This window comes from Phyllobates terribilis, unplaced genomic scaffold, assembly GCF_046119375.1.
Source record: "Phyllobates terribilis strain yellow unplaced genomic scaffold, ASM4611937v1 Scaffold_456__1_contigs__length_1449463, whole genome shotgun sequence".
NCBI classification, from domain to species: Eukaryota; Metazoa; Chordata; class Amphibia; order Anura; family Dendrobatidae; genus Phyllobates; species Phyllobates terribilis.
The window spans coordinates 145998-218086 of record NW_027363216.1 but is presented as its reverse complement, the minus strand read 5'-3'; positions in this window follow the sequence as shown (position 1 = coordinate 218086).

Genomic DNA, 72089 nt, shown 5'->3' with positions numbered 1-72089 from the left:
GGGATTGTATTGGGCAGGTGATGAGCAGTGCCTGGTTTTCTCCACCCATACCGCTTAGAATTATCACCAAAGTTATCAAAAAGTTCTATCTTCATCTCATCAGACCAGAGAATCTTATTTCTCATAGTCTGGTAGTCCTTCATGTGTTTTTGAGCAACTTCTATGCGTGTTTTCATATGTCTTGCACTGAGGAGAGGCTTCCATCGGGCTACTCTGTCATAAAGGCCAAACTGGTGGAGGGCTGCAGTGATAGTTGACTTTGTAAAACTTTCTCCCATCTCCCTACTGCATCTCTGGAGCTCAGACACAGTGATCTTGGGTTTGTTCTTTACCTCTCTCACCAAGGCTCTTCTCCCACGATTGCTCAGTTTGGCTGGACGGCCAAGTCTATGAAGACTTCTGGTGGTCCCAAACTTCTTCCATTTAAGGATTAGGGAGGCCACTGTGCTCTTAGGAACCTTGAGTAATGCAGAAATTATTTTGTAACCTTGGCCAGATCTGTGCCTTGCCACAATTCTGTCTCTGAGCCCTTGGGCAGTTCCTTTGAGCTCATGATTCTCATTTGGTCTGACATGCACTGTGAGCTGTGAGGTCTTATATAGACAGGTGTGTGCCTTTCCAAATCAAGTCCTATTGACGCGCCCCTGGGCCTGTGTCGCGCTGCGTTGTGCATGCGGGAGCTTACCCGGAGCCGGATCTCTTGAGGGTTGTAGTCTCGTGGCGGTGATCCGGTCCGTGCCCAGGGAGTCAGACTAAGTGGCGCTGTATTAGCGGTAGATGTTGGACGACTACGCCACCCGTTGAGTACAGCTAAGGAGCTGCTGCTGCAGGGCAGACCGCTGAGGCCGGTGGTAGGATTGTGCAGCGTGATAGTATAACCCCCAACGGGAGGGGTATGGCCTCAGGGCAGCCGACGTGGATGATGGGGGTAGCAGGAACCACTCAGAGACGGTACGGTGTAGTTCAGGGTCTTTACTGGTGACAACGATAGACCCTCCCGGAGTACTGGCTAGCGATTGGGGCCTGGTCAGTCCTTGAGCAGATGGGATCTCCCCTGGCCAGGCGGAGTTGTAGGCCTCCCAAACTAACGATACTCTTCTGGCTACCTTGCTAGAAGCGGGTATAAGTAGCCCACGTCCCTGAGTGTACCGTGTGGTGCTCACCCGTATGGCCGGTGACTCGGGGCCTTCTAGTAGCTTCCGCTCCACGACGGCGGTGCTGGTCCCACGCGTGTGACCGTGCCTTCGGGTTTCTTGGCCAGAGGACCTGCAATCCCCTGCCAGTCGGTTTCTGCTGCTGGATAGGAGTTAGTCCCCACAGCCTCGGACTCCGGGTCCGGTGATAACTTCTCAGTCAGGGCGAGCTCTGCAGCTGCCAGCCCCTGACTCCTTGTAGCACTGCTCCCACAGAGCTCCTGATGTTCTTTCCTATATCTGCTTCTCTTCTCTGTCTCTACTTCTTCTCTACTCCTGGCATGGACCAGGAGCTGGGCCCAGCCGGAGCCACAGCTCCCTGTCAGCCCTCCTGGCTGAACTCTCCCTCTGAACTCTCTAACCCTGCCTCAGCCCCAGGTTTATATAGGGGAAGTTCTTCCCCTCCCAGGACTGGGCAGGAGGTGTGGCATGCATAGGATTCCTGACCAAGAGACCTCCCACCTGCTCTCAGACATAACATTGCTGTTACTGTGGAAACCAGACCCCTGGGGTGCCACATTCCCCCCTAGTGAAATTTAGTACTCCGGGACTAAACATATTTTTAGAAAAACATAACAAGGTATAAACAATAATAATACAATAAGAAAAACACATAAAGATGGTTACGGCGTGTCCGCAACCGGGTGCAGTTTTGAAGAAAAGCAAGGTGTCCATTTCACCAAATCAGGGAGACGTAACCAGGTAGGGGTCTGTCCTGCCCCGAGTCCTTAACAGTCTTTAGTCCATTCCTGGGTTACGCTCCAACCATGTACAAAGGATTCCCGGCAAATCCACCAAAGACTCCCATAAATTACTAGAAACACATAATTATTTACAGGATATGGCCGCTCTCAGTCCTCGGCCAGTGGGGATAAGGAATGGCTGCTCACAGTCCTCAGCCTGGTTTAAGATAGGGGCACATGGGGAACAATTCACTAATCCCAACGGGGACCATATTTTAATTAGCAGCAGTCCTTGTACCCTTACGGGTAACTATTTACAGCTCTTTATTCACGCTACTTCCCTTCAGTAGCTATGTCCTCTTTGTGCTCCCTCCTGAGGGTAGTCCTCAGACCCGTCCGGGTCCTCTTGGCTTTCCTCGTATTGGTAGTACTGCAGCTCCTCCTCGGTTAGCTGGGTTAGTATCTCTGCGACAGTCCTCCTCTCAGGTGGCCAGGACTTTACCTCCCTTTGGGCTGCCCCGGTTAATTGGGCCACCAGGATGCTCACTTTTTGCTCCCCTGTGAGGGGATACACCTGGAAGAGGCTATCCAGCTTTTCTCTAAAGTCATGCAGGGTATGTGACTCCCCTGAGTACTGGGGTAGCCAGGCTGCCCCCGGGATATAGGGCATGGTGAAAGGCATGACCGCAACAGCGGTGGCGCTGGCGGGGGTTGAAGCGGTGAAGCTCTCCTCCGTATCCGGCATCCTTCTCCCCCCTAGTGGACCGTGGCCTACCTTGCGATGATCCTCTTCCGTAGGCCGCGGCTCCGCAGTGGATCGTCAGGGTTGAGGACCTTCCGTCGCGCTCCTGTGACGTCGGCGTCTGCTGGGCTCCTTCCAGGACCTTACGCAACGTCCGGACGTGAGGCAGGGCTTCAGTTCTCGCGCGCTTTCGGAGTCCACGCCCCTCTTCTTCCCGCGCGGCGTCCTCAAGATGGCGTCCAATGGCGGGAAAACTCCACGTATGGCGGGAAGAAGGCCGAAGATGGCGCCGGATGGCGGGAAAACTCCACCGATGGCGGGAAGGAAGCGGAAGATGGCGCCGGATGGCGGGAATCTTCACCACAGGTAAGTTTGAACAGTCTTTTTCAGGCACGCAGTACCCGGTGGTTGCGGGCACGAAATCCTGCCGACTACGCCAAAAGTTGACGCGCCCCTGGGACTGTGTCGCGCTGCGTTGCGCATGCGGGAGCTTACCCGGAGCCGGATCTCTTGAGGGTTGTAGTCTCGTGGCGGTGATCCGGTCCGTGCCCAGGGAGTCAGACTAAGTGGCGCTGTATTAGCGGTAGATGTTGGACGACTACGCCACCCGTTGAGTACAGCTAAGGAGCTGCTGCTGCATGGCAGACCACTGAGGCCGGTGGTAGGATTGTGCAGCGTGATAGTATAACCCCCAACGGGAGGGGTATGGCCTCAGGGCAGTCGACGTGGATGATGGGGGTAGCAGGAACCACTCAGAGACGGTACGGTGTAGTTCAGGGTCTTTACTGGTGACAACGATAGACCCTCCCGGAGTACTGGCTAGCGATTGGGGCCTGGTCAGTCCTTGAGCAGATGGGATCTCCCCTGGCCAGGCGGAGTTGTAGGCCTCCCAAACTAACGATACTCTTCTGGCTACCTTGCTAGAAGCGGGTATAAGTAGCCCACGTCCCTGAGTGTACCGTGTGGTGCTCACCCGTATGGCCGGTGACTCGGGGCCTTCTAGTAGCTTCCGCTCCACGACGGCGGTGCTGGTCCCACGCGTGTGACCGTGCCTTCGGGTTTCTTGGCCAGAGGACCTGCAATCCCCTGCCGGTCGGTTTCTGCTGCTGGATAGGAGTTAGTCCCCACAGCCTCGGACTCCGGGTCCGGTGATAACTTCTCAGTCAGGGCGAGCTCTGCAGCTGCCAGCCCCTGACTCCTTGTAGCACTGCTCCCACAGAGCTCCTGATGTTCTTTCCTATATCTGCTTCTCTTCTCTGTCTCTACTTCTTCTCTACTCCTGGCATGGACCAGGAGCTGGGCCCAGCCGGAGCCACAGCTCCCTGTCAGCCCTCCTGGCTGAACTCTCCCTCTGAACTCTCTAACCCTGCCTCAGCCCCAGGTTTATATAGGGGAAGTTCTTCCCCTCCCAGGACTGGGCAGGAGGTGTGGCATGCATAGGATTCCTGACCAAGAGACCTCCCACCTGCTCTCAGACATAACATTGCTGTTACTGTGGAAACCAGACCCCTGGGGTGCCACACTATCAGTTTAATTAAACACAGCTGGACACAATGAAGGAGTAGAACCATCTCAAGGAGGATCACAAGGTAATGGACAGCGTGAGACTTAAATATGAGTGTCTGAGCAAAGGGTCTGAATTCTTATGATCTTGTGATATTTCAGTTTTTTTCTTTTTTAATAAATTTGCAAAAATTTCTATATTTCTGTTTTTTTCAGTCAAGATGGGGTGCAGAGTGTGCTTTAATGAGAAAAAAGAATGAACCTTTTAGAATTTACAAAATGGCTGCAATGAAACAAAGAGTGAAACATTTAAAGGGGTCTGAATACTTTCCGTACCCACTGTATATATTTATTCAGGATGTGGGGGGGGGCGCGGTCCCGGGCCCATCAGACTATAGTTACCCCACTGTATGTACATATATATACAATATTCATTTTTTAGAGTTAGGCATATAACAATTTTTTTTTTGGTTTTTTGACTTGTTTGCATTCTGTGCAATTTAAGGGTGTGGCATGCCCTTTGTTGAGCTGATTGGTATATATGTAGCTTACCACGGGCCTAGGTGGTCTGGAGTTGGGACCCGGTCCTATTTGTCTACCCTTTTATATGCATTACTTCAACTTTGATATACAGTAAGGTTTTTAATATAGGCAGTATAGGTACCGTCCCAATTTAGGGTCACCTTGCCGCTGGTGGGACGGCTTGTATACTTTTTTTGATCAAAAATAGTTCACTAAGTACCCTATATTTATTATGCAATTTTGCTTTACATTTATATATAATTATGGTAGGGTATGAGATATATTTTTGTCTTGCTTCTTTTTTGCTAGTGTGAACATGCCTCTGTTTCTTGTATGTCTGCCATCTTAGACCTCAGTTCACATTGTCTGGTTTTTTGACTTGTTTGCATTCTGTGCAATTTAAGGGTGTGGCATGCCCTTTGTTGAGCTGATTGGTATATATGTAGCTTACCACGGGCCTAGGTGGTCTGGAGTTGGGACCCGGTCCTATTTGTCTACCCTTTTATATGCATTACTTCAACTTTGATATACAGTAAGGTTTTTAATATAGGCAGTATAGGTACCGTCCCAATTTAGGGTCACCTTGCCGCTGGTGGGACGGCTTGTATACTTTTTTTGATCAAAAATAGTTCACTAAGTACCCTATATTTATTATGCAATTTTGCTTTACATTTATATATAATTATGGTAGGGTATGAGATATATTTTTGTCTTGCTTCTTTTTTGCTAATTTTTAACAACTGCATACCAATTCCGTCTTGTTTCAATGGCACTCTCATACATATACAGCGATGGGTGACATTGATGCCTGTTCCCCAGGTAGCACATTTTAATCCCCCAACTGGGGTTATAAAATCCTTGGGGATTAATTTCATAGTGCTTTTATGAATTTTTTTTATATAGTACTGTCCACACTGAGTATTTAATTCTCCCCTCTTTTCCTTCCTTTTTTTACTGTCCCATTTTACCATTCTTATTTGAATAAAAATGAATGAAAAACTAAAAATAAATACAATTGTTCACGTCCCCCACTCACCAACAGCGCTTCCGGCTGGAACATCACTCCGGACGGGCACAGGAGAGGGGCAGATTCGGGATGTTGCTCCCGCAACATTTCCACCTTGCCAGAGGACCCTACCATAGTCACTACCATGGAGTGGGAGCTGGAGGACTGCTAACAAAATTGTATTCATCTGAATGCTGGAACCAACGGTGCTGTACATACCTAGAACAAATGAACTCAGCTGTCTCCCTGCGGTGGATCAGGGGATACCTTGTGTAATATTAAAGATTTTCCTGCAAAAATTGATGAATATTCACAATTATTTTCTATTAGTCATTATTATAGGTGGAGATTGTCTTACTGACCCCACAGCCCTGGTGAGAAGGGTGGTCTCTAGAATACAGAAGGTCTTATTATGTCACAGTGGGGATGTGACCCTGGGCTCCCCAGGACGCCCAGCACCGAATCCAATTGGTTCCTGTGCATAAAACTTAGGTCGAGCCACATTTAGGTAAAAGGGTCCGAGTCTATGGATAAAATCTATGGATCAGAACATGTTTTTCCTACATTGACCATCATTTTTAGGTGTAACAGAATCACTGGTCCTCTCCTCCACTTTTGGCCGAAGTCTGGAGGATTACTGGGAGACATGGAACAGATGTTCTCCTGTTTGTAGCCCACCCATCAGACATGTATGTCGTAAACAACTGACACCCCATAAATGTCAGGAGGACTCTATTAAATACAAAGGGACATTAATCAATTTAAAAGTTTTATTTTTAAATTAAGAATTGCATGGAAGGACGAGGAGATGTTCTTGGAGGAGCCTCCTTCTTCAGCAGATGTTCCTTGCTGGTCAGGAGGCCACATGTAGATGGTGCCAGTCCTTCCATACAGGTACAGCATTGATGGTGGACGCGCTGTACTTTCCTCAGGGTGCTAGACGTGGCGGTTTTCTGCCCTCGCGATGTTTATGGAGCCGCGGTGACAGACACCAAATAAGCAGCTTTCTCGGATGGAGTGAGCAGCCCTGGATAGTCCACGCCGGCAGGATAAGATCACCCGGCGGAAGAGAGAACCTATGAGAAGAGACGTAACACTGATGTCAGTAACAGGACTCCATATCAGAGGACACGGCTGTGCGGTCACTGTGGCCGGACGGCAGAGGAATCATCCATACACAGGTACGGGGGGATTGTCCGCCATCATACATGTGACAATCCCACCACTGACTGATCTGCTCCACGGCCGACACCACACAACATGGGGCTTATTGTCACACTCACCTCTTCTCCTTTCCCCTTCTTCTTCTCTCTCTGGTTTTTGTTGTTTTTTCGGTTTTCTTTTCCCCTGAACTGGAAATTCGAATAAAAAACAAGAAAAAGATGTTGATTATAAACTCCTAAGAGATGAGCTTTGTATGGTTCTATAGGATGGTGTTATTCTCGTGGCTTGTAGCCCTGGTAATCGATTATTTCCCCATAATGGGGGAAATATGTCACATATACATAACATCAGCAGAGGGGTGAGAATTAGATTACCCAGAGAACTGATTAATATGAAACCTGCCATGTGGGGTCTCGACAAGGAGCTATGTCCCTTCTTACCATGACATTACTTGTAATGTGCCGCAGTGTTGCCTTATAATCAGTTACATAAACCTCAGTGTAACATTGAGGCCATAAAGGGGTCAGTATGGGCCATATGGGGCCGTGGGCGCAGGATTCGGGTCAGTTTGGCAGAAGACTGAACGGCCCCTTAGAACTTTTAATGCATAAAAGAATGAAGATTTTTACAGAATGAACTGCTCATCGCTTTATAGGGAGAAAAAAGTAGTAATTTTCTGATCCTTTATGTGCACATTCACATTACATGTTTTGACCACAAACTGTGATAGGATGTCATATAGACCTGTACACACCTGACAATGGGGAGGACTCGCTGTAATTAGCAGTGAAACACTGCTTGTCTCCATCAGGTTTAGAAGGGGAAGATTCTTGCTGCCTGTTTGGTAGAAGAAAAACATAAATTACAAGCGAAAACAATACAAAATGGACGAACACCCGTCTGCAAGGCCGGTTAGGACATTTGGATAACATGGAGGAGGCACCCTGCTCAGGACCCACTTCTATCACTAAGAATGGAGAATCGCTAGTAATATTGGCCTGTAATGAGCTGGAAATGATTGACTGGTTGCAATGATCGGCTGTTATCGCCGGCGTTATCACAAGCCAGAACCACAGTGATCATTAATCATGGGGTGGTGGCGCTGGATATAGTGCTGAGTTACACTTATCTTACAGTTGATCTTCTGATATATCAGATCCAAACCTGATAATAATAATTTACTCACATGTCTGAGTGTTTTGCACTCTCTGGGGAATACACTGGAGGTGGCTTCAGTTCTTCATCGTTCATCACCCTGGTATTGGTGGAACAGAGCTAAAACATAGAGAAAAATAAAATAAATATATATTTAAACTTTATTTTAATTATAAGTTTTATAGATCTTACCGGTCACACTTACTTTAGAAAGCCTTTGAGACGATGATATAAAGTTCAGGCTTTCTGGCCAGTTATTATCCTCGCTTGTGTCCCCCTCATCTGAATCAATAAGTTCGTAATTGCTACATTGAGCTGAAAAGCACAAGTGTTATTAGAGATTATTAGTATGAGACCCGATCACGGAAAGTCACCATTTTATCACTAAAAATGATTGGGACTGATTGTCACAAAATATGAAAGACAAGACACACAAAAGCTTTCTGCAGATGACGTCTCCTTCTACTTACGGTCAAAGTAGCCAGTGTCCTCTTCTGACTCAAAGTTAGGAATGAAATGTGGCTCTTTACTTAGAAGACTGTCAAAGTCTATGCCACATAGGAATGGATGCATTTTGATCTCTTTCGCTCCTCCTGGGAAAGGAAGACAATAAAAAGTGATCTAGACATTATCAGATAGACAGCTCCATATCTGAACAGTTTATGTTACTCTGAACTAAAGACGTAACAGAGCTGATGTGAAGAAAAGTTGCTGAAAGTAAAGCAGAGAACCTCAGTGCTGATCCTCAGGGGTGTGATCATTTGTCTGCTCACAGATGTGTAATAATTCATTATTAATACTATTATATACATTACCTGTCCCAAGTCTATGTGCCGGATCTTTTCTGAGCAGCTCAGTGATGATGTCCTGAGCATCAGGTGGAGGAGTGCGATTATCAAATGTCCAAGTTATGTCATCTGTTATATTAAAAGAAAATGTTACAGAAAATAAAACCTCTTCATTTACTTTATTAAAACAAAAATCTTTTGTATTTACACAACAAGTAACTAAACCACAGAACCAATCTAAGCAAATAACAATGACACCACACCGCATTCAGATTATTTTACTTACCCCTTAATATACTGCAGTAAGTGTCATATTTGGAATCCCCATGAAATGGTACACGGAATAGAAGGAATTCGTGTAGGATGATCCCTACCGACCACCAGTCCACAGGCCGCCCATAGCCTTCCTGTAAGATGACTTCAGGGGCGATGTATTCAGGGGAGCCAGCAATCTGGAAAGCAACAGAAGAAGGAGATGAGGAGCTGAGAAAATAATTGTGACGAATAACATCAGAGGAAAACGTTTTCTAGATGAGAAGATATCAGAGAAGAAGAAATAGATGAGAAGAGTAAAGAACAAGATCCTGTAAGTAAAGCCGACCTCATCATCACGGAACTCTCTGGTGACGTCCTCGGTTGGAGCCTTGTAGGTTTCTGATGTTGGTCTCATGAGGCCGAGTTTGGAAAGTCCGAAGTCCGTGACTTTAATATGACCAGATGCCGATACCAGGAGGCTGTGAAAAAACAGACGGTGTCAGCCCCAAGTAATAACCCATAGACTTTATGATAATCTCTAACTTTCTTCCTCCTAGAGGGGGCACTTACTTCTCAGGCTTCAGGTCTCGGTGCACCACACCAAAGCTGTGCAGGTATTCCACAGCCAGGACTGTTTCTGCAATGTACTTTCGGGCCAAGGGGACAGGTAAAGGTCCATAGATGTTCATAAGACTGCCACAGTCTCCTCCTACAGGAGAAAGCAAATATGACAGGAGAGGGTTTGTTACAATGTAAATTACACCTGATGCGTGTGAATGAGAAATAAGCGGAGACATTGGGGCAGGATGTCACACATAGAGATATACTGTGTAATAATGCAAAAGAAAAACAATGGCGCGTACCCCAATAGTAACTAGGACTGCGCTGAATGTCTATGAAGCAAAACCACAAATGTGCAAAAGCTGCAGAAATAAGTGCAAGGAAACAACGTCCCATATAAAAATGTGAAGCTATACTATGTATATAGATGTGTATGTGCAGTGTGTGTGTATATAGCTGTGTATGTGCAGTATATGTGTATATAGCTGTGTATGTGCAGTATATGTGTATATAGCTGTGTATGTGCAGTGTGTGTGTATATAGCTGTGTATGTGCAGTATATGTGTATATAGCTGTGTATGTGCAGTGTGTGTGTATATAGCTGTGTATGTGCAGTATATGTGTATATAGCTGTGTATGTGCAGTATATGTGTATATAGCTGTGTATGTGCAGTATATGTGTATATAGATGTGTATGTGCAGTATATGTGTATATAGCTGTGTATGTGCAGTATATGTGTATATAGCTGTGTATGTGCAGTGTGTGTGTATATAGCTGTGTATGTGCAGTGTGTGTGTATATAGCTGTGTATGTGCAGTATATGTGTATATAGCTGTGTATGTGCAGTGTGTGTGTATATAGCTGTGTATGTGCAGTATATGTGTATATAGCTGTGTATGTGCAGTATATGTGTATATAGCTGTGTATGTGCAGTATATGTGTATATAGCTGTGTATGTGCAGTGTGTGTGTATATAGCTGTGTATGTGCAGTATATGTGTATATAGCTGTGTATGTGCAGTATATGTGTATATAGCTGTGTATGTGCAGTGTGTGTGTATATAGCTGTGTATGTGCAGTATATGTGTATATAGCTGTGTATGTGCAGTATATGTGTATATAGCTGTGTATGTGCAGTATATGTGTATATAGCTGTGTATGTGCAGTATATGTGTATATAGCTGTGTATGTGCAGTATATGTGTATATAGCTGTGTATGTGCAGTATATGTGTATATAGCTGTGTATGTGCAGTATATGTGTATATAGCTGTGTATGTGCAGTATATGTGTATATAGCTGTGTATGTGCAGTGTGTATATAGTTGTGTATGTGCAGTATATGTGTATATAGATGTGTATGTGCAGTATATGTGTATATAGCTGTGTATGTGCAGTGTGTGTATATAGCTGTGTATGTGCAGTGTGTGTGTATATAGCTGTGTATGTGCAGTGTGTGTGTATATAGCTGTGTATGTGCAGTGTGTGTGTATATAGCTGTGTATGTGCAGTATATGTGTATATAGCTGTGTATGTGCAGTGTGTGTGTATATAGCTGTGTATGTGCAGTATATGTGTATATAGCTGTGTATGTGCAGTATATGTGTATATAGCTGTGTATGTGCAGTATATGTGTATATAGCTGTGTATGTGCAGTGTGTGTGTATATAGCTGTGTATGTGCAGTATATGTGTATATAGCTGTGTATGTGCAGTATATGTGTATATAGATGTGTATGTGCAGTGTGTGTGTATATAGATGTGTATGTGCAGTATATGTGTATATAGCTGTGTATGTGCAGTATATGTGTATATAGCTGTGTATGTGCAGTGTGTGTGTATATAGCTGTGTATGTGCAGTATATGTGTATATAGCTGTGTATGTGCAGTATATGTGTATATAGCTGTGTATGTGCAGTATATGTGTATATAGATGTGTATGTGCAGTATATGTGTATATAGCTGTGTATGTGCAGTATATGTGTATATAGCTGTGTATGTGCAGTATATGTGTATATAGCTGTGTATGTGCAGTGTGTGTGTATATAGCTGTGTATGTGCAGTATATGTGTATATAGCTGTGTATGTGCAGTATATGTGTATATAGCTGTGTATGTGCAGTATATGTGTATATAGCTGTGTATGTGCAGTGTGTGTGTATATAGCTGTGTATGTGCAGTATATGTGTATATAGCTGTGTATGTGCAGTATATGTGTATATAGATGTGTATGTGCAGTGTGTGTGTATATAGATGTGTATGTGCAGTATATGTGTATATAGCTGTGTATGTGCAGTATATGTGTATATAGCTGTGTATGTGCAGTGTGTGTGTATATAGCTGTGTATGTGCAGTATATGTGTATATAGCTGTGTATGTGCAGTATATGTGTATATAGCTGTGTATGTGCAGTATATGTGTATATAGATGTGTATGTGCAGTATATGTGTATATAGCTGTGTATGTGCAGTATATGTGTATATAGCTGTGTATGTGCAGTATATGTGTATATAGATGTGTATGTGCAGTGTGTGTGTATATAGCTGTGTATGTGCAGTATATGTGTATATAGATGTGTATGTGCAGTATATGTGTATATAGATGTGTATGTGCAGTATATGTGTATATAGCTGTGTATGTGCAGTGTGTGTGTATATAGCTGTGTATGTGCAGTATATGTGTATATAGCTGTGTATGTGCAGTATATGTGTATATAGCTGTGTATGTGCAGTATATGTGTATATAGCTGTGTATGTGCAGTATATGTGTATATAGCTGTGTATGTGCAGTGTGTGTGTCATGACATGATTATATTTAAATATGTCCTTTTTTTTTTTTTAAATAAATGTGTATTGTTGTTCATGAGAAAACAATAAGGCATCCCCTAAAAATAAGCCCTAACCCATCTTTTGGAGCAAAAAATTGATATAAGACCCTGTCTTATTTTTTGGAAAAACCCTGTACAAACTGTAAAAATTCAGTCAAACCCTCCTTTATCTATAGTGAAAATTTCTGCCACATAATCATTTTTCTGGCATGTTGTTAACAGATAACTTATAGTAAAAGCAGTGTGGACATGTAACCATCTATGTGGTCACATTCTGCTTATGGAGAAGGTCCTAGAGATGAGCAGACCAGCGCTGGATATAGATACGATGGAGATGTCCTACCTGGTACATACTCCATGACCATACACAGATGACGTGTAGCTGGAAAGGAGCACAACATGGAGGCCACGAAGGGACAATCTGCGAATGTTAGGATGTCCCTCTCTAGAAAGGCCCGTTCAAGTCTTACTGGATCTTTCAGCTTCTGCTTGTCCAGTTTCTTCATGGCGTATAACTGTTTGGAGTCTTTTTGGCGCACTAAGTGGACGGTTCTGTAGAGGAAGAAAATCGGTGGTTTATAATGTATTCTTACTAACAGTCTGTCTATAGACCTCATCACATCTCCTGTACTAATGGTGAATACTAGATGAGCTGCCGTCGCTACATAGATGATCTCCACTGGGAGGTCCTCATCCATGCCCCATCGTAAATGAATTGAATAATGACAATTAGATGTGCACAGAAGAGATGAGCGAATAAAATACAATGGATTAGAATTCTACTCAAATTTTACATATATCCGCATTGGCCAAAATGGCGAAATTTTTGTAATTCTCTTCCTCATGGATTCGGCAAAATGGTGAACATTGGCTACTATTTTCTAAACCTTAAAAGTCCGTCAAAATGTTAAAAAATAAACAAACTCTTACACTTACCTCTCTGGCTCCTCTATCTCAACCTTTTGGTCCTCACTGTACTTTCAAAGCTGCTGCCAGTGCTGAAGAACAAGAAAATGTCTAAGGCTGAGACAGGACTTCTGGCATTGATGACGTCTAGGAAGATTCTGCACAAACGCATAAAAGGTCATGGTGGCATGACATTGCAAATCTTCCTGCTCTTGCATAGAATCCTCCTGGACCTTCTCCAAGCTAGAAGTTCTGGCCCAGCGTGAGCGGCAGCAATCTGAAGACGCGGTGAGGATCGGACAGATGAGGCTGAGAAGCGGAGGGGTCGGAGAGCTGAGCAGTAAGGTCAGTATGAGTATTTTTTCCATTTTGTACATCTTACATTTATTAAGATCTGGGGTCTGGAGAGAACCCAGAGCGTAATAAGAGATATTACATTTGCCGAGTGATAACTTCTACGTCAATCACATTTCCCAGGAAAGTCTGCACGAAAGGCGAATGTGAATTATGCCAGATCCGCTCTTCTCTAGAGAACAGGGATGTGGACTCCAATAATTCCTCTATGGTAACACTGTACGGGCACAGAGACAGAGGGATCATCATAAGGAGCCCTAGAAACCGAATATTATGCCGACATCAAGCTCACCCAAAAGCTCCACAGCTGAACTGTTTGATCTGTTCGTAGTCGCTCTTACAAGGATTTCTCCCTGGGTTCAATGATCCGATCAAGGCCTAGAAATAATAAGAAATGGCATTAAAGCATAAAATCTGCAGAAAGATAACATCTGTGGATGCCGGACCCCCACAGACAACATTATGTATATGGGATATCCCCCATACACAGACATCACTGTACTGCAGGGGAGGAGACAGGAGATCACATAGCGGGGGTAGGAATAATAATGCCGCCATCACACACAATAGATCTGATCTACAAGAAGAATAGGGATATCCCCTCGTCATATGGGGGATAATATTATATGTGTAATTCACCCCCGTTACCTGATCATACACAGACGTCTCCGCTGATACTTACACTGACAGATTCCTGGACCTCGGGGGTCTCACATATTCCACCGTCAGTAATTGCCGGCACAGATATTCCTATAATAATGAGGAAACGTTTTGTATTAGACGATATCAGTACATAATATATAACATCCATATAAAGAAGGAGATGAGACGGGCTCTGTACACGGTGTAATACTGGTATATGGGATTCTGCACACAACGTATATATTTATGGCTCCTCCATAGATGGATATTCTGGACCATAAATGGCCATTGTTCAGGATCTGATTCATCCTAGAACAATTACATGATTGGGGACCTAGGAGCCTCCTTGTACATGATGGAGAAGAGCACAGAGGAGAGAAGCAGAATTACCTGCCACCCTCCATTATAGTCTATAAGGGGCTCCGGAGCCGTCACCGGCCTCATACAGAGGATGGAGAGTAAATCTACATGTTCTCTGCCGTTCTCTATAATATCTCGATATGTGAATGTAAGAATATTAGATGATTGCTCACCTTCCATCAGATCAGTGTTCAGCCCCTGCTGACTGGTATTAGGGTCCGGGATAGTCAGGTTTTCCCCCTCTTCAGAGTCACCTTCTGATGTTTCCTGTTCGTCACAATATGTACAATTAATGTAGCATTTCACAAATACTAAATCACCGTATACAGTCCGTCCTCGACTTAGAAACATCTGACTTACAAACGACTCCAAGATACAAAGGGTTGATGATGAAAAAAAAAGCTAATATTCACCACTCTCCTCTCCGGCCGCCCCGCTGCTCACCACCTATCGTCCAGTCCTCTTCTTTCCAATGTCATGTGCTACTTCTCCGGTCTCTTCACTATAGTGCAGGACTTCTGGCCACATTCAGGACCCAGATTTCACTGCTCATCATAAGGTCATAAGGACGAGACGGGAAGTCCTGCCCCATAGTGAAGAGGCTGGAAATGTGGCACACTATGATGGAATAAGAGGACCGGGTGGCGGACAGTGAGCAAAATATTATTGTTTTTTTTTACTCTTTCCATTTTACATTCAAATTTGGGTTACAAACAAAACTATAGGATATATCTAGTTCATAACCCAAGGACGGCCTGTACATAAGGCAGGAAGGACTAAACCTGGATCTATGGGATAATCTCATTACTGGACGGACTCTACATAAGGCACGAAGTACTAAACCTGGATCTATGGGACAATCTCAGTATTGGACGGACTATACATGGCCGCTCCCTCCAGAAAATCAACATGAATATATAAGGGACTTGTATCTACAACTGTTCTCTAATAACTTCTATTGTCAGAACTGCAGCATTTAGAAGAATGAAGATTGTGATGATGAAGTGAGACAGAGGTGGAAACACAACCTCTGCATCGCTGAGTACAGAATGTCACTACAGAGGGTTGAGCTGCAGAGACAGGCTGCCATAGAACATCCTGCGCCTCTGATATCATAAATCTGCCACTCTGCTATTTGACGGCTAATCTGGAGAAGATTAGACCAGGACGTGTGATATAGAAAGTGATGGATCCTTACCAGACGCTCCAGTGAGCCGGCCGGACGCTCCAGTACATACAGGACTTTTTGTGCCAGTTGTATAATAAAGGCCAATTCTCCACTTGTGGATTTTTCTTCAGCCTATAAAGATGGAAATAAATAGAAAAGGAAAATCATGAGAGAACATGGAGGAGGCCGATTATGTCACCACTTTACTCCTGCGATCTGCTCTACAATTACTACATATCTAGTGACTTAGTGCCGGTTATATATTATATTATTATCGGCCTAAAGAACTATTTTATGTGAATAAACTTATATTCTGTTATTATAACTTTTCGATGTTTTATGCAGATTTCTGCCACTTACCTGTTGCACCAATGTCCTGATGTTCTTCTGTAAATGCTCAAGATATGCTGAGCTTATACGACCTTGCTGATATTTGGTCAGGCAGTCTCTCAACAGCTCCATAACCAGCCGGTAAGTGAAGCTGAGGACGCCATCGGGTAGCGGCAGCACAATGTCAGGGGCATAGGTGGTAAGAATCCCCTGCAGCAGTGCCAACACCTGAAAATTGTCTGAAGGAATTTCAGACATTTCAAATAAATCCAAATAAATCCAAATCGCAGTCAGTAAATCACTAGCTATGTAGCTAATCACCAACAACAATGACACCGGAATGTCAAAGTGACACTGGAGCTGTAAACACTGGCACAAGTAATGGTGGTGCATTATGATGTCATAATATCATCACGGAATGTTGAGATGTTACCATATATGGAGCTTCTCTCCATAAAAGGAAGTTGCCTAGCAACACAAGCAGCAACTCTATAGGCTGTCGGCAGTGAGCATTGTCAGAGGTAAAAATAAAGCAAGTGTCAGAGGCAAGCATTAATAAGCTATTAAAAAAAGCCCTGCATCCACTCCTATGTCACTAGGTAAAAAAATAATGACTCTACTTCTTTGGTGAATTATAACCCCCAGAATGCCCTGGAAGCTGCAGAAATTCAAGAAATGCTGTGAGTTGTGGTTCTCTCCAAAGGCAAAAGGATTGTAGTCAACCACATGTGACATAAATGGCCCCTATGGGATCTTCAAGGGTTTGTTCAGCGCCGCTTACTTCCATACTGGGAGGTGACATCACGTCTACAGATACATGATGGGACGGTGTAAGTGTGGCCGCCATCATGCCTGTGACTTGGTAGGTTCCTCAGACGGCAGCTCACTCACCTCCCAATGTGGAAGGAAGCGGCCGGAGAACACTTTTAATCTATAAAAGAAATAAAGATTCCACCAAATCCGTGTAGAATATTTTTTGTTCTTTTCACTACACAAAAAAAAAATGATGAAAACATCTCATGTACCGCGCACTGTTACCCATAAATATTGTAGCTCGTTCCATTAAAAAAAGCTCTTGCCTAAATCTAAGCAGAAAAATGAAAGTTATGGGTCAATGATTAAAAAAGCAAAATAAACTGGATATCTGTGTAATTGTATCAACCTGCAGAATAAAGATAATTTGTCTACAGTGAGCGGCAAAAAAAAGGAAAATAAAAAAGTGATGGAAGATTTATTTATTTATTCATCGTCACTCATATCATACCATTAAAAAAGAAAGAAACTGTAGTGGTGGTGAATTCTGATGTCATAATAGCGGTGATGTCATCATGGAATCTTGTGATGGAATCTTATATGGAGCTTCTCACCTTATAAGGAAGTTGCCTAGCAACAGTGAAGATGGTAAAACCATAGGGTGAGCATCAGTGCTTGTATGTAAGAGGGAGCTGTGGGCACCGGGCTCTTCTCATCAGTGAGGGGATTTATAAATATATTTATTAATATCTGTATACACAATAAAAATCATAATTACGTATTTATAAGAAATCCGGATTCAGGATCTAAAAGAAATATCTTTACTGAGGGTCCACGGACTGAAAGTCAGAAGCCCACGCCTCACCACCCCCCAACTTCCCAAGATGGGGGTCTCTACCAATATGACCCTGCCTGCACTCCTTATTAAAGAAATAGAAGAACTGGGAGGACTATTGAGTTACACCTTAGATATAGACAAAACTGAGACCTTATTATTAAGAAGCCCTTCAAAGCCACTATGGACAAAGAGATTCCAGTTCTGCTGGATTGAAACAGCGCTGAAATATTTGGGGATATACAGTGACATGTTAAAGTTTGGGCACCCCTGGTCAAAATTAATGTTATAGTGAACAGCTAAGCAAGTTGAAGATGAATTGATCTCTAAAAGGCCTAAAGTTAAAGATGACGCATTTCCTTTGTATTTTAGGCAATATATATATATATATATATATATATATATATATATATATATATATATATTGAAGTTGAAAAGAGGATGGCTTCTAAAAATGATAATGATCCTAAGCACATGTCACAATCCACAATAGACTTCAAAAGGAGCAAGCTGAAGGTTTTACAATGGCCCTCACAGTCCTCTGATCTGAACATCATTGAAAATCTTTGGCTCAACCTCAAAATAGCAGTGCATGCAAGACAACCCAGGAATCTCACAGAACTGGAGTAAGGCTATGTGCCCATGATGCAGAAATGCTCCGGATTTTTTCCTGAGCATTTCTGCATCTCCCTGGCAGAAAAAACGCATGCGGATTGTACATGCGGATTGTACATGCGTTTGTTCTGCCAGGGACAAGCGTATGTCCCGCTTTTTTCACATGCGATTTCGCATGCGGAGTAATAAGCGCTTTTCCAACCAATTTTAGCATCACTTGGAAAAGTGCTTGACAACTTGGTCACACTATATAAATCTATGCAACCGGCATGAATTTATATAGTGTGACCAAGTAATAGTTAAAAAGAATGGTAAAAAAGTAAACATTATACTTACCTTCTGATGGCCCCCGGTCTCCTTCTCCGGTGCGTCCAGTGTGTTTGGCAGCTCACAGTGGTCTAAAAGGACCTTTCATGACGTCATTTAGTCATGTGACAGGTCACGCGACCGCCGACGTCAGCGGTCACGTGACCCTTCACATGACTAAATGACGTCATGGAAGGTCCTTTTAGACCATTGCGAGCCGCCGGGGACTCAGGACACACCGCTAAGGAGACAGGGGGCCATCAGAAGGTGAGTATAATGTTTTATTTTTTATTTTAAATTCTTTTTTTTTGCAGGTACCATGGTACCCAGGTCTGGATGAGAGTCTCCTCTTCTCCAGAACAGGGTACCATCCGCACATTGAGTCGCTTAATATCCGCATGTGCACATGTAGTCATGTGGATATTATACGATTCAATTCAAGTCAATGGCGGTACGCAAAATTAATGGTAGTGCTGCGGATTTTTACGCAATGATGATCCGCAGCAGAAATTTCCACAGCATGTGCATAGCACATGCGGATTATCATTTGGGAACATTGCAGACCTTCTACCAAGCGTTTTTTAAGCATTTCCGCGGCGGAATTGCAGCTGTGGAAACGCTTAAAAAACGCATCGTGGGCACACAGCCTTATAATCCAAGGAAGAATGGATGAAAATCCCTCAAATAAGAATTGAAAGACTTTTGTCTGGTTACAAAATGCGTTTACAAGCTGTGATACTTGCAAAAGGGGGCGCTACTAGGTACTAACCACACAAGGCGCCCAAATTGATGAAATTATGGCAAAATATCCAAATATAAGCCAGTTATATCACATCTGTCATCATCATTAATCTAACAAAACAAGACTGGGACCCCAAATCATTCAATGGCTTTCCAAAGTGAATATAATGAAAGGACAAGTATCCTTGAATGATACATTTCTCTATGCCCTTATAGACAATACTAAACACAAACTCCAATGACAAAATATGGAATATGGATGATCCAAATCTAACTCATTCAAACATATTGGATTCTTTAGTTCAAGCACAAAAATATCTTCAATCATCCAGGTATCTAGAAAAGAGGCTAAAAGTTTGTCCCAGGTCGTACCGGACCCCCTCAAGGGGATATAGAATGGGACTATACACAACAAATAACTCCAAGAGCAAATCTTTATCATTGCTTATGGGGATGTCCAAGTATCCAAACTTTCATTTGCAATGACACACTTCACTAATTTTGTACCACAAGGTCATCTATGGTTCTATCTTTTGTTACATGAACCCAGAAATGTATCAATATAAGAAAGGGGCGAATAAATTGTTACAGGAGTGAAATCTGTTATTCACACCTAGGTCCAGAAACAACCACAGCCCTTCAAACTGTTTCTGTAAAAAATGTCATCATATCTATTCAAAACGGTCTGGGTAGAAGCTTCATTATCATTACATAAGGAAAATAAGCTTAAATATTAGAACAAATTCATAGACTGCACAAATGTTATTCAGTTTGTTTCTGTTGAAAACTGTTTTTGCTCCCACTTACTGCATAGTGCATTGCATATTTACAATTTATTGACGCTTTTTTTATTTTAATGTTGTATTCCAATAAAAATATTTCAGGTTCTATAAAAAGAGCTTGATTATTGTATCATAATGATGATTAAAAGCCTGATGTTACCATTTAACTGCAGTAAATTTATCACTTAAACATGAGCTATGTATGAGGGAGTTGGACTCTGGGAAATTGAGGAGTCGGACATTTCTCTTATCGACTCCACAGCCCTGCTATAAACACTGGTATAAGTAATGATGGTAAATTCATGGAATCTTGTAGTAATGTCATCATGGAATCTTGAGATGTTGCCTTATATAGAGCACCTCACCTTATAAAGAGGTTGCCTAGCAAGAAATAAGGCAGCAGTACTACAGGCTGAGCATCAGTACCCAGATGCAGACATAGAGGAAAGAGCTGTGGGGGCTTTACTCCTCTGACCAGTGGGGGGATTTTTATGTTCTAAGATAAATCATTTATATCTGTTATACACAGTAAAATGTATATTATTACTAGTGATGATCAAGCACTAAAGTGCATGGGAGCTCGTTGCTCGAGTCAAGAAAATCATAATGCTTGGGTGCTCAACCCAAGTAGCGAGCCCAATGTGAGCCAATGGGAAACTTCAGCATTTTTTCGGCACCCCCCCCCTCCCCGGGGTCTGGAGGGGGCCTATAAATTGGCCATGATATGGGAACAGCATGGGGAAGACCCCTGGAAGCATCTCTGTCTCCCAGGCCACTGCTGTGAACAATATTGTCAGAGTATTATGCCACTTTTTTACGGACTCACAATAAATCATACAATTACGAAACCAAAATGGATTTTCCAACAAAAAATGTTAAGGAACATCCTTTCCAGGGTAATGACTTATATATAAGGCAAAATAAATAACCAAAAACAAAAATGGCTCCTCCACACCTTGGGCTATGTTCACAAGTAGCGTTTTTGATGCATTTTTGCACTTTTGCATTGCTTTCAATGGTGAAAAATACATTTACTAGTAAAAGAAATTTTAACATTTTACTACCTTATCTTGTCATGTGGTGTGTGAGACATGATCGGACAAATCCTGTTATATTTATGAAGGAGGGACTGTCAAAAGTCACAAAGCCTATATTTACAAGGTCATTAGGCGGCTCTTGCTATTGATAGAGGGCCAGCAGTCTATCCTCACTATTGTTAGAGAGCCATCAGCCGGCTATGCTTTGTTGTTCCCATTATAAAGGAGTGGGTCTCCTATACTGTTATTGCATATGCAGTGACTGCAATGGCTGCCAAAAATTAGGACACACTTCAATACCCCTTTGAAGAGACGTAGAGGAGGGCCTTATTAAAAAAATGTTCCCATTATAAAGTAGTGGGTCTCCTATACTGTTATTGCATGAGCAGTGACTGCAAGGGCTTACAAAAATTTGGACGCACTCCAATACCCCCTTTGAACAGACGTAGAAGAGGGCCACATTAAAAAAAATGTTCCCATTATTAAGGAGCGGGTCTCCAACACTGGTAATGCCTATGCACTAAGTGCAAAGGCTGTCAAAATTTAGGACGCAACCAAATACCCGTTTGAAGAGACGTAGAGGAAGTCCTCATTAAAAAAATTGTTCCCATTATTAAGGAGTGGGTCTCCTACACTGGTAATGCCCATGCACTAAGCGCATGGGCTGAAAAACATTTACCCATTGGGGGTATACATGACCATACTGTATAACATACAGAATGTTAGAGGTAGGCCTAAAAATATTTCCTACGGGCAACTTAAACACCTTTTAAAAAAATTATGTGGGTGTTGCATGATGGTCACCCTGTTGATATGGTGATGGTGGATGAGGAGAAGGAGAAGGAGGAGGGTGACATAAAACAGACAAAATCAGGAAGCGTATACCCATGTCTGGGTGTGAAGAGGTGCATGGGAATAGACCCCCCCAACAAAAATCACTGAATTTGACTTTATGTTCTGCTGCTATCATCCGGTGGTGTTGAGAAGTCTGGGTTAATCCAGCCCTTGTTCATTTTGATAATAGTCAGCCTGTCAGCATTTTCAGTTGACAGGCTGATGCACTTTTCAGTTATAATACCCCCAGAGGCACAATAAACCCGCTCTGACAAAATGCTGGCGGCAGGGTAGGCCAGGACCTCCAAGGCGTAGAGAGACAGTTCATGCCTCACGTCCAGCTTGGATACCCAATAGTTATAAGGCACAGAGGAATCACCGAAGACGTTGGTACACTTGGCAAGGTACTCCTTCAGCATCTTCCAAAACTTTCTCCTTCTTGTCAGAGTACCCCACGCATCAGGGCAGGGGCACTGGGAGGGTCTGAGAAAACTGTCCCAGACCTTTGACAGTGTTCCCCTACCTCTGCCACATCGTATTTGTGTCTCCCTCACCTGTACTCTTTGGTTGTCCAACAAACTGTGACCTTTGCTGCCAGCATTTTCAGATGGGAATTTTTTTAATAATTCTATAACAAGGGCCTTCTGGTACTGCAACATTTTATTAGACCGCTCTGCCCCGAGAAGGAGAGATAGAAAGATGTCCTTGTAGCATGGGTCTAGAAATGTGACAAACCAGTAATTATTGTTGGCCAAAATGCGTGGGTCACGGGAAAGGCAGTGGAACATAAAGTCAGCTATGTGTGCCAGACTGCCAACAGCCAAGACTTCCCTGTCCTGACCCAGAGGACCACTGTCCATGCTCTCCTCGTCCTCCTCCTTGTTCTCCCGCTCCTCAGGCCATCCACATTGAACAAACGGTATGACTGTTGTGTGCGTAGTACCGTCTGTAGTGCAGGAAAACAGCTCCTGTTCCTCCTCCTCTTCCTCATTATCACCCAATCCATGTTGAGATGAGATGAGGCTGGGCTTTGTGACATCACCTTGTATAGTTCCTTGCTCCATCTCATCGTGCTCCGCCTACAATGACTCCTCTTTAATTGTGAGCACAGAGCATTTCAGTAGACAGAGAGGCAGGATGGTGATGCTAATTATGGCGTCATCGCCGCTCATCATCTTGGTGGAGTCCTCAAAGTTTTAGAGGACTGCACAGATGTCAGACATCCATGCCCACTCATCAGCTCTAATTTGCGGAGGCTGACCTGAATACCGATGGGGATGTTGAAGCTAGAACTCAACAACTGCCACCTGCTGCTCACAAATCCTTCCCAACATATGAAAGATTGAGTTCCATCGTGTGGTGACATCGCACACGAGTCAGTGAGTTGGTATGGCTAGGGTGGGGGAAGCTGTAAGTGACTTCCTGAAATGGGCACACACGTGGCGTTCTTTCACAAGCAGGTCATGCAGATCCGTGTAGGTTTTGAGAAACCGCTGAACCACTAGATTTATCACATGGGCCAGGCATGGCATGTGTGCGAGTTTGCCAAGCCTCAGAGTCACAACCATGTTCCGGTCATTGTCAAACATGATCTTGCCTGGCTGTAAGTTCAACAGTGACAGCCACAGATCTGCCTGCTCTATTACAGATGTCAACAACTTTGCAGCGGTGTGCAGTTTGTCACCTAAGCATATCAGCTTCAGCAGTGCCTGTTGACACTTGGCCGAAGCAGTGCTATAGTGCTTCCAGTCTCCGACTGAAGTGGTCATTTCGGAGATGGAGGCTGATGAGGAGGAGTTTCAGAAGCTGTAGAATCTGAGGGCAACCCTGGTTGACCCTGGGCCCGCAATCCGTTCTGGCCACAAGCACTTGTCCACGTGCCCGTGGTTAGGTGGACCTTCCCAGTGACTGTGCTGGTAAGGGCACGTGAAATGTTCTGGGACACGTGCTTGTGTAAGGCAGGGACGGCACACCGGGAGAAATAGTGGTGGCTGAGGACCGAGTACCGAGGGGCACCCGCCGCCATGAATTTGCCGAAAGATTCTGTCTCCACGAGCCTAAAAGGCAACATTTCAAGTGCAAGCATTTGAAAAATGTGGCAGTTTAGTATTGTGGCCTGTGGGGCGTTAGCTGCATATTTGCCCTTGCATTCAAAGGACTGGGGTAGGGACAACTGAACACTGCGTTGTGACAAGGACGTGGACGTGGTTACTGATGGTGGTTGTTGCAAGTGTGCAAAAAGAGGCATCTTTGCCTGCGCCATGGACAGGGGATTGGTGTGCACGCACAACAGCAGAACAGGCAGTGGTGTCCCCCACAGAAACTGTTTCTGGACCCTAGCATTTGGTCCAATTAGTCAGGTGCTTTGCTGTCATGTGCCTGATCATGCTGGTGGTGGTCAGGCTGGTAGTTTTGCAGCCCCTGCTGATGCTGGCATGGCAGATGTTGCAAATGGCCTGTTTGGAATTAACTTGACAGTCTTTAAAAAAGTGCCAGACTATGGAAGACCTAACAGTTGGACTGGTAACTTCCCTCGTGTTGGTGTTCCGGAGAACTGTTGCCCGCCTTGTGTCTGTGGCCACCCCACTGCTTGTTCCTGCCTGTTGTGGTGCTTACACCTCCCTCCCCCTGTGTGCTGCTGTCCTCGCTATGCATGTCACCTTGCCAGGTTGGTCAGTGACTTCATTGTCCACCACCTTGTCTTCCAAGTACGCACCCTGGGCCTCCTGATGACTTGCTGGCAATTGTGTCTCATCATCATCCACCTCTTGCGACAGTAATTGCATTTTCCCACCATCGCCTTCATGTGACTGTAGCTGCTCAAATACATGGGCATCGCTACATGTGATCTCCTCTTGCCCCGCTTGAAGCGCGCCGGGCGAGAGTCCTGAATCCCTAAATGGAAATGTGAACAGCTCTTCAGAGTGTCCAAGTGTGGGATCAGTTGTCTCCAGGCACTCGGCATGGGGGGAGAAAGGAGGATCAGAGTGAGGAATATGCGGTCCAGGCTCACAGCTACTGAAACTGGACCATATGGAAGACAGGGTGGTGGTGGTGGCAAACTGACTGGAAACATTATCTGCTATCCAACCAACAACCTTTTCACACTGCTTTGGCTTCAATAGTGGTGTTTCGCGGCCCCCTTCAAAGTAGGGCAGGAAGGTAGGTCGACATGATATGGGTGCTTTAGTGCTCCCTCAGCAGGCATAATTTCAGCTTGCCCACGACCTCGGCCTCTGCGTGCACCATCAGCATCATGTCCTCTTTCCAGTCCCTTGCCACGTGCCTTGCCCATTTTAAATGGAGTATAATATTTGTCACGTTCCCAAAAATGTCAGGATTATTACCGCAGTAACATCGTATCACCTGAGATGGACAAGTTTCTCTGCTTCCACAATACAGCAATGCTATTAAAATCAAACAAATCTGGCTGTATGCTGCTAACAAGCAAATGGAGCAGTAAAAGTGGTGTATTATATTGCTTTTCAACCAAATAATTAGGATTAAGCGAAAAAAGAATATTAAACCTGTTATCTAAGGCTGTGGATATGAGTAACAGCAGCAGACAGAAAGTTCAATGGATTTATTGTGCTGTATACTCTCTCCACAAACTCTGCCTAACTCCTGCTATCACCAGTAATATATGCATCTGGATTAGTCCTTAGCAGGACTGTTAGTATAGATGTATATTGCTGTGGAATACCTGACTAAATCAACCGCCAATTCTCTCCGTCGCTCAGCAGCAGCTCTCCCTACTCTGCCTGTCTGAAGGGTAGACTGTGACGGGCATAGGGTCCCGGGTCTGATATAGACCTGATGACGCTGTGCGGCCAGCCAATCACTGTAATGCCACAACCAACATGGCTGCAGCATTACAGTGACGAGTGGCGAGTACCGAGCAGTTGCGAGCATGCTCGCTCATCGCTAATTATTACTCACCACCACACCCAGGTCTCTATTATAAATAACCCTGCCTGACATTAGAGAAATTCTACATTTTAAGTTAATTCTTTTTAATTCTTTCTACAAAACAGAAAAAAGAGTCGAAATCAGTGGAGCTCAGGGATGTTTAGATATTTAGCTAATTTTTTCTGAGCAAGTGACAGATCCTCTATAATCTTGGGGAATGAAACACTTGTCCTAATAAATCTCCTCCTACGTTCTCCGATCACCACCATATTTGTATTCCAAGAGCCTCAAAGCACCGGAAAGAGAAAGTAAGTGAAGAATCAGGCGCATTCTAATCTGTAACCATGGAGACACATAGGCTGCATAAGAGCTGTATACACTACACAAGATTTACAAATTTGTTTCATTTTTTATTTTAAGGAACCAAATAAAAAAAAATACTGTAAAAGATCTTCTAACAACTAGAAATGATTCCAGGATTGTCTTTCCACTATATATACAGTATATACTCACAACACAAAGGTTAACTAATAGTTTTAATGATTTTAATAAATATTTGTAAAAATATGAGAAACATTTATATAAAAATACAACAAATGATAATAAATATTTCAATTATAAAACAAGAAATACGTCTTATAATAATATTACTCAGCGATTTATAAAAGTAACAAAGTTCTTGTCGCTGCTGCTCCTGACGACCAATCAGATTTCTGATGTTTTGCCTCTTGCAGTGCGGAATCGATGGCTGGAATCTGACTGGTTGCTACGGGCAACACTTTCATTATTCTCTACACTGTATAAATAATCCTTGAACTCTCGTTGCCGATAGCAACCGATTAGAATTCAGCTTTTACATTTGTAATTTACCCGAGATAAATAAACGTGATTTCTGATTGGTCGCTAGGGGTAACAAAGACGCTACATGACAGCTGAGGCTCCGTAACAATGGCATCTGTTACTCCAGGTGCTGGATGATGGGCCGGACACAGGTGCAGCCCACCGTCACCAGCTGCTTCTCCAGCCTATAGGTGGGACACATCCTCTCATCTCACCACGCAGGACCAGGATCTCCTGTCTGATGGGGACTGAGTTCATGCTGAGGTCCACATGACCCTCCGGGTCCAAACATCCGCGGTGGAGACATCGGGCCTCGCTGATGACCGCAGGGAATCTGTTATTGTCCACATTAGAGCTGGTGGAAGGAGATGAGAGAAATCAGGACACAGCAGTAACCATGTTTAGTCCCCCATACTCCGGCCTGCTGACCCCTATATATCATTATTATTATTTCTGCCATTACTCCATGTACATTCACCTGTATTCCCATGGAGAGATGGAGCGGCTCCTCACACTGTCCGCCATTACTTGTGCAGAACTCCGACTGCCGACCTTCATATCCACCTTCACACGTGGAGGAAATGTGGTGTCCGGTGTGAAGAGACATCCCCCGCCGGACACTAGAGGGGCCTCCCAGCCATCAGCGCCAGGGACCTGCCCTTCTCTTCCATGGACACAAGAGATGAAGATCAGAAGAAGCAAAGTGGAGAAAACCTGAGGACAGAAGATGTCACACATGTGATAGGGGACATTGTGGAAGTGTCAACATTATGTAGTGGTATAAGTAAGGGTTAAATAATGGATCAATAATATACACTAATAATATTCATACTCGTATGGACCTATCCCAAAGATATGCAACAGCGCTCAAGCCAAGAGCAACCAGATATGACTATATAACACATATAAGAAAGTCCAACATTCTAAGTGGAATTCATTCAACAATATATTATATTGTCATTGTATCATAACACAGGATAACAAATAAAATGGTGGTGGCCCCATGCAAGTGCTGCACTCACTATTCTGCTGGTGCAGTCACTATGTACATACATTACATTACTGATCTTGAGTTACATCTTGTATTATACTCCAGAGCTGCGCTCACTATTCTGCTGGTGCAGTCACTGTGTACATACATTACATTACTGATCTTGAGTTACATCCTGTATTATACTCCAGAGCTGCACTCACTATTCTACTGGTGCAGTCACTGTGTACATACATTACATTACTGATCCTGAGTTACCTGCTGTATTATACTACAGTGCTGCACTCACTATTCTGCTGGTGCAGTCACTGTGTACATACATTAAATTACTGATCCTGTGTTGCATCCTGTATTATACTCCAGAGCTGCACTCACTATTCTGCTGGTGCAGTCACTGTGTACATACATTACATTACTGATCCTGTGTTACATCCTGTATTATATTCCAGAGCTGCACTCACTATTCTGCTGGTTCAGTCACTGTGTACATACATTACATTACTGATCCTGAGTTACCTCCTGTATTATACTACAGAGCTGCACTCACTATTCTGCTGGAGCAGTCACTGTGTACATACATTAAATTACTGATCCTGTGTTACATCCTGTATTATACTACAGAGCTGCACTCACTATTCTGCTGGTGCAGTCACTGTGTACATACATTACATTACTGACCCTGAGTTACCTCCTGTATTATACTACAGAGCTGCACTCACTATTCTGCTGGTGCAGTCACTGTGTACATACATTAAATTACTGATCCTGAGTTACATCCTGTATTATACTCCAGAGCTGCACTCACTATTCTGCTGGTGCAGTCACTGTGTACATACATTATATTACTGATCCTGAGTTACATCCTGTATTATACTCCAGAGCTGCACTCACTATTCTGCTGGTGCAGTCACTGTGTACATACATTACATTACTGATCCTGAGTTACCTCCTGTATTATACTACAGAGCTGCACTCACTATTCTGCTGGTGCAGTCACTGTGTACATACATTACATTCCTGATCCTGAGTTACATCCTGTATTATACTCCAGAGCTGCACTCACTATTCTGCTTGTGCAGTCACTGTGTACATACATTACATTACTGATCCTGTACTGATCCTGAGTTACATCTTGTATTATACTCCAGAGCTGCACTCACTATTCTGCTGGTGCAGTCACTGTGTACATACATTACATCACTGATCCTGTACTGATCCTGAGTTACATCTTGTATTATACTGCAGAGCTGCACTCACTATTCTGCTGGTGGAGTCACTGTGTACATACATTACATTACTGATCCTTTACTGATCCTGTGTTACATCCTGTATTACACTGCAGAGCTGCACTCACTATTCTGCTGCTGCAGTCACTGTGTACATACATTACATTGCTGATCCTCAGTTCCATCCTGTATTATACTCCAGAGCTGCACTCACTTTTCTGCAGGTGCAGTCACTGTGTACATGTAGCACCCTGAGGATTCGGCTGCTACAGGGGTATTACACCTCAAGCCAGAGGTGTGGTATTCCACTCCCGGGTGAGGATGGAGTGTGGAACTGAGCTCAGTAGGCTGCATGCACTACATACATCCCATTTCCGGGGGACAGACCAATGGTACTCCCACTAGAGAAATGTGCAGGTACGACAGTGTCTGTCCCTGGCTGGAGTGGGAGGGGGGTGGAACATCCCAGTAGTGTAGGGGCAGATAGGGGGAGCAGTCTGGGTAATGCTAGGAGCTCATTGGGTGCTGGTCACCTGAGCTCACACATAAAGGGAGTATATAAGGTGGGAACCATCTTAGATCAGGGTCAGTCTGTCAGAGTTGAGTCAGAGAAGCAGAGCAGCTCAGCCAGCTCCAAGGCCAAGAGAGAGAGAGAGGAGAAAGAAGGACCCAGAGGGGGAGAAGAGGGAACTCCAAGAACCCAAAATTAGACCAGAGGGTGAAGAGTTGGCACAAGGGTACCGGATCCCAAGCTGGTGGAGGGCCCTAATCCTTAGCCAGAGACCGGAGGTCGTGGGCAGGATCTGCCACGACCACCCACTAAATCCACCCGGAAGGCAAACCGTGAATAGGGTCAGGGAACCCAGAGACAAGGGTTTTACCAACAAGAGGCCCGAGGGAGCCGGACTTAGGTGGATCCCTGGTGGGGAAGGCCAGAGAGAAGGACAAGTCAGAAAGGGAGCTCGGGACCACGCTCCGGAATCGCCTGGGGGTTGGCCGAGTCCAGGACCTGGTGGACGCAGCACGGCTCGGGCGGTCACTCAAGGCCGGAGTGACCAACACAAAAGCAGTAAGTAAAACCCTGAACTGCACAGCCCGACTCGGAGTCTTATTACTACTCTCACTGCACCACCACAACCACCACCCTCTACAGCTGACCCCCTGAGGCTATACCCCTCCCGTTGGGGGTTATACTACCTGAGCTGCGCACACACCACCAGCCTCAGCGGACCCTGCTGCAGCGGCGGCCGTACTGACCGCAAATCAACGGGTGGCGTAGTCGACACTAAAGAACATCCAATAACATCTGTAGGACTGCCACACACTGAGCTTGACACCCTGGGCACGGACCGGGTCACCGCCACTCGGAGACTACAACCCCCACCTGATCCGGCTCCGGGTATCCCCCAAACAACACTGGCCCAGGGGGCGCGTCATACATACATTACATTACTGATCCTGAGTTACATCCTGTAGTATACCCCAGAGCTGCACTCACTATTCTGCTGGTGCAGTCACTGTGTACATATTTTACATTACTGATCCTGTACTCATCCTGAGTTATATCCTGTATTATACTCCAGAGCTGCATTCACTATTCTGCTGGTGCAGTCTCTGTGTACATACATTACATTACTGACCCTGTATTGATTCTGCGTTACATCCTGTATTATACTCCAGAGCTGCACTCACTATTCTGCTGGTGCAGTCACTGTGTACATACATTACATTACTGACCTGAGTTACATCCTGTAGATCTTTTATTATAAAAATGAAAAACATAACAAAATTAATAACAAGAAAATAAACAATGTAATGAACTGGTCCAGCCGCTCCCTCTCTCCTCACACACATATTATACATATATACACAATAATAACTACCTACACCATGACATCTGGTCCGGTTACCAAACAAATAATAACAATATAATAAACAATAACCGACAAATTATATACAAACTAATATATACATTCTTTTTTTTTTTTTTTTTTTTAAATAAATAAAATAAAATAAATTAAAATAAATACTAACTATACAAATATATACAAGACAAAACAAAACCCCCCACACTCAAGCCCACCAGTCCCTCCCCGGCACTGACCTGAGAGCTGGTCCTGCGCCTCAGTCCATGTCCAACGTCCATAGGCCAGATCAGGCAGTGCCAGTTTTTCACCCAAATAACCAGTGTCCCACAAGATGAACCCACCTCCCCCCTTTTCCCTCCACCCAACCTAACACCTACACCCAAACCCATATATACAATATATACAGAAACAAACAATACAATAACCACAACTGACAAAGCCCAAGTTCGGCGCCTGCAGCCCTACATCACTGTCTACTGATCAATAAAACAAAAATCTATGGTGTCAGCAGCAGCCCACCACCAGGAGAGGAGATGACCAGACTAGGGCACACTAAAAGAAAAGCCCCTCCAGAGGAGAGCGGCCCTCCGTGTACCCAGTCTCTCATACTCCAGAGAACGCACCTTCACCAGGTCACCGAGTATGGTCCTAAACACATCGTCCACTGGGAGGATTTTCCGCTGCGTCGATACTAAGCACCGTGCGTTCCACGTGTGATACCTAACCACTGTGCTAACTAGAAATAAGGTGCAACGGTCCCGACCACCCAGGTCCCCGAATGCTCCATAGGCCCATTCCGCATAAGAGAGACCGGCCAGCCAGGGCCAGCCAATGGAGGTGCCCACCCTGTTGTACACCTCTGTGTTAAAGGGACAACGAAGCAGGAAGTGGTCCATGCTTTCAAGCATGGTACCACAATGCTCCCGAGGACAGTTCCTGTCCTCAGAGCTCCTACACTTCAGATTGTCCCTCACACACAGTTTCCCATGGAAGCAGCGCCAAGCCAAGTCCCAAACCTTCGAGGGGATCCTGATAGAATTCAAAAGATGCAGACCCACCCCAAGATTCCGACTTGGGCAATCCCTGAGCGCCAGAGGCCTCTGAAAATGGGTCAACAGAACCCTTTTGTCAAGGAGCTTCCTTGGCAGAGTCCTGACCTCCCACATTCCCAGACCCCACCGGCGAATTACCTTCAGAACCACGGTAGCGTAAGCCGGGAGATGTCCATGCGGTGTGCGGAGATCCTTCACTTGCCCTCCTGTCTCCCATTCCTGGAAGAAAAGCTGAAACCATCCCTTACAGGAGAATACCCACAGAGGAGCCCTCTCTTTCCAGAGGTTTGCAATATTGATCTTAGTGAAGGTATTCACAAGGAATACCACAGGGTTGACCATACCCAACCCTCCTAGTCTCCTCGTACGGTAAGTAACCTCCCTCTTGACCAGGTTCAGTCTATTCCCCCATAACAGTTGAAAGAACAAACTGTAGACCCGAGTCCAGAGAGGCTCTGGCAAGATGCACACACTGCCCAGATAGATCAGCAAAGGGAGCAGGTAAGTTTTGATCAGGTTTATTCTTTCCCTTAGGGTCAAAGACCAACCCTTCCATTGGTTCACCTTCTGAGTGGCGATCTCTAGCCTGCTGTCCCAATTTTGTTTGGGGTAATCCCCCTGGCCAAATTCGATGCCAAGAACTTTTGCAGAGACTTTGGGTTCTGGAAGGGTGTCCGGGAGATCAAAACCAGGATCTCCTCCTCCCAGCCAGAGACTCTCACACTTATCCCGGTTGATCTTAGACCCGGATGCCTCCGAGTAGCGATTTACCTCTGACATCAGCCATTCTGCCTCCCCATCAGAGGAAACAAAAACGGTGACGTCATCGGCATACGCCACCACTCTCAGAGTGGCTTCCGGTGCTGCCCGGTCCATCCCAATCCCAGCCAACGGTCCACGCTCCACCCTCCTAAGAAGTGGGTCAATCGCAAACACGTACAGTAGCGGGCTCAAGGGACAACCCTGGCGAACACCACACCCAACCTCAAAAGAGCTGCCAATCCAACCGTTCACAAGCGGGAAACTCTCTGCCCCAGAGTACAAGGTCTTAAGCCAATCAACGAACCCCCCCGGCAGGCCATACCTCAGAAGGACAGACCAGAGGTACTCATGATTAACCCGATCAAACGCTTTTGCCTGGTCCAATGACAGCATGTACCCCTTCCAGTGGCCACCCCTCCCCTGCTCCATCGCCTCTCGGACACAGAGTACAGCACTAATTGTACTGCGGCCCGGAACAGAGCAATGCTGGGCTCCCGAAAGGAGCTGGGGTGCAAATTTCACCAGTCGATTAAACAGAACCTTTGCCAAAACCTTCCTGTCTGCATTGAGAAGCGCTATGGGACGCCAATTCTCAATGCAAGATGGGTCCTTACCCTTTGACAAGATGATCAGGGCAGACCTCCTCATTGACTTTGGCAGAGTGCCCGAGGAAAGACACTCATTGAATACCTCAGTCAAGAGGGGAACCAAGGCGCCCTTAAAGGTCTTATAGAATTCAGATGTTAAGCCATCCGGACCGGGAGATTTCTTCAGGGCAAGCCCTTCAATCGCCAACTTAACTTCCTCTTCCCTGATCATCTCTGTCAAAACGCCAAAGAGGGGTCTACCCCTGGTTCGGGGACAGCTTCAGCCAGAAAAGCCGATATCTCATCCCATTCCAGATCCCTCTTCCCCAAGAGGTGCGAGTAGAAGGATCTGACGACCTCCAGGATCCCTGATCTGGATCTTTTCAGGGACCCCGCAGTGTCAACCAGTCCTGTAACAACTTTACTATTCACTGACATCTTGCAGTTTCTGTAAGGGTCGGGCGAGCGGTACTTCCCGTAATCCCTCTCAAAAACCAAAGATGCGTGTCTATCATACTGACACCTCATTAGCAAAGATTTCACTCTGGAGATCTCCTCGCGGCTACCTCCAGTTGAGACAAGATGCTCGAGTTTCCTCCTCAGGCCCTGATACAGGCGGTACCTGTCCAGGCTCCTGAGGCTCGAGAGCTGGCGGAAGAATCTCGCCACCCTTTTCTTAAACATCTCCCACCACTCTGACTTACTACTACAAAGATCCAGTAAGGGTACCTGGCTCTGAAGAAAATCCTCAAAGGACTGTCTTATCTCCGCTTCTTCCAAGAGAGACGAATTGAGCCTCCAAAAGCCTCTTCCCATCCGGGGGGTCTCTGTAACATTCAGGGAAAACAAAATCAAACAGTGATCGGAGAACTCCACCTCAACAACAGATACTGCTGAAGAGACGGCTTCCTCCTTTAAATAAAACCTGTCTACCCTGGACCTACAGTTACCTCTATGATAGGTGAACCCCTCGTGGCCTGCGGTGTGCCGGATGTGGACATCCACCAGGCGAGCCTCACTAGCTATACTATTAAGGGCGACGCTATCATAAGTCAGCTTGTCTCTGGAACCTCCTCTATCCCGGGGCCTCGTGACAGTGTTGAAGTCGCCTCCAAAGACGACCTGCCGACTCGTAAAAAGGTAGGGCTTGATCCTCATAAAGAGACACTTCCGGTCCCATTTAGATTGGGGACCATAGATGTTAATGAGCCGAAGCTCTTGTCCCTTCATGAGGACATCTAATATCAGGCACCTCCCCATTTCTAACTCAATAACCCGTCGGCATTCTACCGGTGCGGTAAAAAGGACCGCCACTCCGCTATACGGCTCAGCCGCAAGAGACCAATAGGAGGGCCCGAGTCTCCACTCCCTCTTAGCTATAAACACCTCTGCCATATTTGGCAGCCTGGTCTCTTGCAAAAAGAAAATGTCAGCTTCAACCCGGCTGAGAAAATCAAAGGCCGCAAATCTAGCCATGTTTGACTTAATGCTGGCGACATTAATGGACGCCAGCGTCAACGGAGTGGGTACCGCCATCATTGGTGATTGAGTTAGATGACTTTCTTCTTCCCACTCCCCTTATCCTCTGCCTCAGAGGAGGAATCCTTCCCCCTCTTTAATGACACAGAGGTGTCCATTCCCACATTTTTCCTTCTTTTTTCGTCCTCGTCTCCGGACTCTGGGCCATTCCCTCCCCCCAAGGACCTTACATCCCCAGGAGAAGGAGACTCGGCGCCCCCTGTAAGCTCCGCTGAAGCCGGATCCTCACCCTCAGCCTCCTCCTCAGAGGAAGAAATGTTATCAAGGGCTTGGAACCGGTTAGAAAGACCAACTAGAGGGGAGTCGGTTTTAACTTCCTTAGGTACCTTGGTCAGAGCGGGAGAAGATGTTTTATCTCCCTTCTTTTTCTTCTTTTTGGTGCCGAGCTTACGCTTGTTCTCTAGCCACCGCTTATTATCCTCATCCATACTTTCATAATGGGAGGATTCTGAAGAAGAGGCAGTTTCCTCCCTGTGGATCCTCCTGACCTCCTCATCCAACTCATCATCCCTCGGGGCCTCAGCAGCAAGACTGGCATCCAGGACAGGGGCTGCCCCGGTAGTCTGGGGCTCGCCCCGCTCCCTCTCCTGTCTGCGCTTGTCTAGACGCCTCAGCTGGGCAGGCGTCTTTTTATTGCTTTTCTTCCCTGGCCCCTCAGCTCCCCCACCCCTGCTAGTCCCCTCCCCAGCAGAATCGGCCTCACGGCTTACTCCCACCGGGGTCTCGACTGCATTAGCAAAGGAGCGAGGACAACGGCTGAATGGGTGACCTAACTCACCACACAGGTGGCACCTAATCTCCACACAAGAGGCGTCAAGATGGCCGACACCCCCACACAACGCGCATTTCTGCACGGTGCAGTTTGCACTGAAGTGTGTGGGGTCGCCGCACCTGTGACAGAGCTTCGGTTGCCCCTGGTAGAAGACCAGGACACGATCCCTACCCAGGAAGGCAGACGATGGAATGTGGGCAACCGTACCACCTGAACGCTTAAGTTTTACCATAAACGTCCAGGTCCCTGACCAGATACCAAACTCGTCGTGGTTTTTCTTTGGCATCTCCACCACCTCTCCATACCGACCAAGCGAAGTCATGATGTCATAGCAAGAAAGCGACTCATTACGAGTCATCACGGTCACTTTCTTGATCTGGTTTTGGCGAGACACTGCCTGAACGGCAAAGTCTCGCCAGCCGGGCTCATTTTTTGCCAACTCATAATTCGCCCAGAAGAGCTCAAGCCCCTCCGGCCGAACAAAGCTGACATCAAACTCAGGCGTGGAATAGGGATGTATCAAGACGTAGATGTCAATCGCCTTGAAGCCCATCCTCAGCAGGAGCTCCTCAACTTTAGACCTTGGAGGACATGCATCACTGCCCCTCCACCGAAGACGGACCACATTCCTACGCACACTGCCTGGCCCGGCTGTTGGGAGGGACCACACTGTATCTCCCCCTTTTTGCTCTCGGAAGGCCCCGAGGCCATGCCTCTCTATCCAGAACGATAGATCAACCTCTCGACCCTCTACCATTAGTGATCTCTCCCCCTTCTTTAGAGCCTCCAGAAGGCGACGTTGCAACATGCCGTCCCCAAAGCCCGGAGACGAGGAGGATGCCCTATTTGCCCCGGAGGTGACACTGGCATAACTCCGGACAGGTGTTGCCACCCCCGGGGGGGCAACCGGACCAGTGACCACGTCAGCCCCAACAGTATCACCATTACCCACCTCCATCTTACCCTCCACCAAACCAGCAACCACACCACCAGACAATGAATTATCCTCATTCACCTCCACCACCACATTCATTCCTGCTGGACCAGTAACAATGGTGGATGACCTTTTGACCTCCGCATCAGGCACAAGGGGCTCAGTCACCTCCATAGAACTGGAGGCGACCTCACCCCCGGTCTTATGTGTGCCCTCCACATCATCGGTCGGTAATTTCCGCTGTTTGGCATTTGGTATAATGTGCCGCTGATCTCTAGCTGCAGTTAGGCGCCGCTGATCTTTAGCATCAGGATCTTCCGGACCAGCAACGCCAACACAAAATAGCACTTTCGTGGGAGGACCGGAGCGCTCAGCCCCAACTGCCCCCTCACACTGCCGCCGCTTCTCAACTAAGTGATCAGCGGCAACAGCATTCAGAGGAGCCGAGGCTACCGGAGCTGCCCACGACACCGGGCTGCTCCCCCCTCCCACTGAGGAGCGCACCACAGCATCGTGGCCTGATGGAACGCCCGCCGCCGGGCCGCCCTCACTGTCCAGCCTCTCGGCTGATGCACCTCCTGCTACGTCCCCACTACTACAAGCAGAGACGGAGCTCTGCGCCTCACTACCGCGCTCTGTAATCTCCCCGCGCCTTTGCACCGGATCCACAGCAGAACCCGGGCTGGGCTGAGCAACGGGGCTTATACAGCGAGCTGAGCCTGCCGCCGACTCAGGGGGTACAGGGAGGGGGGCATATACGTATCTTACCGCTTCCTGCAGCTTTGGCTTGGTCTTCTTTGCCTTTTTGTGGCCCCCAGGTGCCTCTTCTGGTAGATCGTCACCAAGATGGAAGCTTTGGAGGCACACTGGGGACTCCAGGAGTTTAATCTCCGCCATTAGCGCCCCTCCCTGGCCGCTGCTGTCACTGTCCTCCCCAGAGCCGGCAGAACTGCGACCGGATGTCACTGTCGCCTGTCCTGCAGGGAGCTCGCTGCACGTGGCCTGCGGGTGACTTTGCAGGCTACCAGGTGGGGCTTCCTGCTGGTCATCATCACTCTCATCATCCACCTGGCTCTCAGGCTGCAGCCCCATCTGCCTTTGCTCTCTGGTATCAGCCATTTCTCTAAAGCAGTCTTCATTTATAAGTTTTTCTTTGAAAGGACCACTCTGCTCCCTGATGGTGGCTTTCCTAAGTTCCAGGCGTTGAATTTCACTGCTCAGTCTTTTTACCTTGGCTTGGAGCTTGGCCTTCCTTGGTTTGGAGGCCCCTGCAGCTTTGGCGCTTGTGCAGCGCAGCTCCTCCCGTAGCCTCCTGATGAGCTTACTGGCATCTTCATACTCACGGAGGTGGATCATGACCCGGGAGGCAAAGGTGGACACAGACTCCCGGGGTCCCTGCTGCGCCCACCCCCCCTCAGGGAGGTCGGCCTCACCTCCGTGAGCACTCAGCTTTCCTCCGGAAGGAGCGCCATCTTGCACGCCGCTGTCAGGCTTTTCCTCCATGCTGGAAGCCTTGCGGCTTCTGGGGGTCTCCACAATCCCGGGGGGAGTAGGAGCCACATTGCTGTGACTCCTGGTGCAGCGTCTCACCCCCGAGTCCTCTGATGTGCAGGCCGGTTGCTGGTTTCTTCTGCCCCCCGCCGGCCTGGTTCGGGAAGCAGAAGCCTGGGACTTGGCTCCTTCACTCATCTGAGAAACCAGCTCTCCCTCCGGGAAAGAGAGAGAGCAGGTCCCCAGGTGGAGAGGTGTTGGTTCTCAGAGATCAGGAGCTCACAGCAGGATCTGCAGCCACCACACCCGTAATCAGCACACTGACTAGCAGCTGATCAGAGCTGCACCCAGTATGCTGCTGGTGGAGTCACTGTGTACATACATTACATTACTGATCCTGAGTTACATCCTGTATTATACTCCAGAGCTGCACTCACTATTCTGCTGGTGCAGTCAATGTGTACATACATTACATTATTGATCCTGTACTGATCCTGAGTTACGTCCTGTATTATACTCCAGAGCTGCACTCACTATTCTGCTGGTGCAGTCACTGTGTACATACATTACATTACTGATCCTGAGTTACATCTTGTATTATACTCCAGAGCTGCGCTCACTATTCTGCTGGTGCAGTCACTGTGTACATACATTACATTACTGATCTTGTACTGATCCTGAGTTACATCCTGTATTATACTCCAGAGCTGCACTCACTATTCTGCTGGTGCAGTCACTGTGCACATATATTACATTACTGATCCTGTACTGATCCTGACTTACATCCTGTATTATACTCCAGAGCTGCACTCACTATTCTGCTGGTGCAGTCACTGTGCACATACATTACATTACTGATCCTCTACTCATCCTCAGTTACTTCCTTTATTATACTCCAGAGCTGCACTCACTATTCTGCTGGTGGAGTTACTGTGTACATACATTACATTACTGACCATGAGATACATCCTGCATTATACTCCGGAGCTGCACTCACTATTCTGCTGGTGCATTCAATGTGTACATAAATTACATTACTGATCCTGAGTTACATCCTGTATTATAATCCAGAGCTGCACTCACTATTCTGCTGGTGCAGTCACTGTGTACATATATTACATTACTGATCCTGTACTGATCCTGACTTACATCCTGCATTATACTCCAGAGCTGCACTCACTATTCTGCTGGTGCAGTCACTGTGCACATATATTACATTACTGATTCTCTACTCATCCTCAGTTACATCCTTTATTATACTCCAGAGCTGCACACACTATTCTGCTGGTGGAGTCACTGTGTACATTCATTACATTACTGATCCTCAGTTACATCCTGTATTATACTCCAGGGCTGCACTCACTATTCTGCTGGTGGAGTCACTGTCTACATTCATTACATTACTGATCCTGAGTTACATCCTGTATTATAATTCAGAGCTGCACTCACTATTCTGCTGGTGCAGTCACTGTCTACATTCATTACATTACTGATCCTGACTTACATCCTGCATTATACTCCAGAGCTGCACTCACTATTCTGCTGGTGCAGTCACTGTGCACATATATTACATTACTGATTCTCTAGTCATCCTCAGTTACATCCTTTATTATACTCCAGAGCTGCACACACTATTCTGCTGGTGGAGTCACTGTGTACATTCATTACATTACTGATCCTGAGTTACATCCTGTATTACACTCCAGAGCTGCACTCACTATTCTGCTGGTGCAGTCACTGTGTACATACATTACATTACTGATCCTGAGTTACATCCTGTATTATAATCCAGAGCTGCACTCACTATTCTGCTGGTGTAGTCACTGTGTACATACATTACATTACTGATCCTGTACTGATCCTGAGTTCCATTCTGTATTATACTCCAGAGCTGCACTCACTTTTCTGCTGGTGCTGTCACTGTGTACATATATTACATTACTGATCCTGTACTGATCCTTAGTTACATCCTGTATTACACTCCAGAGCTGAACTCACTATTGTGCTGGTGCAGTCACTGTGTACATACATTACATTACTGATCCTCTACTCATCCTCAGTTAATTCCTTTATTATACTCCAGAGCTGCACTCACTATTCTGCTGGTGGAGTCACTGTGTACATACATTACATTACTGATCCTGAGTTCCATCCTGTATTATACTCCAGAGCTGCACTCACTATTCTGCTAGTGCAGTCACTGTGTACATACATTACATTACTGATCCTGAGTTCCATCCTGTATTATTCTCCAGAGCTGCACTCACTATTCTGCTGGTGCAGTCACTGTGCACATACATTACATTACTGATCCGGTTCTGATCCTGAGTTACATCCTGTATTATACTCCAGAGCTGAACTCACTATTCTGCTGGTGCAGTCACTGTTTACATACATTACATTACTGATCCTGTACTGATCCTGAGTTATATCCTGTATTATACTCCAGAGCTGCACTCACTATTCTGCTGGTGCAGCCACTGTGTACATATATTACATTACTGATCCTGTACTGATCCTGAGTTACATCCTGTATTATACTCCAGAGCTGCACTCACTATTCTGCTAGTGCAGTCACTGTGTACATACATTACATTACTGATCCTGAGTTCCATCCTGTATTATACTCCAGAGCTGCACTCACTTTTCTGCTGGTGCTGTCACTGTGTACATATATTACATTACTGATCCTGTACTGATCCTTAGTTACATCCTGTATTATACTCCAGAGCTGAACTCACTATTGTGCTGGTGCAGTCACTGTGTACATACATTACATTACTGATCCTCTACTCATCCTCAGTTAATTCCTTTATTATACTCCAGAGCTGCACTCACTATTCTGCTGGTGGAGTCACTGTGTACATACATTACATTACTGATCCTGAGTTCCATCCTGTATTATACTCCAGAGCTGCACTCACTATTCTGCTAGTGCAGTCACTGTGTACATACATTACATTACTGATCCTGAGTTCCATCCTGTATTATTCTCCAGAGCTGCACTCACTATTCTGCTGGTGCAGTCACTGTGCACATACATTACATTACTGATCCGGTTCTGATCCTGAGTTACATCCTGTATTATACTCCAGAGCTGAACTCACTATTCTGCTGGTGCAGTCACTGTTTACATACATTACATTACTGATCCTGTACTGATCCTGAGTTATATCCTGTATTATACTCCAGAGCTGCACTCACTATTCTGCTGGTGCAGCCACTGTGTACATATATTACATTACTGATCCTGTACTGATCCTGAGTTACATCCTGTATTATACTCCAGAGCTGCACTCACTATTCTGCTAGTGCAGTCACTGTGTACATACATTACATTACTGATCCTGAGTTCCTTCCTGTATTATACTCCAGAGCTGCACTCACTATTCTGCTAGTGCAGTCGCTGTGTACATACATTACATTACTGATCCTGAGTTCCATCCTGTATTATACTCCAGAGCTGCACTCACTATTCTGCTGGTGCAGTCACTGTGCACATACATTACATTACTGATCCGGTTCTGATCCTGAGTTCCATCCTGTATTATACTCCAGAGCTGCACTCACTATTCTGCTTGTGCAGTCTCTGTGTACATACATTACATTACTGATCCTCTACTGATCCTGAGTTACATCCTGTATTATACTCCAGAGCTGCACTCACTATTCTGCTGGTGCACCACTGTGTACATATATTACATTACTGATCCTCTACTGATCCTGAGTTCCATCCTGTATTATACTCCAGAGCTGCACTCACTATTCTGCTAGTGCAGTCACTGTGTACATACATTACATTACTGATCCTGAGTTCCATCCTGTATTATACTCCAGAGCTGCACTCACTATTCTGCTGGTACAGTCACTGTGTACATACATTACATTACTGATCCTGTACTGATCCTTAGTTACATCCTATATTATACTCCAGAGCTGCACTCACTATTCTGCTGGTGCAGTCACTGTGTGCATACATTACATTACTGATCCTGAGTTACATCCTGTATTATAATCCTGAGCTGTACTCACTATTCTGCTGGTGCAGTCACTGTGCACATACATTACATTACTGATCCTCTACTGATCCTCAGTTACATCCTGTATTATACTCCAGAGCTGCACTCACTATTCTGCTGCTGGAGTCACTGTGTACATACATTACATTACTGATCCTGCACTGATCCTGAGTTATATACTGTATTATACTCCAGAGCTGCTCTCACTATTCTGCTGGTGCAGTCACTGTGTACATACATTACATTACTGATCCTGAGTTACATCCTGTATTATACTCCAGAGCTGTACTCACTATTCTGCTGGTGCAGTCACTGTGTACATACATTACATTACTCATCCTGAGTTACATCTTGTATTATAATCCAGAGCTGCACTCACTATTCTGCTGGTGCAGTCACTGTGCACATATATTACATTACTGATTCTCTACTCATCCTCAGTTACATCCTTTATTATACTCCAGAGCTGCACACACTATTCTGCTGGTGGAGTCACTGTGTACATTCATTACATTACTGATCCTCAGTTACATCCTGTATTATACTCCAGGGCTGCACTCACTATTCTGCTGGTGGAGTCACTGTCTACATTCATTACATTACTGATCCTGACTTACATCCTGCATTATACTCCAGAGCTGCACTCACTATTCTGCTGGTGCAGTCACTGTGCACATATATTACATTACTGATTCTCTAGTCATCCTCAGTTACATCCTTTATTATACTCCAGAGCTGCACACACTATTCTGCTGGTGGAGTCACTGTGTACATTCATTACATTACTGATCCTGAGTTACATCCTGTATTACACTCCAGAGCTGCACTCACTATTCTGCTGGTGCAGTCACTGTGTACATACATTACATTACTGATCCTGAGTTACATCCTGTATTATAATCCAGAGCTGCACTCACTATTCTGCTGGTGTAGTCACTGTGTACATACATTACATTACTGATCCTGTACTGATCCTGAGTTACATCCTGTATTATACTCCAGAGCTGAACTCACTATTGTGCTGGTGCAGTCACTGTGTACATACATTACATTACTGATCCTGTACTGATCATGAGTTACATCCTGTATTATAATCCAGAGCTGCACTCACTATTCTGCTGGTGTAGTCACTGTGTACATATATTACATTACTGATCCTGTACTGATCCTTAGTTACATCCTGTATTATACTTCAGAGCTGAACTCACTATTGTGCTGGTGCAGTCACTGTGTACATACATTACATTACTGATCCTCTACTCATCCTCAGTTAATTCCTTTATTATACTCCAGAGCTGCACTCACTATTCTGCTGGTGGAGTCACTGTGTACATCCATTACATTACTGATCCTGAGTTCCATCCTGTATTATACTCCAGAGCTGCACTCACTATTCTGCTAGTGCAGTCACTGTGTACATACATTACATTACTGATCCTGAGTTCCATCCTGTATTATACTCCAGAGCTGCACTCACTATTCTGCTGGTGCAGTCACTGTGCACATACATTACATTACTGATCCGGTTCTGATCCTGAGCTACATCCTGTATTATACTCCAGAGCTGAACTCACAATTCTGCTGGTGCAGTCACTGTGTACATACATTACATTACTGATCCTGTACTGATCCTGAGTTACATCCTGTATTATACTCCAGAGCTGCACTCACTATTCTGCTGGTGCAGCCACTGTGTACATATATTACATTACTGATCCTGTACTGATCCTGAGTTACATCCTGTATTATACTCCAGAGCTGCACTCACTATTCTGCTAGTGCAGTCACTGTGTACATACATTACATTACTGATCCTGAGTTCCATCCTGTATTATACTCCAGAGCTGCACTCACTATTCTGCTAGTGCAGTCGCTGTGTACATACATTACATTACTGATCCTGAGTTCCATCCTGTATTATACTCCAGAGCTGCACTCACTATTCTGCTGGTGCAGTCACTGTGCACATACATTACATTACTGATCCGGTTCTGATCCTGAGTTACATCCTGTATTATACTCCAGAGCTGCACTCACTATTCTGCTGGTGCAGTCACTGTGTACATACATTACATTACTAATCCTGTGCTGATCCTGAGTTACATCCTGTATTATACTCCAGAGCTGCACTCACTATTCTGCTGGTGCAGTCACTGTGTACATACATTATATTACTGATCCTGTACTGATCCTGAGTTGCATCCTGTATTATACTCCAGAGCTGCACTCACTATTCTGCTGGTGCAGTCACTGTGTACATACATTACATTACTGATTCTGTACTGATCCTGAGTTACATCCTGTATTATACTCCAGAGCTGCACTCACTATTCTGCTGGTGCAGTCACTGTGTACATACATTACATTATTGATCCTGTACTGATCCTGATTTACATCCTGTATTATACTCCAGAGCAGCACTCACTATTCTGCTGGTTCAGTCACTGTGTACATACATTACATTACTGATCCTGAGTTACATCTTGTATTATAATCCAGAGCTGCACTCTCTATTCTGCTGGTGCAGTCACTGTGCACATACATTACATTACTGATCCTGTACTGATCCTGACTTACATACTGTATTATACTCCAGAGCTGCACTCACTATTCTGCTGGTGCAGTCACTGTGCACATACATTACATTACTGATCCTCTACTCATCCTCAGTTACTTCCTTTATTATACTCCAGAGCTGCACTCACTATTCTGCTCATGGGGTCACTGTGTACATACATAATATTACTGATCCTGAGTTACATCCTCTATTATAATCCAGAGCTGCACACACTATTCTGCTTGTGCAGTCACTGTGTACATATATTACATTACTGATCCTGTACTGATCCTGAGTAACATCCTGTATTATACTCCAGAGCTGCACTCACTATTCTGCTGGTGGAGTCACTGTGTACATACATTACATTACTGATCCGGTTCTGATCCTGAGTTACATCCTGTATTATACTCCAGAGCTGCACTCACTATTCTGCTAGTGCAGTCACTGTGTACATACATTACATTACTGATCCTGAGTTCCATCCTGTATTTTATTCCAGAGCTGCACTCACTATTCTGCTGGTGCAGTCACTGTGCACATACATTACATTACTGATCCGGTTCTGATCCTGAGTTACATCCTGTATTATACTCCAGAGCTGCACTCACTATTCTGCTAGTGCAGTCACTGTGTACATACATTACATTACTGATCCTGTACTGATCCTGAGTTACATCCTGTATTATACTCCAGAGCTGCAATCACTATTCTGCTGGTGCAGCCACTGTGTACATATATTACATTACTGATCCTGTACTGATCCTGAGTTACATCCTGTATTATACTCCAGAGCTGCACTCACTATTCTGCTAGTGCAGTCACTGTGTACATACATTACATTACTGATCCTGAGTTCCATCCTGTATTATACTCCAGAGCTGCACTCACTATTCTGCTAGTGCAGTCACTGTGTACATACATTACATTACTGATCCTGAGTTCCATCCTGTATTATACTCCAGAGCTGCACTCACTATTCTGCTGGTGCAGTCACTGTGCACATACATTACATTACTGATCCGGTTCTGATCCTGAGTTACATCCTGTATTATACTCCAGAGCTGCACTCACTATTCTGCTGGTGCAGTCACTGTGTACATACATTACATTACTGATCCTGTACTGATCCTGAGTTACATCGTGTATTATACTCCAGAGCTGCACTCACTATTCTGCTGGTGCAGCCACTGTGTACATATATTACATTACTGATCCTGTACTGATCCTGAGTTACATCCTGTATTATACTCCAGAGCTGCACTCACTATTCTGCTAGTGCAGTCGCTGTGTACATACATTACATTACTGATCCTGAGTTCCATCCTGTATTATACTCCAGAGCTGCACTCACTATTCTGCTAGTGCAGTCGCTGTGTACATACATTACATTACTGATCCTGAGTTCCATCCTGTATTATACTCCAGAGCTGCACTCACTATTCTGCTGGTGCAGTCACTGTGCACATACATTACATTACTGATCCGATTCTGATCCTGAGTTACATCCTGTATTATACTCCAGAGATGCACTCACTATTCTGCTTGTGCAGTCTCTGTGTACATACATTACATTACTGATCCTCTACTGATCCTGAGTTACATCCTGTATTATACTCCAGAGCTGCACTCACTATTCTGCTGGTGCACCACTGTGTACATACATTACATTACTGATCCTGTACTGATCCTGAGTTACATCCCTTATTATACCCCAGAGCTGCACTCACTATTCTGCTAGTGCAGTCACTGTGTACATACATTACATTACTGATCCTGAGTTCCATCCTGTATTATACTCCAGAGCTGCACTCACTATTCTGCTGGTGCAGTCACTGTGTACATACATTACATTACTGATCCTGTACTGATCCTGACTTACATCCTATATTATACTCCAGAGCTGCACTCACTATTCTGCTGGTGCAGTCACTGCGTGCATACATTACATTACTGATCCTGAGTTACATCCTGTATTATAATCCTGAGCTGTACTCACTATTCTGCTGGTGCAGTCACTGTGTACATATATTACATTACTAATCTTGTACTTATCCTGACTTGCATCCTGTATTATACTCCAGAGCTGCACTCACTATTCTGCTTGTGCAGTCACTGTGCACATACATTACATTACTGATCCTCTACTGATCCTCAGTTACATCCTGTATTATACTCCAGAGCTGCACTCACTATTCTGCTGGTGGAGTCACTGTGTACATACATTACATTACTGATCCTGCACTGATCCTGAGTTATATACTGTATTATACTCCAGAGCTGCTCTCACTATTCTGCTGGTGCAGTCACTGTGTACATACATTACATTACTGATCCTGAGTTACATCCTGTATTATACTCCAGAGCTGTACTCACTATTCTGCTGGTGCAGTCACTGTGTACATACATTACTTACTCATCCTGAGTTACATCTTGTATTATAATCCAGAGCTGCACTCACTATTCTGCTGGTGCAGTCACTGTGCACATACATTACATTATTGATCCTGTACTGATCCTGAGTTACATCCTGTATTATACTCCAGAGCTGTACTCACTATTCTGCTGGTTCAGTCACTGTGTACATACATTACATTACTGATCCTGAGTTACATCTTGTATTATAATCCAGAGCTGCACTCTCTATTCTGCTGGTGCAGTCACTGTGCACATACATTACATTACTGATCCTGTACTGATCCTGACTTACATACTGTAATATACTCCAGAGCTGCACTCACTATTCTGCTGGTGCAGTCACTGTGCACATACATTACATTACTAATCCTCTACTCATCCTCAGTTACTTCCTTTATTATACTCCAGAGCTGCACTCACTATTCTGCTCGTGGGGTCACTGTGTACATACATAATATTACTGATCCTGAGTTACATCCTCTATTATAATCCAGAGCTGCACACACTATTCTGCTTGTGCAGTCACTGTGTACATATATTACATTACTGATCCTGTACTGATCCTGAGTAACATCCTGTATTATACTCCAGAGCTGCACTCACTATTCTGCTGGTGGAGTCACTGTGTACATACATTACATTACTGATCCGGTTCTGATCCTGAGTTACATCCTGTATTATACTCCAGAGCTGCACTCACTATTCTGCTAGTGCAGTCACTGTGTACATACATTACATTACTGATCCTGAGTTCCATCCTGTATTATACTCCAGAGCTGCACTCACTATTCTGCTGGTGCAGTCACTGTGCACATACATTACATTACTGATCCGGTTCTGATCCTGAGTTACATCCTGTATTATACTCCAGAGCTGCACTCACTATTCTGCTAGTGCAGTCACTGTGTACATACATTACATTACTGATCCTGTACTGATCCTGAGTTACATCCTGTATTATACTCCAGAGCTGCAATCACTATTCTGCTGGTGCAGCCACTGTGTACATATATTACATTACTGATCCTGTACTGATCCTGAGTTACATCCTGTATTATACTCCAGAGCTGCACTCACTATTCTGCTAGTGCAGTCACTGTGTACATACATTACATTACTGATCCTGAGTTCCATCCTGTATTATACTCCAGAGCTGCACTCACTATTCTGCTAGTGCAGTCACTGTGTACATACATTACATTACTGATCCTGAGTTCCATCCTGTATTATACTCCAGAGCTGCACTCACTATTCTGCTGGTGCAGTCACTGTGCACATACATTACATTACTGATCCGGTTCTGATCCTGAGTTACATCCTGTATTATACTCCAGAGCTGCACTCACTATTCTGCTGGTGCAGTCACTGTGTACATACATTACATTACTGATCCTGTACTGATCCTGAGTTACATCGTGTATTATACTCCAGAGCTGCACTCACTATTCTGCTGGTGCAGCCACTGTGTACATATATTACATTACTGATCCTGTACTGATCCTGAGTTACATCCTGTATTATACTCCAGAGCTGCACTCACTATTCTGCTAGTGCAGTCGCTGTGTACATACATTACATTACTGATCCTGAGTTCCATCCTGTATTATACTCCAGAGCTGCACTCACTATTCTGCTAGTGCAGTCGCTGTGTACATACATTACATTACTGATCCTGAGTTCCATCCTGTATTATACTCCAGAGCTGCACTCACTATTCTGCTGGTGCAGTCACTGTGCACATACATTACATTACTGATCCGATTCTGATCCTGAGTTACATCCTGTATTATACTCCAGAGATGCACTCACTATTCTGCTTGTGCAGTCTCTGTGTACATACATTACATTACTGATCCTCTACTGATCCTGAGTTACATCCTGTATTATACTCCAGAGCTGCACTCACTATTCTGCTGGTGCACCACTGTGTACATACATTACATTACTGATCCTGTACTGATCCTGAGTTACATCCCTTATTATACCCCAGAGCTGCACTCACTATTCTGCTAGTGCAGTCACTGTGTACATACATTACATTACTGATCCTGAGTTCCATCCTGTATTATACTCCAGAGCTGCACTCACTATTCTGCTGGTGCAGTCACTGTGTACATACATTACATTACTGATCCTGTACTGAACCTGACTTACATCCTATATTATACTCCAGAGCTGCACTCACTATTCTGCTGGTGCAGTCACTGCGTGCATACATTACATTACTGATCCTGAGTTACATCCTGTATTATAATCCTGAGCTGTACTCACTATTCTGCTGGTGCAGTCACTGTGTACATATATTACATTACTAATCTTGTACTTATCCTGACTTGCATCCTGTATTATACTCCAGAGCTGCACTCACTATTCTGCTTGTGCAGTCACTGTGCACATACATTACATTACTGATCCTCTACTGATCCTCAGTTACATCCTGTATTATACTCCAGAACTGCACTCACTATTCTGCTGGTGGAGTCACTGTGTACATACATTACATTACTGATCCTGCACTGATCTTGAGTTATATACTGTATTATACTCCAGAGCTGCTCTCACTATTCTGCTGGTGCAGTCACTGTGTACATACATTACATTACTGATCCTGAGTTACATCCTGTATTATACTCCAGAGCTGTACTCACTATTCTGCTGGTGCAGTCACTGTGTACATACATTACTTACTCATCCTGAGTTACATCTTGTATTATAATCCAGAGCTGCACTCACTATTCTGCTGGTGCAGTCACTGTGCACATACATTACATTATTGATCCTGTACTGATCCTGAGTTACATCCTGTATTATACTCCAGAGCTGTACTCACTATTCTGCTGGTTCAGTCACTGTGTACATACATTACATTACTGATCCTGAGTTACATCTTGTATTATAATCCAGAGCTGCACTCTCTATTCTGCTGGTGCAGTCACTGTGCACATACATTACATTACTGATCCTGTACTGATCCTGACTTACATACTGTAATATACTCCAGAGCTGCACTCACTATTCTGCTGGTGCAGTCACTGTGCACATACATTACATTACTAATCCTCTACTCATCCTCAGTTACTTCCTTTATTATACTCCAGAGCTGCACTCACTATTCTGCTCGTGGGGTCACTGTGTACATACATAATATTACTGATCCTGAGTTACATCCTCTATTATAATCCAGAGCTGCACACACTATTCTGCTGGTGCAGTCACTGTGTACATACATTACATTACTGATCCTGAGATACATCCTGTATTATACTCCAGAGCTGCACTCACTATTCTGCTGGTGCAGTCACTGTGTACATACATTACTGATCCTGAGTTACATCCTGTATTATACTCGAGAGCTGAACTCACTATTCTGCTGGTGCAGTCACTGTGTACATACATTACATTACTGATCCTGAGTTCCATCCTGTATTATACTCCAGAGCAGTACTCACTATTCTGCTGGTGCAGTCACTGTGTACATACATTACATTACTGATCCTGTACTGATCCTGAGTTACATCCTATATTATACTCCAGAGCTGCACTCACTATTCTGCTTGTGCAGTCACTGTGTACATACATTACATTACTGATCCTGAGTTACATCCTGTTTTATAATCCAGAGCTGCACTCACTATTCTGCTTGTGCAGTCACTGTGTACATATAGTACATTACTGATCCTGTACTGATCCTGACTTACATCCTGTATTATACTCCAGAGCTGCACTCACTATTCTGCTGGTGCAGTCACTGTGCACATACATTACATTACTGACCCTCTACTGATCCTCAGATACATCCTGTATTATACTTCAGAGCTGCACTCACTATTCTGCTGGTGGGGTCACTGTGTACATACATTACATTACTGATCCTGCACTGATCCTGAGTTATATCCTGTATTATACTCCAGAGCTGCACTCACTATTCTGCTGGTGCAGTCACTGTGCACATACATTACATTACTGATCCGGTTCTGTTCCTGAGTTCCATCCTGTATTATACTCCAGAGCTGCACTCACTATTCTGCTGGTGCAGCCACTGTGTACATATATTACATTACTGATCCTGTACTGATCCTGAGTTACATCCTGTATTATACTCCAGAGCTGCACTCACTATTCTGCTAGTGCAGTCACTGTGTACATACATTACATTACTGATCCTGAGTTCCATCCTGTATTATACTCCAGAGCTGCACTCACTATTCTGCTAGTGCAGTCACTGTGTACATACATTACATTACTGATCCTGAGTTCCATCCTGTATTATACTCCAGACCTGCGCTCACTATTCTGCTTGTGCAGTCACTGTGTACATATATTACATTACTCATCCTGAGTTACATCTTGTATTATAATCCAGAGCTGCACTCACTATTCTGCTGGTGCAGTCACTGTGTACATACATTACATTACTGATCCTGAGTTACATCTTGTATTATAATCCAGAGCTGCACTCTCTATTCTGCTGGTGCAGTCACTGTGCACCTACATTACATTACTGATCCTGTACTGATCCTGACTTACATACTGTATTATACTCCAGAGCTGCACTCACTATTCTGCTGGTGCAGTCACTGTGCACATACATTACATTACTGATCCTCTACTCATCCTCAGTTACTTCCTTTATTATACTCCAGAGCTGCGCTCATTATTCTGCTCGTGGGGTCACTGTGTACATACATAATATTACTGATCCTGAGTTACATCCTCTATTATAATCCAGAGCTGCTCACACTATTCTGCTGGTGCAGTCACTGTGTACATACATTACATTACTGATCCTGAGATACATCCTGTATTATACTCCAGAGCTGCACTCACTATTCTGCTGGTGCAGTCACTGTGTACATACATTACTGATCCTGAGTTACATCCTGTATTATACTCGAGAGCTGAACTCACTATTCTGCTTGTGCAGTCACTGTGTACATACATTACATTACTGATCCTGAGTTCCATCCTGTATTATACTCCAGAGCTGTACTCACTATTCTGCTGGTGCAGTCACTGTGTACATACAATTACATTACTGATCCTGTACTGATCCTGAGTTACATCCTGTATTATACTCCAGAGCTGCACTCACTATTCTGCTTGTGCAGTCACTGTGTACATATATTACATTACTGATCCTGTACTGATCCTGACTTACATCCTGTATTATACTCCAGAGCTGCACTCACTATTCTGCTGGTGCAGTCACTGTGCACATACATTACATTACTGACCCTCTACTGATCCTCAGATACATCCTGTATTATACTTCAGAGCTGCACTCACTATTCTGCTGGTGGAGTCACTGTGTACATACATTACATTACTGATCCTGCACTGATCCTGAGTTATATCCTGTATTATACTCCAGAGCTGCACTCACTATTCTGCTGGTGCAGTCACTGTGCACATGCATTACATTACTGATCCGTTTCTGATCCTGAGTTACATCCTGTATTATACTCCAGAGCTGCACTCACTATTCTGCTGGTGCAGTCACTGTGTACATACATTACATTACTGATCCTGTACTGATCCTGAGTTACATCCTGTATTATACTCCAGAGCTGCACTCACTGTTCTGCTGGTGCAGCCACTGTGTACATATATTACATTATTGATCCTGTACTGATCCTGAGTTACATCCTGTATTATACTCCAGAGCTGCACTCACTATTCTGCTAGTGCAGTCACTGTGTACATACATTACATTACTGATCCTGAGTTCCATCCTGTATTATACTCCAGAGCTGCACTCACTATTCTGCTAGTGCAGTCACTGTGAACATACATTACATTACTGATCCTGAGTTCCATCCTGTATTATACTCCAGAGCTGCACTCACTATTCTGCTGGTGCAGTCACTGTGCACATACATTACATTACTGATCCGGTTCTGATCCTGAGTTACATCCTGTATTATACTCCAGAACTGCACTCACTATTCTGCTGGTGCAGCCACTGTGTACATATATTACATTACTGATCCTGTACTGATCCTGAGTTACATCCCTTATTATACCCCAGAGCTGCACTCACTATTCTGCTAGTGCAGTCACTGTGTACATACATTATACTACTGATCCTGAGTTACATCCTGTATTATACTCCAGAGCTGCACTCACTATTCTGCTGGTGCAGCCACTGTGTACATATATTACATTACTGATCCTGTACTGATCCTGAGTTACATCCCTTATTATACCCCAGAGCTGCACTCACTATTCTGCTAGTGCAGTCACTGTGTACATACATTATACTACTGATCCTGAGTTCCATCCTGTATTATACTCCAGAGCTGCACTCACTATTCTGCTGGTGCAGTCACTGTGTACATACATTACATTACTGATCCTGAGTTACATCCTATATTATACTCCAGAGCTGCACTCACTATTCTGCTGGTGCAGTCACTGTGTACATACATTACATTTCTGATCCTGAGTTACATCCTGTATTATAATCATGAGCTGTACTCACTATTCTGCTGGTGCAGTCACTGTGTACATATACTACATTACTGATCTTGTACTGATCCTGACTTGCATCCTGTATTATACTCCAGAGCTGCACTCACTATTCTGCTTGTTCAGTCACTGTGCACATACATTACATTACTGATCCTCAGTTATATCCTGTATTATACTCCAGAGCTGCACTCACTATTCTGCTAGTGCATTCTCTGTGTGCATACATTACATTACTGATCCTGAGTTATATACTGTATTATACTCCAGAGCTGCTCTCACTATTCTGTTGGTGCAGTCACTGTGCACATACATTACATTACTGATCCTGTACTGATCCTGAGTTACATCCTGTATTATACTCCAAAGCTGCACTCACTATTCTGCTGGTGCAGTCACTGTGTACATACATTACATTACTAATCCTGTGCTGATCCTGAGTTACATCCTGTATTATACTCCAGAGCTGCACTCACTATTCTGCTGGTGCAGTCACTGTGTACATACATTATAATACTGATCCTGTACTGATCCTGAGTTACATCCTGTATTATACTCCAGAGCTGCACTCACTATTCTGCTGGTGCAGTCACTGTGTACATACATTACATTACTGATCCTGAGTTCCATCCTGTATTATACTCCAGAGCTGTACTCACTATTCTGCTGGTGCAGTCACTGTGTACATACAATTACATTACTGATCCTGTACTGATCCTGAGTTACATCCTGTATTATACTCCAGAGCTGCACTCACTATTCTGCTTGTGCAGTCACTGTGTACATATATTACATTACTGATCCTGTACTGATCCTGACTTACATCCTGTATTATACTCCAGAGCTGCACTCACTATTCTGCTGGTGCAGTCACTGTGCACATACATTACATTACTGAGCCTCTACTGATCCTCAGCTACATCCTGTATTATACTTCAGAGCTGCACTCACTATTCTGCTGGTGGAGTCACTGTGTACATACATTACATTACTGATCCTGCACTGATCCTGAGTTATATTCTGTATTATACTCCAGAGCTGCACTCACTATTCTGCTGGTGCAGTCACTGTGCACATGCATTACATTACTGATCCGTTTCTGATCCTGAGTTACATCCTGTATTATACTCCAGAGCTGCACTCACTATTCTGCTGGTGCAGTCACTGTGTACATACATTACATTACTGATCCTGTACTGATCCTGAGTTACATCCTGTATTATACTCCAGAGCTGCACTCACTGTTCTGCTGGTGCAGCCACTGTGTACATATATTACATTATTGATCCTGTACTGATCCTGAGTTCCATCCTGTATTATACTCCAGAGCTGCACTCACTATTCTGCTAGTGCAGTCACTGTGAACATACATTACATTACTGATCCTGAGTTCCATCCTGTATTATACTCCAGAGCTGCACTCACTATTCTGCTGGTGCAGTCACTGTGCACATACATTACATTACTGATCCGGTTCTGATCCTGAGTTACATCCTGTATTATACTCCAGAGCTGCACTCACTATTCTGCTGGTGCAGTCACTGTGTACATACATTATACTACTGATCCTGAGTTACATCCTGTATTATACTCGAGAGCTGCACTCACTATTCTGCTGGTGCAGTCACTGTGTACATACATTACTGATCCTGAGTTACATCCTGTATTATACTCGAGAGCTGAACTCACTATTCTGCTGGTGCAGTCACTGTGTACATACATTACATTACTGATCCTGAGTTCCATCCTGTATTATACTCCAGAGCTGTACTCACTATTCTGCTGGTGCAGTCACTGTGTACATACAATTACATTACTGATCCTGTACTGATCCTGAGTTACATCCTGTATTATACTCCAGAGCTGCACTCACTATTCTGCTTGTGCAGTCACTGTGTACATATATTACATTACTGATCCTGTACTGATCCTGACTTACATCCTGTATTATACTCCAGAGCTGCACTCACTATTCTGCTGGTGCAGTCACTGTGCACATACATTACATTACTGATCCTGTACTGATCCTGAGTTACATCCTGTATTATACTCCAGAGCTGCACTCACTATTCTGCTAGTGCAGTCACTGTGCACATACATTACATTACTGACCCTCTACTGATCCTCAGATACATCCTGTATTATACTTCAGAGCTGCACTCACTATTCTGCTGGTGGAGTCACTGTGTACATACATTACATTACTGATCCTGCACTGATCCTGAGTTATATCCTGTACTATACTCCAGAGCTGCACTCACTATTGTGCTGGTGCAGTCACTGTGCACATGCATTACATTACTGATCCGTTTCTGATCCTGAGTTACATCCTGTATTATACTCCAGAGCTGCACTCACTATTCTGCTGGTGCAGTCACTGTGTACATACATTACATTACTGATCCTGTACTGATCCTGAGTTACATCCTGTATTATACTCCAGAGATGCACTCACTATTCTTCTAGTGCAGTCACTGTGTACATACATTACATTACTGATCCTGTACTGATCCTGAGTTACATCCTATATTATACTCCAGAGCTGCACTCACTATTCTGCAGGTGCAGTCACTGTGTACATACATTACATTACTGATCCTGAGTTCCATCCTGTATTATACTCCAGAGCTGCACTCACTATTCTGCTAGTGCAGTCACTGTGAACATACATTATATTACTGATCCTGAGTTCCATCCTGTATTATACTCCAGAGCTGCACTCACTATTCTGCTGGTGCAGTCACTGTGCACATATATTACATTACTGATCCGGTTCTGATCCTGAGTTACATCCTGTATTATACTCCAGAGCTGCACTCACTATTCTGCTGGTGCAGTCACTGTGTACATACATTACATTACTGATCCTGTACTGATCCTGAGTTACATCATGTATTATACTCCAGAGCTGCACTCACTATTCTGCTGGTGCAGCCACTGTGTACATATATTACATTACTGATCCTGTACTGATCCTGAGTTACATCCCTTATTATACTCCAGAGCTGCACTCACTATTCTGCTGGTGCAGTCACTGTGTACATACATTACATTACTGATCCTGTACTGATCCTGAGTTGCATCATGTATTATACTCCAGAACTGCACTCACTATTCTGCTGGTGCAGCCACTGTGTACATATATTACATTACTGATCCTGTACTGATCCTGTGTTACATCCCTTATTATACCCCAGAGCTGCACTCACTATTCTGCTAGTGCAGTCACTGTGTACATACATTATACTACTGATCCTGAGTTCCATCCTGTATTATACTCCAGAGCTGCACTCACTATTCTGCTGGTGCAGTCACTGTGTACATACATTACATTACTGATCCTGTACTGATCCTGAGTTACATCCTGTATTATACTCCAGAGCTGCACTCACTATTCTGCTGCTGCAGCCACTGTGTACATATATTACCTTACTGATCCTGTACTGATCCTGAGTTACATCCCTTATTATACCCCAGAGCTGCACTCACTATTCTGCTAGTGCAGTCACTGTGTACATACATTATACTACTGATCCTGAGTTCCATCCTGTATTATACTCCAGAGCTGCACTCACTATTCTGCTGGTGCAGTCACTGTGTACATACATTACATTACTGATCCTGAGTTACATCCTATATTATACTCCAGAGCTGCACTCACTATTCTGCTGGTGCAGTCACTGTGTACATACATTACATTTCTGATCCTGAGTTACATCCTGTATTATAATCATGAGCTGTACTCACTATTCTGCTGGTGCAGTCACTGTGTACATATATTACATTACTGATCTTGTACTGATCCTGACTTGCATCCTGTATTATACTCCAGAGCTGCACTCACTATTCTGCTTGTTCAGTCACTGTGTACATACATTACATTACTGATCCTCAGTTATATCCTGTATTATACTCCAGAGCTGCACTCACTATTCTGCTAGTGCATTCTCTGTGTACATACATTACATTATTGATCCTGAGTTATATACTGTATTATACTCCAGAGCTGCTCTCACTATTCTGTTGGTGCAGTCACTGTGCACATACATTACATTACTGATCCTGTACTGATCCTGAGTTACATCATGTATTATACTCCAGAGCTGCACTCACTATTCTGCTGGTGCAGCCACTGTGTACATATATTACATTACTGATCGTGTACTGATCCTGAGTTACATCCCTTATTATACCCCAGAGCTGCACTCACTATTCTGCTAGTGCTGTCACTGTGCACATACATTACATTACTGATCCTGAGTTCCATCCTGTATTATACTCCAGAGCTGCACTCACTATTCTGCTGCTGCAGTCACTGTGTACATACATTACATTACTCATCCTGAGTTACATCTTGTATTATAATCCAGAGCTGCACTCACTATTCTGCTGGTGCAGTCACTGTGTACATACATTACATTATTGATCCTGTACTGATCCTGAGTTACATCCTGTATTATACTCCAGAGCAGCACTCACTATTCTGCTGGTGCAGTCACTGTGTACATACATTACATTACTGATCCTGAGTTCCATCCTGTATTATACTCCAGAGCTGTACTCACTATTCTGCTGGTGCAGTCACTGTGTACATACATTACATTACTGATCCTGTCCTGATCCTGAGTTACATCCTATATTATACTCCAGAGCTGCACTCACTATTCTGCTGGTGCAGTCACTGTGTACATACATTACATTACTGATCCTGAGTTACATCCTGTTTTATAATCCAGAGCTGCACTCACTATTCTGCTTGTGCAGTCACTGTGTACATATATTACATTACTGATCCTGTACTGATCCTGACTTACATCCTGTATTATACTCCAGAGCTGCACTCACTATTCTGCTGGTGCAGTCACTGTGCACATACATTACATTACTGACCCTCTACTGATCCTCAGATACATCCTGTATTATACTTCAGAGCTGCACTCACTATTCTGCTGGTGGAGTCACTGTGTACATACATTACATTACTGATCCTGCACTGATCCTGAGTTACATCCTGTATTATACTCCAGAGCTGCACTCACTATTCTGCTGGTGCAGTCACTGTGCACATACATTACATTACTGATCCGGTTCTGTTCCTGAGTTCCATCCTGTATTATACTCCAGAGCTGCACTCACTATTCTGCTGGTGCAGCCACTGTGTACATATATTACATTACTGATCCTGTACTGATCCTGAGTTACATCCTGTATTATACTCCAGAGCTGCACTCACTATTCTGCTAGTGCAGTCACTGTGTACATACATTACATTACTGATCCTGAGTTCCATCCTGTATTATACTCCAGAGCTGCACTTACTATTCTGCTAGTGCAGTCACTGTGTACATACATTACATTACTGATCCTGAGTTCCATCCTGTATTATACTCCAGACCTGCACTCACTATTCTGCTGGTGCAGTCACTGTGCACATACATTACATTACTGATCCGGTTCTGATCCTGAGTTACATCCTGTATTATATTCCAGAGCTGCACTCACTATTCTGCTGGTGCAGTCACTGTGTACATACATTACATTACTGATCCTGTACTGATCCTGAGTTACATCCCTTATTATACCCCAGAGCTGCACTCACTATTCTGCTAGTGCTGTCACTGTGCACATACATTACATTACTGATCCTGAGTTACATCCTGTATTATACTCCAGAGCTGCACTCACTATTCTGCTGCTGCAGTCACTGTGTACATACATTACATTACTCATCCTGAGTTACATCTTGTATTATAATCCAGAGCTGCACTCACTATTCTGCTGGTGCAGTCACTGTGTACATACATTACATTATTGATCCTGTACTGATCCTGAGTTACATCCTGTATTATACTCCAGAGCAGCACTCACTATTCTGCTGGTGCAGTCACTGTGTACATACATTACATTACTGATCCTGAGTTACATCTTGTATTATAATCCAGAGCTGCACTCTCTATTCTGCTGGTGCAGTCACTGTGCACATACATTACATTACTGATCCTGTACTGATCCTAACTTACATACTGTATTATACTCCAGAGCTGCACTCACTATTCTGCTGGTGCAGTCACTGTGCACATACATTACATTACTGATCCTCTACTCATCCTCAGTTACTTCCTTTATTATACTCCAGAGCTGCGCTCACTATTCTGCTCGTGGGGTCGCTGTGTACATACATAATATTACTGATCCTGAGTTACATCCTGTATTATACTCGAGAGCTGCACTCACTATTCTGCTGGTGCAGTCACTGTGTACATACATTACTGATCCTGAGTTCCATCCTGTATTATACTCCAGAGCTGTACTCACTATTCTGCTGGTGCAGTCACTGTGTACATACAATTACATTACTGATCCTGTACTGATCCTGAGTTACATCCTGTACTATACTCCAGAGCTGCACTCACTATTCTGCTTGTGCAGTCACTGTGTACATATATTACATTACTGATCCTGTACTGATCCTGACTTACATCCTGTATTATACTCCAGAGCTGCACTCACTATTCTGCTGGTGCAGTCACTGTGCACATACATTACATTACTGATCCTGTACTGATCCTGAGTTACATCCTGTATTATACTCCAGAGCTGCACTCACTATTCTGCTAGTGCAGTCACTGTGCACATACATTACATTACTGACCCTCTACTGATCCTCAGATACATCCTGTATTATACTTCAGAGCTGCACTCACTATTCTGCTGGTGGAGTCACTGTGTACATACATTACATTACTGATCCTGCACTGATCCTGAGTTATATCCTGTACTATACTCCAGAGCTGCACTCACTATTGTGCTGGTGCAGTCACTGTGCACATGCATTACATTACTGATCCGTTTCTGATCCTGAGTTACATCCTGTATTATACTCCAGAGCTGCACTCACTATTCTGCTGGTGCAGTCACTGTGTACATACATTACATTACTGATCCTGTACTGATCCTGAGTTACATCCTATATTATACTACAGAGCTGCACTCACTATTCTGCAGGTGCAGTCACTGTGTACATACATTACATTACTGATCCTGAGTTCCATCCTGTATTATACTCCAGAGCTGCACTCACTATTCTGCTAGTGCAGTCACTGTGAACATACATTACATTACTGATCCTGAGTTCCATCCTGTATTATACTCCAGAGCTGCACTCACTATTCTGCTGGTGCAGTCACTGTGCACATATATTACATTACTGATCCGGTTCTGATCCTGAGTTACATCCTGTATTATACTCCAGAGCTGCACTCACTATTCTGCTGGTGCAGTCACTGTGTACATACATTACATTACTGATCCTGTACTGATCCTGAGTTACATCATGTATTATACTCCAGAGCTGCACTCACTATTCTGCAGGTGCAGCCACTGTGTACATATATTACATTACTGATCCTGTACTGTTCCTGAGTTACATCCCTTATTATACTCCAGAGCTGCACTCACTATTCTGCTGGTGCAGTCACTGTGTACATACATTACATTACTGATCCTGTACTGATCCTGAGTTACATCATGTATTATACTCCAGAACTGCACTCACTATTCTGCTGGTGCAGCCACTGTGTACATATATTACATTACTGATCCTGTACTGATCCTGTGTTACATCCCTTATTATACCCCAGAGCTGCACTCACTATTCTGCTAGTGCAGTCACTGTGTACATACATTATACTACTGATCCTGAGTTCCATCCTGTATTATACTCCAGAGCTGCACTCACTATTCTGCTGGTGCAGTCACTGTGTACATACATTACATTACTGATCCTGTACTGATCCTGAGTTACATCCTGTATTATACTCCAGAGCTGCACTCACTATTCTGCTGGTGCAGCCACTGTGTACATATATTACCTTACTGATCCTGTACTGATCCTGAGTTACATCCCTTATTATACCCCAGAGCTGCACTCACTATTCTGCTAGTGCAGTCACTGTGTACATACATTATACTACTGATCCTGAGTTCCATCCTGTATTATACTCCAGAGCTGCACTCACTATTCTGCTGGTGCAGTCACTGTGTACATACATTACATTACTGATCCTGAGTTACATCCTATATTATACTCCAGAGCTGCACTCACTATTCTGCTGGTGCAGTCACTGTGGACATACATTACATTTCTGATCCTGAGTTACATCCTGTATTATAATCATGAGCTGTACTCACTATTCTGCTGGTGCAGTCACTGTGTACATATATTACATTACTGATCTTGTACTGATCCTGACTTGCATCCTGTATTATACTCCAGAGCTGCACTCACTATTCTGCTTGTTCAGTCACTGTGTACATACATTACATTACTGATCCTCAGTTATATCCTGTATTATACTCCAGAGCTGCACTCACTATTCTGCTAGTGCATTCTCTGTGTACATACATTACATTATTGATCCTGAGTTATATACTGTATTATACTCCAGAGCTGCTCTCACTATTCTGTTGGTGCAGTCACTGTGCACATACATTACATTACTGATCCTGTACTGATCCTGAGTTACATCCTGTATTATACTCCAGAGCTGCACTCACTATTCTGCTGGTGCAGTCACTGTGTACATACATTACATTACTAATCCTGTGCTGATCCTGAGTTACATCCTGTATTATACTCCAGAGCTGCACTCACTATTCTGCTGGTGCAGTCACTGTGTACATACATTATATTACTGATCCTGTACTGATCCTGAGTTACATCCTGTATTATACTCCAGAGCTGCACTCACTATTCTGCTGGTGCAGTCACTGTATACATACATTACATTACTGATTCTGTACTGATCCTGAGTTACATCCTGTATTATACTCCAGAGCTGCACTCACTATTCTGCTGGTGCAGTCACTGTGTACATACATTACATTATTGATCCTGTACTGATCCTGAGTTACATCCTGTATTATACTCCAGAGCAGCACTCACTATTCTGCTGGTTCAGTCACTGTGTACATACATTACATTACTGATCCTGAGTTACATCTTGTATTATAATCCAGAGCTGCACTCTCTATTCTGCTGGTGCAGTCACTGTGCACATACATTACATTACTGATCCTGTACTGATCCTGACTTACATACTGTATTATACTCCAGAGCTGCACTCACTATTCTGCTGGTGCAGTCACTGTGCACATACATTACATTACTGATCCTCTACTCATCCTCAGTTACTTCCTTTATTATACTCCAGAGCTGCACTCACTATTCTGCTCGTGGGGTCACTGTGTACATACATAATATTACTGATCCTGAGTTACATCCTCTATTATAATCCAGAGCTGCACACACTATTCTGCTGGTGCAGTCACTGTGTACATACATTACATTACTGATCCTGAGATACATCCTGTATTATACTCCAGAGCTGCACTCACTATTCTGCTGCTGCAGTCACTGTGTACATACATTACTGATCCTGAGTTACATCCTGTATTATACTCGAGAGCTGAACTCACTATTCTGCTGGTGCAGTCACTGTGTACATACATTACTGATCCTGAGTTACATCCTGTATTATACTCGAGAGCTGAACTCACTATTCTGCTGGTGCAGTCAGTGTGTACATACATTACATTACTGATCCTGAGTTCCATCCTGTATTATACTCCAGAGCTGTACTCACTATTCTGCTGGTGCAGTCACTGTGTACATACAATTACATTACTGATCCTGTACTGATCCTGAGTTACATCCTGTATTATACTCCAGAGCTGCACTCACTATTCTGCTTGTGCAGTCACTGTGTACATATATTACATTACTGATCCTGTACTGATCCTGACTTACATCCTGTATTATACTCCAGAGCTGCACTCACTATTCTGCTGGTGCAGTCACTGTGCACATACATTACATTACTGATCCTGTACTGATCCTGAGTTACATCCTGTATTATACTCCAGAGCTGCACTCACTATTCTGCTAGTGCAGTCACTGTGCACATACATTACATTACTGACCCTCTACTGATCCTCAGATACATCCTGTATTATACTTCAGAGCTGCACTCACTATTCTGCTGGTGGAGTCACTGTGTACATACATTACATTACTGATCCTGCACTGATCCTGAGTTATATCCTGTACTATACTCCAGAGCTGCACTCACTATTGTGCTGGTGCAGTCACTGTGCACATGCATTACATTACTGATCCGTTTCTGATCCTGAGTTACATCCTGTATTATACTCCAGAGCTGCACTCACTATTCTGCTGGTGCAGTCACTGTGTACATACATTACATTACTGATCCTGTACTGATCCTGAGTTACATCCTGTATTATACTCCAGAGATGCACTCACTATTCTGCTAGTGCAGTCACTGTGTACATACATTACATTACTGATCCTGTACTGATCCTGAGTTACATCCTATATTATACTCCAGAGCTGCACTCACTATTCTGCAGGTGCAGTCACTGTGTACATACATTACATTACTGATCCTGAGTTCCATCCTGTATTATACTCCAGAGCTGCACTCACTATTCTGCTAGTGCAGTCACTGTGAACATACATTACATTACTGATCCTGAGTTCCATCCTGTATTATACTCCAGAGCTGCACTCACTATTCTGCTGGTGCAGTCACTGTGCACATATATTACATTACTGATCCGGTTCTGATCCTGAGTTACATCCTGTATTATATTCCAGAGCTGCACTCACTATTCTGCTGGTGCAGTCACTGTGTACATACATTACATTACTGATCCTGTACTGATCCTGAGTTACATCATGTATTATACTCCAGAGCTGCACTCACTATTCTGCTGGTGCAGCCACTGTGTACATATATTACATTACTGATCCTGTACTGATCCTGAGTTACATCCCTTATTATACCCCAGAGCTGCACTCACTATTCTGCTAGTGCTGTCACTGTGCACATACATTACATTACTGATCCTGAGTTCCATCCTGTATTATACTCCAGAGCTGCACTCACTATTCTGCTGCTGCAGTCACTGTGTACATACATTACATTACTCATCCTGAGTTACATCTTGTATTATAATCCAGAGCTGCACTCACTATTCTGCTGGTGCAGTCACTGTGTACATACATTACATTATTGATCCTGTACTGATCCTGAGTTACATCCTGTATTATACTCCAGAGCAGCACTCACTATTCTGCTGGTGCAGTCACTGTGTACATACATTACATTACTGATCCTGAGTTACATCTTGTATTATAATCCAGAGCTGCACTCTCTATTCTGCTGGTGCAGTCACTGTGCACATACATTACATTACTGATCCTGTACTGATCCTAACTTACATACTGTATTATACTCCAGAGCTGCACTCACTATTCTGCTGGTGCAGTCACTGTGCACATACATTACATTACTGATCCTCTACTGATCCTCAGTTACTTCCTTTATTATACTCCAGAGCTGCGCTCACTATTCTGCTCGTGGGGTCGCTGTGTACATACATAATATTACTGATCCTGAGTTACATCCTGTATTATACTCGAGAGCTGCACTCACTATTCTGCTGGTGCAGTCACTGTGTACATACATTACTGATCCTGAGTTACATCCTGTATTATACTCGAGAGCTGAACTCACTATTCTGCTGGTGCAGTCACTGTGTACATACATTACATTACTGATCCTGAGTTCCAACCTGTATTATACTCCAGAGCTGTACTCACTATTCTGCTGGTGCAGTCACTGTGTACATACAATTACATTACTGATCCTGTACTGATCCTGAGTTACATCCTGTATTATACTCCAGAGCTGCACTCACTATTCTGCTTGTGCAGTCACTGTGTACATATATTACATTACTGATCCTGTACTGATCCTGACTTACATCCTGTATTATACTCCAGAGCTGCACTCACTATTCTGCTGGTGCAGTCACTGTGCACATACATTACATTACTGATCCTGTACTGATCCTGAGTTACATCCTGTATTATACTCCAGAGCTGCACTCACTATTCTGCTAGTGCAGTCACTGTGCACATACATTACATTACTGACCCTCTACTGATCCTCAGATACATCCTGTATTATACTTCAGAGCTGCACTCACTATTCTGCTGGTGGAGTCACTGTGTACATACATTACATTACTGATCCTGCACTGATCCTGAGTTATATCCTGTACTATACTCCAGAGCTGCACTCACTATTGTGCTGGTGCAGTCACTGTGCACATGCATTACATTACTGATCCGTTTCTGATCCTGAGTTACATCCTGTATTATATTCCAGAGCTGCACTCACTATTCTGCTGGTGCAGTCACTGTGTACATACATTACATTACTGATCCTGTACTGATCCTGAGTTACATCCTGTATTATACTCCAGAGATGCACTCACTATTCTGCTGGTGCAGTCACTGTGTACATATATTACATTACTGTTCCTGTACTGATTATGAGTTACATCCTATATTATACTCCAGAGCTGCACTCACTATTCTGCAGGTGCAGTCACTGTGTACATACATTACATTACTGATCCTGAGTTCCATCCTGTATTATACTCCAGAGCTGCACTCACTATTCTGCTAGTGCAGTCACTGTGAACATACATTACATTACTGATCCTGAGTTCCATCCTGTATTATACTCCAGAGCTGCACTCACTATTCTGCTGGTGCAGTCACTGTGCACATATATTACATTACTGATCCGGTTCTGATCCTGAGTTACATCCTGTATTATACTCCAGAGCTGCACTCACTATTCTGCTGGTTCAGTCACTGTGTACATACATTACATTACTGATCCTGTACTGATCCTGAGTTACATCATGTATTATACTCCAGAGCTGCACTCACTATTCTGCTGGTGCAGCCACTGTGTACATATATTACATTACTGATCCTGTACTGATCCTGAGTTACATCCCTTATTATACTCCAGAGCTGCACTCACTATTCTGCTGGTGCAGTCACTGTGTACATACATTACATTACTGATCCTGTACTGATCCTGAGTTACATCATGTATTATACTCCAGAACTGCACTCACTATTCTGCTGGTGCAGCCACTGTGTACATATATTACATTACTGATCCTGTACTGATCCTGTGTTACATCCCTTATTATACCCCAGAGCTGCACTCACTATTCTGCTAGTGCAGTCACTGTGTACATACATTATACTACTGATCCTGAGTTCCATCCTGTATTATACTCCAGAGCTGCACTCACTATTCTGCTGGTGCAGTCACTGTGTACATACATTACATTACTGATCCTGTACTGATCCTGAGTTACATCCTGTATTATACTCCAGAGCTGCACTCACTATTCTGCTGGTGCAGCCACTGTGTACATATATTACCTTACTGATCCTGTACTGATCCTGAGTTACATCCCTTATTATACCCCAGAGCTGCACTCACTATTCTGCTAGTGCAGTCACTGTGTACATACATTACACTACTGATCATGAGTTCCATCCTGTATTATACTCCAGAGCTGCACTCACTATTCTGCTAGTGCAGTCACTGTGTACATACATTACATTACTGATCCTGAGTTCCATCCTGTATTATACTCCAGAGCTGCACTCACTATTCTGCTAGTGCAGTCACTGTGAACATACATTACATTACTGATCCTGAGTTCCATCCTGTATTATACTCCAGAGCTGCACTCACTATTCTGCTGGTGCAGTCACTGTGTACATACATTACATTACTGATCCTGTACTGATCCTGAGTTACATCATGTATTATACTGAAGAGCTGCACTCACTATTCTGCTGGTGCAGCCACTGTGTACATATATTACATTACTGATCCTGTACTGATCCTGAGTTACATCCCTTATTATACCCCAGAGCTGCACTCACTATTCTGCTAGTGCAGTCACTGTGTACATACATTATACTACTGATCCTGAGTTCCATCCTGTATTATACTCCAGAGCTGCACTCACTATTCTGCTGGTGCAGTCACTGTGTACATACATTACGTTACTGATCCTGAGTTACATCCTATATTATACTCCAGAGTTTCACTCACTATTCTGCTGCTGCAGTCACTGTGTACATACATTACATTTCTGATCCTGAGTTACATCCTGTATTATAATCATGAGCTGTACTCACTATTCTGCTGGTGCAGTCACTGTGTACATATATTACATTACTGATCTTGTACTGATCCTGACTTGCATCCTGTATTATACTCCAGAGCTGCACTCACTATTCTGCTTGTTCAGTCACTGTGCACATACATTACATTACTGATCCTCAGTTATATCCTGTATTATACTCCAGAGCTGCACTCACTATTCTGCTGGTGCAGTCACTGTGCACATACATTACATTACTAATCCTGTACTGATCCTGAGTTACATCCTGTATTATACTCCAGAGCTGCACTCACTATTCTGCTTGTTCAGTCTCTGTGTACATACATTACATTACTGATCCTGAGTTATATACTGTATTATACTCCAGAGCTGCTCTCACTATTCTGCTGGTGCAGTCACTGTGTACATACATTACATTACTAATCCTGTGCTGATCCTGAGTTACATCCTGTATTATACTCCAGAGCTGCACTCACTATTCTGCTGGTGCAGTCACTGTGTACATACATTATATTACTGATCCTGTACTGATCCTGAGTTACATCCTGTTTTATACTCCAGAGCTGCACTCACTATTCTGCTGGTGCAGTCACTGTGTACATACATTACATTACTGATTCTGTACTGATCCTGAGTTACATCCTGTATTATACTCCAGAGCTGCACTCACTATTCTGCTGGTGCAGTCACTGTGTACATACATTACATTACTGATCCTGTGCTGATCCTAAGTTACATCCTGTATTATACTCCAGAGCTGCACTCACTATTCTGCTGGTGCAGTCACTGTGTACATACATTACTGATCCTGTGCTGATCCTGAGTTACATCATGTATTATACTCCAGAGCTGCACTCACTATTCTGCTGGTGCAGTCACTGTGTACATACATTACATTACTTATCCTGAGTTACATCCTGTATTATAATCCAGAGCTGCACTCACTATTCTGCTGGTGCAGTCACTGTGTACATACATTACATTACTGATCCTGTACTGATCCTGAGTTACATCCTGTATTATACTCCAGAGCTGCACTCACTATTCTGCTGGTGCAGTCACTGTGTACATACATTACATTACTGATCCTGTACTGATCCTGAGTTACATCCTGTATTATACTCCAGAGCTGCACTCACTGTTCTGCTGGTGCAGCCACTGTGTACATATATTACATTACTGATCCTGTACTGATCCTGAGTTACATCCTGTATTATACTCCAGAGCTGCACTCACTATTCTGCTAGTGCAGTCACTGTGTACATACATTACATTACTGATACTGAGTTCCATCCTGTATTATACTCCAGAGCTGCACTCACTATTCTGCTAGTGCAGTCACTGTGTACAAACATTACATTACTGATCCTGAGTTCCATCCTGTATTATACTCCAGAGCTGCACTCACTATTCTGCTGGTGCAGTCACTGTGCACATACATTACATTACTGATCCGGTTCTGATCCTTAGTTACATCCTGTATTATACTCCAGAGCTGCACTCACAATTCTGCTGGTGCAGTCACTGTGTAAATACATTACATTACTGATCCTGTACTGATCCTGAGTTACATCCTGTATTATACTCCAGAGCTGCACTCACTATTCTGCTGGTGCACCACTGTGTACATATATTACATTACTGATCCTGTACTGATCCTGAGTTACATCCCTTATTATACCCCAGAGCTGCACTCACTATTCTGCTAGTGCAGTCACTGTGTACATACATTACATTACTGATCCTGAGTTCCATCCTGTATTATACTCCAGAGCTGCACTCACTATTCTGCTGGTGCAGTCACTGTGTACATACATTACATTACTGATCCTGTACTGATCCTGAGTTAAATCCTATATTATACTCCTGAGCTGCACTCACTATTCTGCTGGTGCAGTCACTGTGTGCATACATTACATTACTGATCCTGAGTTACATCCTGTATTATAATCCTGAGCTGTACTCACTATTCTGCTGGTGCAGTCACTGTGTACATATATTACATTACTGATCTTGTACTTATCCTGACTTGCATCCTGTATTATACTCCAGAGCTGCACTCACTATTCTGCTTGTGCACTCACTGTGCACATACATTACATTACTGATCCTCAGTTATATCCTGTATTATACTCCAGAGCTGCACTCACTATTCTGCTAGTGCATTCTCTGTGTACATACATTACATTACTGATCCTGAGTTATATACTGTATTATACTCCAGAGCTGCTCTCACTATTCTGTTGGTGCAGTCACTGTGCACATACATTACATTACTGATCCTGTACTGATCCTCAGTTACATCCTGTATTATACTCCAGAGCTGCTCTCACTATTCTGCTGGTGCAGTCACTGTGTACATACATTACATTACTCATCCTGAGTTACATCTTGTATTATAATCCAGAGCTGCACTCACTATTTTGCTTGGTGCAGTCACTGTGTACATACATTACATTACTGATCCTGTACTGATCCTGAGTTACATACTGTATTATACTCCAGAGCAGCACTCACTATTCTGCTGGTGCAGTCACTGTGTACATACATTACATTATTGATCCTGTACTGATCCTGAGTTACATCCTGTATTATACTCCAGAGCAGCACTCACTATTCTGCTGGTGCAGTCACTGTGTACATACATTACATTACTGATCCTGAGTTACATCCTGTATTATAATCCAGAGCTGCACTCTCTATTCTGCTGGTGCAGTCACTGTGCACATACATTACATTACTGATCCTGTACTGATCCTGACTTACATACTGTATTATACTCCAGAGCTGCACTCACTATTCTGCTGGTGCAGTCACTGTGCACATCCATTACATTACTGATCCTCTACTCATCCTCAGTTACTTCCTTTATTATACTCCAGAGCTGCACTCACTATTCTGCTCGTGGGGTCAGTGTGTACATACATAATATTACTGATCCTGAGTTACATCCTCTATTATAATCCAGAGCTGCTCACACTATTCTGCTGGTGCAGTCACTGTGTACATACATTACATTACTGATCCTGAGATACATCCTGTATTATACTCCAGAGCTGCACTCACTATTCTGCTGGTGCAGTCACTGTGTACATACATTTCTGATCCTGAGTTACATCCTGTATTATACTCGAGAGCTGAACTCACTATTCTGCTGGTGCTGTCACTGTGTACATACATTACATTACTGATCCTGAGTACCATCCTGTATTATACTCCAGAGCTGTACTCACTATTCTGCTGGTGCAGTCACTGTGTACATACATTACATTACTGATCCTGAGTTACATCCTGTTTTATAATCCAGAGCTGCACTCACTATTCTGCTTGTGCAGTCACTGTGTACATATATTACATTACTGGTCCTGTACTGATCCTGACTTACATCCTGTATTATACTCCAGAGCTGCACTCATTATTCTGCTGGTGCAGTCACTGTGTACATACATTACATTACTGATCCTCAGATACATCCTGTATTATACTTCAGAGCTGCACTCACTATTCTGCTGGTGGAGTCACTGTGTACATACATTACATTACTGATCCTGCACTGATCCTGAGTTATATCCAGTATTATACTCCAGAGCTGCACTCACTATTGTGCTGGTGCAGTCACTGTGCACATGCATTACATTACTGATCCGTTTCTGATCCTGAGTTACATCCTGTATTATACTCCAGAGCTGCACTCACTATTCTGCTGGTGCAGTCACTGTGTACATACATTACATTACTGATCCTGTACTGATCCTGAGTTAGATCCTCTATTATACTCCAGAGCTGCACTCACTGTTCTGCTGGTGCAGCCACTGTGTACATATATTACATTATTGATCCTGTACTGATCCTGAGTTACATCCTGTATTATACTCCAGAGCTGCACTCACTATTCTGCTAGTGCAGTCACTGTGTACATACATTACATTACTGATCCTGAGTTCCATCCTGTATTATACTCCAGAGCTGCACTCACTATTCTGCTAGTGCAGTCACTGTGAACATACATTACATTACTGATCCTGAGTTCCATCCTGTATTATACTCCAGAGCTGCACTCACTATTCTGCTGGTGCAGTCACTGTGCACATATATTACATTACTGATCCGGTTCTGATCCTGAGTTACATCCTGTATTATACTCCAGAGCTGCACTCACTATTCTGCTGGTGCAGTCACTGTGTACATACATTACATTACTGATCCTGTACTGATCCTGAGTTACATCATGTATTATACTCCAGAGCTGCACTCACTATTCTGCTGGTGCAGCCACTGTGTACATATATTACATTACTGATCCTGTACTGATCCTGAGTAACATCCCTTATTATACCCCAGAGCTGCACTCACTATTGTGCTAGTGCAGTCACTGTGTACATACATTACATTACTGATCCTGAGTTCCATCCTGTATTATACTCCAGAGCTGCACTCACTATTCTGCTGGTGCAGTCACTATGTATATACATTACATTACTGATCCTGTACTGATCCTGAGT